At 32.3% G+C, this 72,089-nt stretch overlaps 2 protein-coding genes and 3 pseudogenes across 3 annotated transcripts in view; 3 read left to right on the forward strand and 2 right to left on the reverse strand.

The window, feature by feature from the left end:
* Nucleotides 1-19,770: 19,770 nt before the first annotated feature.
* Nucleotides 19,771-28,435, forward strand: LOC110649789 (translation initiation factor IF-2, chloroplastic-like; annotated as a pseudogene).
* Nucleotides 28,436-29,653: 1,218 nt separating this feature from the next.
* LOC110649788 (kinesin-like protein KIN-14Q) lies at nucleotides 29,654-36,062 on the forward strand (annotated as a pseudogene).
* Nucleotides 36,063-43,248: 7,186 nt separating this feature from the next.
* Nucleotides 43,249-44,652, forward strand: LOC110664292 (gibberellin 2-beta-dioxygenase 1-like). Its single transcript, XM_058142660.1, has 3 exons — nucleotides 43,249-43,718; nucleotides 43,808-44,168; nucleotides 44,259-44,652. Exons 1-3 carry the CDS (start codon nucleotides 43,318-43,320, stop codon nucleotides 44,508-44,510), a joined length of 1,014 nt encoding a protein of 337 aa, XP_057998643.1. The 5' UTR covers nucleotides 43,249-43,317; the 3' UTR covers nucleotides 44,511-44,652.
* Nucleotides 44,653-54,683: 10,031 nt separating this feature from the next.
* Nucleotides 54,684-59,117, reverse strand: LOC131177604 (interactor of constitutive active ROPs 1-like; annotated as a pseudogene).
* An 11,058-nt stretch (nucleotides 59,118-70,175) lies between these two features.
* Nucleotides 70,176-72,089, reverse strand: part of LOC131177600 (E3 ubiquitin-protein ligase DA2L-like) — a 7,531-nt gene continuing 5,617 nt past the window's right edge. For both annotated transcript variants that reach the window (XM_058142651.1, XM_058142652.1), the window contains one exon: nucleotides 70,176-71,130. In XM_058142651.1, coding sequence (XP_057998634.1) covers nucleotides 70,519-71,130 — 612 coding nt within the window. In that variant the 3' untranslated portion in view covers nucleotides 70,176-70,518. The remainder of the gene's footprint in view (nucleotides 71,131-72,089) is intronic.

Raw genomic sequence — 72,089 nt, forward strand, 5'->3', positions numbered from 1 at the left:
GGTGATTTATTGTTTAGAGTTTAGGTGATGATATGCATGCTAAGTTTTTCATGAATTTAATAAAAATTATTTGTTTATAAAAAAAAAAAAAACACTAGAATCTAGAACAAACCTAAAATTTATACCTTATGACTTATCCATAGCTCATATTGCATATATCATTTAGTATTGTGATTCATGCAATGCAAAACATTTCCATTTGACCCACAAATTTATCAAATGCATTCCACATCTTTCACATTAACATATTGGCCATAGCGGGCTTGACATCATAAGCATTCATTATCATGTAACATTATTGTCATGTGGAAGCAAAGTAAAACATGGTTCTTACATTTCAAGTTCATGGTACCAACAAAATGGGCTTAGCCTACAAAATATACATTAATGCAAAATTCTTGGTGGCAAAGCACAACAAAAAGATTATCAAAACAATGTCTAAAGAATGAGCTTCAATGAGTACATACTTATCATACCCAAAAGTGACACATCAAATCTTGGAGCTCAATGTGTAAAATCTGTTGATTGCTCTCTTGCTCTTTGTCATGAAAGGATAGACAGAAAAAGGGAGTCAGATGACTAGCCTCAATGAGTAGAAAGACTACAAAGACTACAAAGGGAAATAAATAAACATTAAAATAAAGGCTAATTGGATAAAAAACATTAAACTTTTATGTCATTTTGTAATTTTATCATAAGGTTTCAATTTTGAATTAGCTATCATAATGTTTCACATTGGGTGTGTTATATCCAAAATTTAAAATCAACTCCTAAAATTTGAATTTTCTTGAATGTAATATCATATGCAGAATATACATCCTTTCAAAACAATGATTAGATCTCTTGTTCTTTATGCAATTTCTTTGAATTTCAAGAGTTGATTTTAAAATTCGAATATTACAACCAATGTGGAATTTTAGGATACCTAATCAAAGATTAAAACCTTAGGATAAAATTGTAAAATAATGTGAAGGTTTGGTGTTTTTGGTCCAGTTGGCCTTAAATAAATTCAAACACATGAAACGTAGCATACACATGATTTACACAACAAAACCAAAGTCAATTATGGTAGGCATATCACTGGTGATTCCTCATAACATAACATTCATTGACCATGGTGCCAAGAGCATAGTTAAAGGCTGTGACTCGACTTTCTCTTAACATAACATAACATAATTCTAAGTGCCCAAGCATAAAATAAGCCTCTTGAGGACTTTTCCTTAACATAACATAACTTGTTGGGAGCTTAGTCAGAGGCTTCTGTTAACCTTCCATAATATATCATAACATACCATATGAGAATCAATGGGTTATCCATGATCTACCACACAACACAAGTAATAAATGCAAAACTTTTGTGATCATGCAAACACAATAGATTATGCATAATTTATGCACCTACATAGTTATTATAGTAGTTTCCATGATGCATGAGCATGTATGCATATAAAATGTCTATTTAAAAAAATTTTAAAAGTGTAGTTTCTATTCACCTCTAATATGCTATTTCACTTACTTCTAGACAGACTTTAATCCTTAGTTCAGGTTCTTGATAGTCTAATTCCAAGTCCACAAGAAAAGTTTGAAAAGGTCTATAAGTATAAGGTTTTGAACAAAAAGTATAGAAATTGGAATTGCAGTTAGGCCAACTTTCTATGGTTAAAAGTGACATGCACTGTTTACGTATTTCAACTACCAAAAGTCCAATTTCGTAGCTTAACCTAGGTTTTCCAAAATGTTTCTTCCGATTCATAACTTTGATTTTTACTCTCCAAATTCCACAACAGCCCTTAACAATCCATTCTCAACTTTTTTAGTCATTCTAGGTCTTAAATATCATATTTAAACTCTAAACAACCTAAAATTAATAATTATTACTTAACATTCAAAAGATTACAAACCCTAACATTCTCCAAATCAATCCAACCAAACTTAACAACTCTAAACTCTAAAATTTACTTTCAATCATCTAAAGAGAGTTTCCAATAGCCAAAAGAAACCAAGAAAGGAAAGAATCTTACAAAAAATCCAAAAGTTAGCAAATAGGAAGGATTCCTAAACTCTTTCTTCAACTTCTTTTAGGAAGAAGGGAGGGAAAAGAGTTTATGGCACTTGAAATGGGTTTTAAAATCTCTAATGTGTGGAAGAGGATTGGAGGGTGAGGAAAAGAGAAGGAAAATGAGGGAAAATGAGAGAAGAGTTGATAGAAAAGAGAGAGTAAAATTGGGTAGAAAAGATGGCAGAATAAGGCTCTAGAATTGTCGAGCCTTATATACCCCTATATAAGGACTTTCGGCAATCAAATTTAAGTTTTTGTAACACTCTCACTGTAGGTAGTCTGTATGTTCTACTGTTCCGACGACTAACGTCTGTTCGGACAGCTAGAATGTCTAGAACTACACTTAAACTAGGGAGAGGAGACATAAATTGATGAAATAAAGACTAAGAAAAATTAAAGGAAAATAAAAGAAATGAAAGAAATGAAATGCAACTAGGTTAAAGGAGCCAAAACCACGGTGATGGGTGACTGCACCGGGAAGTCACTGCATAGACAGTTGACATCCCCAGACCCGCGATGAACCCTAGGAAATAATTTTTGAGACTTAATTAAAGGTTTACTGAGCTATAAATGACATTGAAAATGTCAAATAAAATTTAGTTAATTGGTACAGGTAAAAATAAAAATGAAATAGACAGTATAAAAATTAAAGGAACCATCGAGTTAGGGATTTAGTCGATATTACTGAAAAAGTTTGACTATAACCCGAAGAGGGGCATTTTGGTCATTTGGCACCTAGAGTCAACTTTTGACCTAAATGTCCATTAAAATGAGTGATATTTAAAGTTTGAATATCCCATGAAAACATGAAATTATATGTAATGTAATTAAAGGAAACACAAGGGGGAATTATTAGAATTATTAAAATTTTAAGGATTGAAATTAACAAATTAAACCTTAGTGGAGTATAAATAACATAAGATGACACAATCTATCCACTAACTTCATCTTCTTCAATTTGCTTCTCTAATGGCTGAACCATTTCCCATTCTTTCCTCCATGGATTCCTTTTTTCAAGCTTACAATTCCTTCCATTTTCAACGTAAAACCATAAGTCCACTTCACTAAAATTAGTCACCACACCTTGGGAAGCTTATAGGCAGCCAAGAAAAGAAGAAATTTTGAAATTTTTACAAGGTTGAAAAGCTGCTATTAAAAGTTAGTGCAAGTTTTCTTTTCCTTTCCTTGTTAAATCTTGAATTGAGGTTGAAATGAGTGAGTATAACATGAAATTGGAAGAAAATGATTAGTAATTTAGAACCCTAGATTTCGAAAGCTTTGAAAATATGGGAGTTTAATGTTTTCATAAATGTAAATGGTGTTTGGTGATGTTAATGGATATGTAGATGAAGTTATATATGTGAGCAATTTGATTGCATGTATATGTTGTGAGTGAAAAATTGGAGTTAGGGTTTTGACCTAACTATTGGAGATTTTGTGTAATTGCTAGAATTTAATTGTATTGAGATGAATTGATAATGTTAGAAGTGCCATGAATGTCAATTTGTAGTTTGGGAGTTAGAGGAAATGAAATTTGGAAGTGTACTTTTCCATGCAGGTTGAGACTTTGAAAATTCAGTGAATGTTTTGAGCCATAACTGAAATTATGTTGCTCCAATTGGTATGAGGCCAATTGGAGATAAAACTAGACCTAAAATGCTTCATTTTTTATGAAGAGACCATGTCCAAATTCTATCCAGAACTTGACCAAATTGTTGTCATAATTCGGATGACCAAATAATGAACCTAGAAAAATGACCAAATGAACAGTACACATTCATTTGGCCATAACTCCCACTAGACAGGTCTAAATAACTTGAATTTTATACCATTGGAAAGCTTAGATATAGGACTACAACTTTCATGAAGACCACAGAGCTCAGAAATGCCTTAAACCAAACCAAATTGTTGGCCCAAATTAGGTCACAAAACTGTCTAGAACCATATTGCCCAAAAAATGCTAGAAATAGGCTTACGTGACCAGTTTTGGCCAAGAGGCCATAACTTGGTCGACAGATATCCAAATGTAATGAAATCAGTGGCAAAATTTCCATGAGATATCAATCTACAATATTAGTATTTTGACCAAAACCCAGAAATTAAGGAAACTAGGTCAATTGGCTAGGTCAAGTTAGTATGTAAATTCTGGAAATTGCCTAAGTGACCACTTGACCCCAGAATGGTCTTTTAGTCATATCACCCACTAGGAAACTCCAATTGGGATGAGCCATATTGTTTTGGAAACCTGAGAAATAGGGCTTCAACTTTGTTTTAGACACTTTCCTTAAATTATGAATGTAAAAATCCTAAAAGTTGAGTCAAATCCATTAACCTGAACTGGGATCCTATTAGCATAGGGTATTTGAGTCCAGGCCAGTGATTTAGCTACAAGTAATTCTAAAAAACTTGAAAAAATTGTAATCCAAAATTTTGAGTGACCATAAGACATAGGGCAACAAACTCTATGAAGAACACTAAGCCTAAAAGTGAATACAACATGTCCAATTAAATTGGTAAAATGTAACTCCAAAATTTGTCTAATTAAAGAGCCAGAATTAGGAAATGAACCAGTTATGGTCAATTGACCATAACTTGAGTTCTAGAAATCTAAATGGCATGATTCAAAAAGGGAAAACAAAGACAAGATATAGACGAACAATTTCCATAAAGGAAGTATGGCCAAATAGTGGCCACAAAGTGATCAAATTGATAGGTAAAATTAAGACATTAAAACTGAACCTAGAGAAAGGTTCACAAGACAAACTATTTTATGGTAGCGTTTTAACCCTAATATGTTGCTAAAGACTGAATTACATGAAATAGGTATGTGAGACCCACTTTCTCACTACAAAGTGACATGAAATTTTTAATAAGTAGTTGATAATGCTTAATTGCCCAAAGTAAACCTAGGCTTATGTATATAGTTTGGATTGATTGGTATACCAATTAGGGACTACTGATAGCAGTACTGCATGAATAATCATTGATCGACAAAATATGTCTGATATGATTATTCTACAGGTTATATGCCTGCCCATTGACCATTGTGCCTAATTTCATTACTAGCTTTGAAAGCCTGCCCACTGGCCTTGTACCTGACATGACAGTTGTATACAGGGTAGACATATGGTTGTCTAACCAGTATACTCCATTGTATCTAGCCTTTATAGTTTGTTATAGGTTACTTGGGCACTGATATGATTTTAAAGAGATTGAAAATAAAATAAATATACAGATAAGATCCTGATAAATAAATTGATCCCAAAGTCAAATAAATCTGTAAAGACTTAGAATTTATGAAATAGCCTAGAATTATTATTTTTAGATATTCAGTTATTTTTCTTTAAAGTTACGCACCACTAAGCAATTCACTTAGCGCGTTGGTTTTCCATCACGTAGGTACTGGAGATCAGACACAGCCGCAGTAACAGCCGCAATAGTAGTGCCCTGACAGAGATTTGATCAGATCTGATAGTGTCTGCTAGTCACCTCAGCAGAGTAGTTTTGGTAGGACCCATGTATATTTAGTTTTGCATTTTTGTTTATTGCATATAAGTAAATGATGTAAATCTTTTTGAGATATGTAATTAAATTTTGATATTGTAAATAAATTGTAAATTATTGTAGATTAATTTTGTAACGGTCGGGCTCTAACCACTAGAGGAATTGTCAGTTTTGGCCGTAAGCCTCACGATTTTGTCCCATAGGTGGAATTGAAAACTTCCCAGGAGGTCACCCATTCTAGGATTTCTCTCAAGTAAGCATGCTAAACCCTAGAGTTCTTCCAACTCTCCAGGCCATTCCACCAAAAGGCATCTCTGGTGATTAGTTCCCCCATTTTATATATCATTACTTTTTGAACCCAAGACATCTCCATGCTTTGCCGATGTGGGATTTGGCTAAGGGACCTTTCTCCTTAGAGCACGACCGTTACAATTGGTATCAGAGCAGCTCGCGTGTCCTCTTGGGCGATGGTGGGGCAAATCTCAGGGTGGACGCTGAGTCCCGAAAGGGGGGGAGAAAAATTTCATATGAATGGAATGAAGAATATTTACTTGAAATGGATATGAGCAAATTATATGAGTACATGATGACATGATATGATGTATGGAAATATGAAATAGTTATAAAATTATTTTTAACAGGTAAACATGGGAACCCACCTGATGCTAATAAAACAGAGGAGGTTTTGCCCGGGTGTCCACAGAAATAATTTGTGATAAAAAAAATATATTTTACTACATGTTTTCTATGGAATTTAAAATTAACAATGGACAGGACAAAATAAGATAGGGTGCTCCGGCACTGAATGTGGCACATTTTACTCGGCTACACTGTAGACGGGTAAGGGGTATCACAGTTTCAATGGCCAAAAGTCACTTGAAGGTTAGTTGGGAAGTTTTTCTCTTGTGACCGAACATTCCTTGGCTATTTAACTTGCCGTCGAAATTCTTTTCCTCTTATTTTCCAAATATTCCTTCTTCAATAACGTATCTCATAAAACCCTACTCTCTCTCCCACCATCCGATTCCTAACTTCTCCTATCACCTAGGACATTGAAGAATGTTCCATTCATGAAGTTGGATTCCTTTTAGCCTGGGTAAGGGGAATTACAATCTTCCCTCTTAAGAACATTCATCCTCAAATGATAAATGAGCTTGGAAGTTCATACTCGATATAAGTGGGGGTACTGTCGGAGCATGGAGACATGAGCATACTTTTTTTCTTTCCATAGTTATGTCCTCATTCTATGTTGGAACTACTTGAAGCGTGTGACCCTTACTACTCATATTCTATCGTAACTTTTTTCCTTTCCATAGTTATCTCCTCATTCTATGTTGGAACTACTTGAAGCATGTGTTACTACTCATATTCTATCGTAACAACATGATTGGCGTTGTGTAAACTTCACAAGCACATGGATCGCACAGTAGTATAGAAAATATTATTCCCTCGAGGGTCGGGATGAAAATTAAAATATTGATCACTAAGGTAATTTAGACTTTTAACAATTGAAATTCCCCTTAAAACCCTAGCCTATCTCTAGGTCTAAAGTTAAAATTCTGAAATCTTGAATTACCCACCATTAATTTTCACTTCTCAGTTCATTAATTAGTGATTAATGTCAATATTTAGTAGAGCTCTACACTAAACTTGCATTAAGCTCACAAGAAATCAAATCAAGGCAACAATACTCATAAATATAACATGAAGATTAACTCAAATCCATAGACTGATTCAAATATATACAAATCCAACTCTGAAATCTAAATTAAATACTCACTCATGTTGTTCAATACAACCAAAGGTAAGAAATAGATGGAAGAAATCAAATAATAAATACTAAGAATTGAAAAACTAAGAAGAAAATAGTAGAAAAATAGCCTAAACTTATGAAGAAGCTAGTTCTTTGCACATGAAAACTCCAAACCCATTCTTCTCTGCAATAGAACCACCAAATTATGCCCTCCTTTCTTTCTTTTCTCTCCCTTTTTCATCACCCTTTTGTCACTCTCTTAAAATGGTAAGAAAATGATGCTTAAATACCCCTTGGAGAGAAGCCTCAGTGAGTTAGGATGGTCTCATTCATGTGAGGAATAAATTGGAGTGGCCTACATCTTTTGATAAGATATAGCTCATATTCCACAAGTTATGGATCTAGTTGTGGTTTCTGATGTGAAACTTCAATATAAATATCTGGCGTCCCACAAGTTTTGAGATGAATTATGAAATGGGCTATTTCCTAAAGAATAATTTCACTTCTTTCCAATTTAATTACTTACACCTTCAACCCTTCAAATCATCATCTTTTTTTCCCAAAGGTAAAGAAATAAACAAATTTAGCCCAAAAATACAAAATATGAAATATAAACAAAACAAAAAGGTAAACGTGACTAAAATAAATCAAATGAAGTGCAAAATGAATGCAAATCAAATATAAATTCCCTATATGAAATGCTTGCATCAATTGGCTTTTCATCATATTAGCTATACATCATATTAACTATAAGTTCCATACCATCCTTTAACTTACTTTCATAAGGTAAACCTAGACAACTAATTGACTCTGCCATCATTTTTCTTTTAATTTTATTCTTTTCCTTTCATTGACTAACACTACACATCTAATTTTACTCTTCGTAGCTTAAGTCTTCATTCACCCGTCTTATCAATCTCTGTTTAATAAAGATGTGACCTATTCTCCCTGCTTTTCAGTGTCTTGTAAGATGTCTACCTAAAATAACCATTGGTATGGATATTGACCAAGAGTCACTGCTTCTCTTGAACCATTGAAACCCTAACAAGATTCTCACCATGCTCAGTACACATGTACTTTCTCAAATCCATGTGATTGGGAGCTATTATCTTACTTTGCGTTACTACCGAAGTCCTAAAACCACTACTTGACTGTCTTAGGTGACAAGATGTGTACAGTGTTAACTAGGTGCCAAATGCCTCATTTACCATTCCTCAAGATTATAGAGTGAACTAAGGTCTCGATTTGACATGACTGAATACTTTCATATTTTAAAGCAACCCAATCATGAAACTTTAAAACCAAACTTCCTATTACTCCTTTGGAATGGAAATTTCTTGACTTTTATCTGAAATGTCCTATGTCCAAACATACTTTCTGACACATTGCGTGTTAGTTGTGTGTGTGCCCTAGAGCATGCACTAATCTTGTAACTTGTAAATAACATTGTAAATAAATTAATGGCAATAAACATTTCATTTAAATGTTGTATATGTATAATATCATATTTATTTGAAATTGTCCATTAGTAATATGTTGTATATTCTATTCTTATGAGATAAGAACATGAGTGACAGAATATATGGGACATTTGCTATAAATCAGAGTTTGCAGCTGAAGGATATTTTGGTGGGCACATTATTATATCCAAAGAGCTGTCATCTCTGTTTATCTCCATTGATCAGTATGAGATACTGAGGTATATGGAATGGTGAATCTCATGCCATCTGATATGAGATATTAGAATAAACACAGTGGGCACTTATGAGATAAGTAGGTCAAACTTGTGACATACGGATGACATGAACATGGCGTTTACTCGAGTCAATAAAATGTTATCTGTGTCGTACTAGTGCATATAATTCTCAGACCTGAGATGACACAGTTGTCTCTTATATGGGCGGTTTGAGTTTGATACCACTTACATATATGTACTATGTATGGATATTTCGGTGTGTGTTGGCTCAGATTGGTCATATGTTGGGACAGGTGTTTAGTTAAGAGGGGATTCGTAGACTTGAGTAAACAGGGTTAAAAGTCCTATGCGGATTTGAGTTGTTCTTGACAAGATTAAGTTCCTGGCCATGATGGATGACTTTGTCAGGAAAGGTGTTTCCTAATGGTAAAGTCTTATATGTCAAGAATTAAATCTCAAATGAGTGCATAAGATTCCATGATAAGGGGTTTGACTCTACCATGACCCTTAATTGGATTGGGACATAATACGAAAGGATTTTAGTGCATGATGACGTATGATTAAGGGTTCATATTTAAGGTATTCTTTATTACTAATTGGATGGCCATGGCATGTTATACTACGTGTCAACCATTGTCTATGAGATGCCTAAAATGATTTGGAGAAATCATTTAAGGTGAGGAAGAGTTCCAATGATATTAAGAGTTAATATCATTTCTCATTGTCAATTAGTAATAAGCCTAGTAAGTCATATACTTACACAAGTTAACCACCAAGTTAATTATAATTTAATTAATTAATTAAAGAGTTTAATTAATTAATTAAATAGATTTGGTTTGCAATAAAATTGCAAAGTTCCTAACTTAACTTGAAACTAAATCTAGGATATTAAATGTATTAAATAAATTAGATTTATATTTAAAAAGTTTAAGTATGAATTTAATTGTGAAATTAATTAATGGAGATTAATTAATTAATTAATTTATGAGTGATATAAATTAATTTGAGGGAGAAATTATATTTTTGGGTTGAGAACTCAAAAATGCATACAAGGGAATTTTGGTAATTTTACAAGGTGACACGTGGCACTCAAATAGTGTGTCATTTGTCTTTCATGTGATGGAAGATGATATTTGATAATTTAATCTTGGCTTGACATTTGCCTTAATGAGATTAAGACAACATAAAAGCAAGATTAAATAGGATCATGACATGTGGCACTTATTTAATGCTTTTTGTCTCTTGCATATAAACACAAGATAAGAAGAAAATTGGTTCTTCTTCTTCCTTCCCACTTTGGATGGCACAAGGGAGCTCTCTCTCTCTCTTAATTTTTCTCCATTGATTCTTGAGAAAAAGCTCAATTGCTCTTGAATAAAAAATTCTAGAAATTGTTTCTAGCCTCCTACATCCATAAAAACATCACCTAAAGACACATACCCTAATTGTTAGTGGTTGGCAAGCATCAAAGAGAGGATTTGGGGTTGCCTAAGGTGATCTTAGTGGTACTTGTGGTGGACAAGCTAAAGGAGCTACGATTGGAGCTTTAGAGACTACCAAAGGGAGCAAAAAGTGTGATTCTACGCCTTTGAGATTAGTCTTTTTCAATCCCTCATTTAGTTAGGGTTTATTAGGTTTAAATGTTAAACCTCAATCCTTGATGGCAAATGAATCCAAAATGTATGCTAAAGGTGTGTTTTGGCATGTTTTAGGGCATTAGAGATTGGCTAGGTTCATAACTCATCTTGCTTGTTTATATAGAAACTTAGATAAATTTTTGAATTCCAATCTTCTAAAGCCCTAAACACGCTTTCCAATGCCAACATTAGGCACTTAGATTCAAGCTCCACCACTTCTTTTGTCACAATATTATTCCTATTTATACATAAACAAATGATTAACACCTTGCTCATAACGTTGAACTTATACCAACTATGACTTTCTAATCCCTTTTCATATCTTTTGACTTTTATTTATTCTTCCTTTTTTTGTCTTTATCATTGATACTCGTCTCAACCTAGTGCTTTTCACCTTTAACTTTGGCCTCTAGTTTGGGGCTTGCAGAATGCTAGTAAGCTTAAGTTGCCACCTTATTTACTCATACTCTAGCTTTTTTAGCCTTACGCTCCTAGCCTTGGAGACACTTGTTCTAAGTTCTTGCATTCAGATTAACCCTTTAAGTAGTTTAGGCACTAAGATCGAGGTTCACTATGGCTCTTATCCTATCATGTCACCCATCACTTATTATTTCCCAATTTATCAAGATATGGCACACAAACCCTAAAATCCTACACCAAGTTATATGGTTAAGTATGCCATAGCGTTATTCACTAATTGGAGAATTGTGTTATCACTGTAAGACATAATTGTGAATATACCATATGTATGGTCGAGTATCTCTTTGTACTTTATTTACGGTATTTCATCATTAATTTTAACAAAGGATAAAAAATATAATGATTAATGTAGTTAAACAAGATCCATATCATGATTCAAATTCTCAATTAAATAAATTTTAGCCATCAAAATAACAATTCATAATTATTTATACTTATATATATATATATATATATATATATATATATATATATATATATATATATATATATACCCTTAAAAACTTTAAAGTTCAAAATCTCAAGGCTCAATTTTCTTTCTCTTCCATTATCTATTACTATTCTCATTTTTTTTTTCTTTTCATTCTATTTCACAATTAACATTGGTGATTTCATTTATAGAATTTTAATTAAACTTTGATATTTAGTATAAATGAATGAAAAATTTGATGAAATTTTTTATTAATTTTTAATGACTTGTGTTTTATTTTGGTAATTATATTCATATATAAATTGTAAACATATAAATTTTTCTTGAAATTTCAAGTTATTACTTTTGTAATTTTGTGTATGTTTGGATTGGAAACTAATTAATAGTAAAATTTTAAGTTAGTAAAATTAGAAAGTTAATAACATAGTAAAAATAAATTTACTAATACGTATTTTATGAAATAAGGTTTTTAAAATTTAGAAGCTCCATTTTCAACTACAATTGAAAGTGACCACTCATTCTTTACAAGAGTAAAGAAAAAAAAAACATAAAGTTTTCTTCCCTCTTATGTCAATTTTTGGTTCCGCCACTGTTCCAAGGATTTAATAAATGAGTAGTCATGTATCCTAATAGATGCATAACATTATTACTTTCTCGTGCTTGCTGGTTGCATGACCTATATGCCAAAGTATGAATTTGAATGAAAAAGAACTTATCTTCGCTGTCCCATTATGTGTCAGTGAGAGATATTAGAAATCTGATTCAGTCTATACATTCCTATGATGGGCCAATTGAGTCTAATTAATGCATTCGAGTAGAGCATAAAAGGACCTTTTAGTAGCTATTTTTCATTTTTAGAAAATGAATGGTTCATAATTAATATTATTAATTGAAAGAGCTTAATTAGGTATTAATTGGGGTAATTAATGGAGGAATTGAGATTCCTTTAAATATGGCTATTAAGTCTTGAAAAAGGAGATTTCCTTAGGACAAAAAAGTTAGTTTAAAAAAAATATGGAGAGTGCTAGGAAAAGAGAAAGCCAAGAAATTTTTAGTGGAAAGATTTATCCTTATGGAAAATTGCAATTTCAATACCTATTCTTTTTTTTTTTCATTTAGAGGCTTTTAGGCTATGGAATTGTGAGCCTTTTCCAAACATAGTCGAGCACTTAATTCAGAGGAAGTGTTTGGTACAATATTAAAAAATTGAATATAAAGTGTTACTCTTGTGAAGTAATTGTTAAGGGGATAAAAAATAATTAATGGTGTAACAATTAATGATATTTGGTAACTGTTGCAGAGGTTTTGCGATCGCTAAGCAATTCTATCCAAGTGGAAAGTAAGAAGTTAGCACTTTAATTGAGGAAAAATTTTAAAAAAAATATTTTGGAAAATTTTTTATTTTTTTAAAAAATATTTACCACTTCTAATCCAAAAAACCAAGGTTCAGAGTTCATATACGTGTGGGGAAGGTGTTATACATCTCATAATCGTCTCTAAACAGGGTAGGTAGATTTAATAATGTGCTTACAATAAAAAAATGTCAACAATATTAAAATACATTTTAAATTATGATATTTATTTTTTATGTTTGTTTAGAAAATAGTTGTAATGCATCAATGTAGGAACACTTAAATGTCTAACTATTAGGGAAAGTCAAATATAGAAGTAAGTCGTCTCGACCCAACCTATGGGCCGGACCGGCACTAGGACCTGAGCCAGCCTAAAGCCCCCGAGGCTTGTAGTAAACCTAACTATTCCTTAACTCAATCCTAAGGCCCATATTGAGCCCAATTTCAAGAAATCAACTGGACAGAGTTCGACCATAACATGGACCACCCAACGGAGAGTTTTTGACCCATTCGACCTGTAAGCACAATATATATCAAATTGGGGAGCTCAGCTCACCCTCCACATACTCATCATGTCATAAAATCAAATGGAAACTCAGCTCACTCATCCAATCCAATCATATATGCATTTAATAGATTTACAGATCTAACATGGCATTATATTACAGACTCAAATCAAATAAAATACTTCTAACACAGAAGTTCTAGAATTTAGTAAAGTTATAAAAAATATAACAGATATTACTAAATGACCTGCGAAGAAGAGAGGCAGGTTAAAACTCAACAAGAAATCTCCTGTATCCTGAAAAAATAAGATGAACAGAAATGAGCACTCACTCAGAGAGTAAAATACTAATTTTAAGTATAATTTCTATAGCTATCTAAGGCTAGTGCACCCTAAGGGATGGAATGCAACACCTTCAAAGATTTCATACAAGTCACATCACAGACAACAAGAAGGTAATTTGGAGCACTCACACACCCATATAATATTCAAACAATATATATATATATATATATATATATATATATATATATATATATATATATATATATCTATATATGGGAGCTTATCCCCTAAACAGCTCTCTTAAATCCAACCTCTGCTAGTGAGTACATCTCAAGTAAGACTTTCTCTTAATAGTCCAAATGCGAGGGCTAGAAAGATCAACTCGAGCCGTGCCTACCCCGTCTTAACCAAAATAGAATCGAGTCCCAGCAAGTCAAGCTCCAGCCGCGTTTATCCGTCCTGCCCATATCTAATATCACAACACACAGCTCCAAATTATCATAAAATAGCATCCATATTCATTTCATCAATTAAAAATGTAATATAAAGCGTGCCTACTATGTAAATATATATTTATAAGTGATGCATGAACATACCTTGAATATATATAATATTGAAATTATAGTTAAAATTAATATTTTACTCACAAACGTAAACCGAGGTCACTGTGGCTGCTGGGCAGAGGAGGAAGGCTGTCCCGACTCACCTGACAATTACATTACAATTATTTAATATAATTGACTCAATACAAGCTTAAAAATAATAAAAAATACCATAAGTTGTGCCGAAAATCTGACAGAGTTTTCCCTATATCTAAGACCTACCCAACCTGCAAAGTAGTTCAAATCACACTTCTAAAGCCACACTTCATCTCAACAACAACACATGGCCCCTCCTGGGCCTTCCAACTTAGGCAAATCTCATATAATCTAACAATTCAATTATAAGGTTTAAAACCGATATTTTGCAAAAGTCATTCTAGCTAGCTTTAAAAATTCTAAAATTTTATCCCGCGGTCCTTAACAATATTATAGAGCTAACGCAAATGAATTATAATTTTCTAGCTACCCACTATTTTATGGAATTTTATTCTAAACCCAGCACTATAAAAGAACTAGGAGTTTGGGTTTACCAATGCCAATTCTGTAGCTTGCAACGCATCCGGGGCGTCTGAAAATGATGGAGTAGCCTATAACTTTGACCCGGTTCCTAAGTGATTTCGACAGCTTGTCTGCTCGGCTCGAAATTGCAGATCTGGGCGACGATCGAATTGCCACAAAACGAAAATACCCACGCAAAACCCACAATACCAAGAGTTAGACTAAAATATTTATATTTATATATAAAATAATTATTTAAAAATTAGGAGTGTTACACAAGTGAAGCGACCTAAAAGTGAATTTTGTCTCCACTTTATTATTTTTTTTAATTTTTACTTTATTAATAATATAAAAAAAGGTTGTTGATTCTTTTAATATTGATGTTAAAAAAAGTATAAGAAAATAATTAAAATAACAAGGTTAAGGAATAAAAAAGGGGCATTTAAATTTGACAATTAGTGAATTTTGATAAGAAAGAACCATAATTCTAAAATATAAAGGCCCAAAAAGTAATTTTGCAGGAAAAATAAAATTGGATCTAAAATCTTTTATCAAAAATTAAATTTGTTTAAATTTAAAATGGGTATCCAGAAAAAAAAAAGTATATCAAGTCCGTTGCATGAATTTGAATGTTGAGCCATACCTTCAAAAGTAAAAACACTTTTAAGAAAAATAAATATAAATTTTTTTATTTTTGATAAACATGATTCAATTATTATAAATAAAAATTGAACTAATTTGGATCAAGACTTTTATCTATTTTAATTAGTATCACGATTAAAAAGAATGTGTTAATTAATATCTAAAAATTTGACCCATAAGCAAGTGCTTTCACATAATAAATCAAAGTTCCATCATCGTGTTAACCAACCACAATCTTAATACAAATCAATCAACCAATGTGTAAATGCACACTTTTATTATTCTTTGATTTTGCTAAGCATAATTTAATAATTATAAACAAGAAACTGAATTAATATAGACCAAGTCTTTCATTCGTTCAGTGTCCTGATTAAAAGGAATGTGTCAATTAATGCCTAAAAAATTTGACCATTAACAAGTACTCTCATATAATAAATCTAAGTCTCATTATTGGATTTAATCAATTACAATCTTAATACATATTAATTAATTCAATTAATTAATAAATATGTAAATGCACAAATTTTCTTACTTATAAATTTGCTGAAAACTTGATAGAGTTTCTCTTAAAAATTGAACATTTTCCAACTTTCAAAAGATGCAATTTGCACAAAATTGATCTTCTGGCCTGTATATTTATTCACACATCTCGTTTCTCAATATGAACACCACATAAAAACAATAAATAAAATGAGCTCATCTTGATGTTGTTCTATGTTTTAAAGTAAGGTCTTAATCTAAGAGGAATGGACTTAAATGCTTTTAATGGCTATTACCACTAGCAAATTATTTTTATCTATTTTACTTTTCTAAAATTAAATTCTAAAAGATGAAAAAAAGTGGGGAATCTTTATTTGAAAGATAGTTTTGAAAAGAGATTTTAGCAATCAAAAGGACTTCATAGTTTTTAAAAGAGATTTTAGCAATCAAAGGGACTTCCCAATTAATTTGTATTAAATTAGATAGTCCAAGGGGCGTCCTCTATTCATGTAGTTAAGGGTGCTCTTACATCCAGTAAAAAAAAAAAAATTGAAATATATTTTTTACCAAAAAAAGATTTTTTTGTTAATTTAAATTTTAATTAATTAATTTAGATAATTCAAAAGGTGGCCTCTATTTAAGTAGTTAAAGGTAACCCTATAACAAAAAATTTATATATATATTTTTATGCAAAAAAAAAGATTTTTTGTTAATTTAATTTTTTAATTAATTTAGATAATTTAAGGAGTGTTCCGATAACCACCAAAAAAAATTTTAAATATAATTTTTTTAAACAAGGTTTTTTTTTATTTAATTTTTTTAATTAATTAAGATAATTCGAGGGATGCTCTCCTATTCAAATAGTTAAGGGTGTACCTATAACCACTAAAAAAAATAATAATTTTATAAAAATAATTTTAATTTAAATAGTTGAAGGAACTCCTAAAATTATATATAAAAAAGTTTTATTTAATTTAACTAATTAAAGGGTACCTCTTGGAACCTAAACTTTCAAACCCACGTCTTAATTATCAGTATTTTAATAAACAATAAACTATGTAAGCATAACCAAATGTCAACACAAATAGAATCTACACCAATTCATAATCATCAATATAATACTCTTAAAACCAAGGAAAAATCATGATATGAAAATGAAAGGCATCACAACCTCACACAAAGACTGAAGCATTAACTTTCACTACCAGGATGGGAATCAAAATGTCATCTTTAGAGGATTAAAGCAACCACACGAACCCTACAAAGTGCAAACAAAGTATTCATCAACAATAATGAATTAATGAATGGCATTTTAAGAAAGGAATGGATGGAGCTTAAATAAATATATAGAAAAAAAAAAAATCCCCACCTCACCTACACTAGTTTTTCCGATTACCAGCAACACACCTTCAATCTTAGTATCAGTTTTTTAATAGCATTCAGGACGTAATCACAGCATGCGAAAAATCATCATATTACAATTACACTATCAAGTTCCAATAACAAACAAAACCACATTCCGCTCAGAGAAGGTTCTTCAATCATTCACATTTAATAAAGCAGATTTCAGAGCATCCAAAAACACAATCGAGAGACATTATATTATCATTCTAAACATTGTAATATGAGTTTAAACAATGAATACCCAAATGAACTTCTTCGGCAACGGTGAGTTTCTGCAGCAGTTTGCTAGTGTTGCTAGGATACAGCAGAGGCCACCGATTGAGGACGGGTCTGAACTGGAGAGAGACTCTAGCGTGGCATTCTATGTAGGATGAGAATGGCGTTAAGGTGAACGAAGGGATCTTCTGGTTCTCTGAAGAAATGGGTCAGTGTGTCAAACATGTGTTGTGTGCATGGTGTGTGTCTTTGTGGGTCTGCATCCTTCAATAGCTAAGTGTGGTGCTGCATGACCGAGTAGAAGGGAACAGTTGGGAGTATAGTAGATAAAATGGGTGGAAATCGAAAAAGAAGAGAATGATGAAGGGGCTATGACTAGCAAGATAAGATGGAACCAAGTAGGCGTTGAAAGGAATCGTGAATGCTGGCATTGAAGCGTGAAAAGGCTATTGGTCGAAGAGGACAGAGGGCTCTATTTCAATTGATGTAATGCTCTGCTCATGGTCTGCAAGAGGGATTTGAAAATACTGTTAAACGGGCATGTGAGGGTTGAAATAGAAGTGAAATCGAAGGAGTTTCTGAGGGAAAATGGTGGTCTGTTTCAGGGGAGTAGCATGGGCATTTTGTGGAAATTATTGAAGGTGAGATTGAAAGCAGCTGGGCTAGGCTGTCTGCGTTTTGGGTTTAGGGGTAGTGTCATTTTTGGTGAAAGGAGAGGTATTTTTTAAGATTTTAGATTTTTTTTTTTCTAAAGAGCAAAGGAGAATAATTAATTTATTAAATTTAATGGTGAAAACTAGATAAAAGGAAATTTAACCTTACTAAAGAATAAGGGTAGAGATTATTGTACTAATTTTGATCTCTTTTTACTTTTATTATTCTTCATCTAATATGGTGAAAATTAAACCTCAAAATATTTAAGAGCTAAGATTAATTAGTGACTTTTTTATTTATTACCGATCTAGAGTCTAAATTTATTCTCACAAAATAAAGGGTCAAGATTAAAAATATCTAATTATATTTTTATTACTTTAACTAACTCTAAATACGATGGTCAATATTAAATTTTGAAATTTCGATAAAATTAAATTAAAGTTGAAAGGAAATTGGAATTAAAATTAAAATCCAATTAAAAATTATAATTACCTAAATTTAAAAATTAAATTTAAAGTTAAATTAGAATCAAAATGTGAAATGAAATTAGAATTAAAGTTATTACTTAAAAATAACTACTCGATTAATAAAATTACATTGTTGAATTTTTCAGTTTTTTTTTTAATTTTTTTAATAATTCAAATAAAATATAATGTCTATAATAGGATTTTAATTAAAAATTTGAAATAAAGTATAATATTACACTATTTATTAAACTTTATTAATCTGATCCAAAAAATTAGAGGGTTAAATATTAAGTAAGTCAAAAGTTAATCTATTATTTTATAGCATTCAAACAATATTAATAATTGGTAAACTGGGCATGTTTCCCACCAAAATTTTCCAATCGAAGCCTAAAGTTTCCCACGTAAAGTTATAGGTAAGGCGCGCGCGTGGAAAAAATGACAGTACAACATTGTTATTAAAACAATGATATGTGGACGTAAAAATTAACTGGACATTATTAAATTTATTATTAAATAATAATTTAACTAAAATTTTTAAATATTTGAATATTTATTTTTTGATTTATATTTTAATAAATATTTTTTTTTTAATAAAATAGTAAATAAAAATTTAGGTGAGAGAAAGCTTTCTGAATTTATGATGAAAGTATATCATTAATCTCATTAGGGGACTTTAGGTTACTTATCCAGAAACAATTGTCAAATTGTCTTAATGGATAAAATATTCATTTATATATAATAATTTCACTGTAATGGATATAATTTAGCGGTAAAAACGTGATTTTTGTATTAATTCTTATACTGGACTCTCAGCAAACACTTATTTTCATCCATTTTTATTTAATATAAATATTCTAAATTAGTTATATCTTTTACATGACATTATCTAAAATTTGAAAATTTTAATTGTCAAAAGGTAAACTTTTTAAATGACAAACTGTTGATTAAACTCATTTAAGTTTTTTTTTTTATTAAAAAGTGAAAAAAAAAATTAATGCAAGGCAAAAATTAGAATAATAAATGTATAAAAATCCATGAAAATCTTTGAAGCCTTATCAGTTGGAAAAATTTAATGGGCAGAAAGCTGCCACACAAATGCCCGTTTTTGGCTTTGTCCGTCACCACCAAATATATCTTCCCCTTCTTTCCAGTCGCAAAGTCTCTCTCTCTCTCTCTCTCTCAGAATTCCCCAAATTTGCATGAGAAGAGAGTTAAGTGCTATTAACATTACTATTTGTTTCGATTGATTTGTCGAATTCTCACAATTATTGGGCAGATGAAGTTGTGGAGGTAAAATTAAATTCTCTTTAGAGCTCTATTTTGATGGGTTCCATGGTGGTTCTTGTAGGAAGCATGCCGTCTCTGGCTTCCTTGATTAGCTTAGGAAGCGTTAATGTGGCGGCAGCCACCACTAGTTCATCGGAATCTTCTTCTTCTTCTTCTTCTTCTTCTTCTTCTTCACTTGTTAGGAGAGTTTCTTTTTCTGAACGGAGTGCCAAGAGATGGCATTGTGTCTGTAAATATTCAGTCACTACCACAGATTTCATTACTGAGCAAGGAAATGTGGTGTCTTTTGATTCTAATAATTCATTTAGAGCAAGCAGTAATGGTGATGCGGATAGCGAAATCTTAATTAAGCCTGCTTCAAAGCCTGTATTGAAATCTTCTCTAGACTTTAAAGGTGAATCCTTTAGGTATGAGCTCCGTTGAGTTGGACCCTTCGAGGATTCTGATGATGAACGAGAAAGATATGAGGTGATTGAGTCTATTGGGGAGGTGTTGGAAAAGGCTGAAAAGCTTGAAACTCCTAGCACTGCTAGGAAAGATAATGGAAATGTAAATAAAATCTCACCATCTAACGTGGGTGCTAACTCGAGAGTTGCTAAATCTGGGAATTCAGCGGCTTTTCGCAAAACTAAAACTTTGAAGAGTGTGTGGAGGAAAGGGGACACTGTGGCAAATGTGCAAAAAGTTGTCATGGAAGTTCCTAAGACTAATAATAAGGCTGTGAAAGAAGGACCTATAACAGGGGAAGGGACAAAGCTAGAATCTCAACGTAGCGTTCCTTCAAGGCCTGTGCAGCTACCCCTGAGACCTCAACCTAAGTTACAGGCTAAGCCTTCTGTAGCTCCTCCTTCTATTATGAAAAAACCTGTTATCTTGAAGGATATGGGGGCAGCTCGAAATCCACTAGTTGGTGATGAATCTGATTTGGGTGCCACAAAAAGTAATGGACGGCAGCCAATTTTAGTTGACAAATTTGCCCGCAAAAAATCAGTTGTTGATCCTCTAATTGCTCAGGCAGTTTTAGCCCCCACAAAACCAGCAAAGGGCCCTGCCCCTGGAAAGTTCAAAGACAGAAAGAAAAGTGTTTCACCTGGAGGGCCAAGGAGACGAATTGTTGATGATGATGTTGAGATTCCTGATGAGGAGACATCGGAGCTCAATGTCCCTATTCCAGGTGCAGCTACTGCAAGGAAAGGGAGGAAATGGAGTAAAGCTAGCCGAAAGGCTGCTAGACTCCAGGCTGCCAAAGAGGCAGCTCCAGTCAAAGTAGAAATTTTAGAAGTTGGGGAAAAAGGTATGTTGATTGAGGAATTAGCCTACAACTTGGCCATCAGTGAAGGTGAAATTCTTGGGTATCTGTACTCAATGGGGATTAGACCTGATGGGGTGCAAACTCTGGGCAAGGATATGGTAAAGATGGTATGCAAGGAGTATGATGTGGAGGTCATAGATGCTGATCCTGTTGGATATGAAGAAATGGCAAGAAAAAAGGAAATTCTTGATGAAGATGATCTGGACAAACTGGAAGAGAGGCCTCCTGTCCTTACTATAATGGGGCATGTGGATCATGGCAAGGTCTATAAGCATTCTCTATCTTCTTCTTCTTTTTCCTCCCTCTTCATCCTTGGTTTTAATTTGAATATGCAAGGAAAAAAATTTATATTTTTGAAGAATTTGCTTATACCTGTTGTGTGTTTATTTGCATGGCAGACGACTCTATTGGATTACATTCGTAAAAGCAGGGTATGTGGAAACTTCATAATCTTGATACTAATTTTTGAATTGTTTTCCCCTTGATGCCCAATTGCCCGTGAATAAATTTGAACTTCTAACTTTTCTAGGCTATTCTCCCTTTTGTGATAAAATTTTATGGCGTAATATAGAATGAAGTCCAGTAAAACATCCATCATTCTTGAGCTTGATATTGGGTTAATTGATTTTTGAAGCTATATGTGGTCAGTTCTAGCATGACATATAGATAATTCAACTGAATCCTGACAGCTAGGTATTTACAGGTTGCTTCTTCAGAAGCTGGTGGGATTACACAAGGAATTGGAGCATATACAGTTCTGATACCTGTTGATGGGAAGTTACAACCTTGTGTTTTTCTTGATACTCCTGGCCATGAGGTAAGCTGCAAATCTTATTTTCCTTGCAAAATGGGTAAAAAGACTTGATAACTTATATCTAGTGTGCATTATCATTGTTTAAGCAATTGATAACTTCTTATGTGTTTTATATAATCAACTCTGCTGTAATGAGTCTGTACTTCCTTGCCTTTAGATGATATCTTTATCATCTGCTCCTGTAGGCATTTGGAGCAATGAGAGCTCGTGGAGCAAAGGTGACTGATATTGCAATTATTGTGGTGGCTGCCGATGATGGGATTCGCCACAGACAAATGAGGCCATAGCTCATGCCAAAGCAGCTGGAGTTCCTATTGTAATCGCTATAAATAAGGTATGCCAACTACTTTTTTGCACTTGAAAATGCATATGGTTTAACTGGTACTGGCATGAGGACTTGCTAACTCTCCATGGAAATGATTTCTTCCCCACCAGATAGATAAAGATGGAGCTAATCCAGAAAGAGTCATGCAAGATCTTTCTTCAGTTGGTCTCATGCCAGAAGACTGGGGTGGTAACATCCCAATGGTCCAGGTGTTTTTTCTAACTTGTTTATCTTTATTGCATTTATCTTTTGTGCTTTATACTTTTTTGGATGAATCTTATATTCTGCTATCTCCTCTTAACAGATCAGTGCTCTCAGGGGAGATAACATAGATGATTTATTAGAAACTGTTATGCTAGTCGCTGAGGTCAGTTAAATTTAATTGGCTGCTGGCTAGTTGATGTTGGTGTTTTTCTTGCAATATGCAACAAATAATTCAAGTCTGCTAGCTGTTTTGTTGTGAAATATGGATTCTTGGACCTAATATATTTTTGATATTTGTGAGACTTATCTCTCTTGCGTCCATACTGGCCCGTAAGCAAGACATTATAGATAGGAATTTTTACTACTAGTTTCTGGCTGTAGTTGTAATGGAAAGAATAACCTTTTGTCTAAGTATGATATCTTATAATTGTCTCTTGAAATTTTCCATGTGGGCTTGTACTGTTTTTTGAATTAACTATCTGATTTAATGAATAGAGCAGCAAAAGGACATTCAGAAATATACGTGTGCACAGAGATATGTACTTGGAGCAACAAATTTCCTAGATAGGGGCATAAACGGACCGAACCAAGTCGAGCTTTAAAGAGTTCAGGCTTGGTTCGTCAAAATTTTTTCGAACTCGAGCTCAACTTGTGTCACACTCGAGCCAAATATCTATATGGTCAAGTTTGGCTTGTTTAGAAAATGAGCTGTAAACGAGCCAATTCAAACCGAGCTTTTTATTGAATTGAGCATCAAGTGGCTCGACTCATTTACAAAGTGAGTTTTAGGTTTATAGATATGAAGTTCAAATTACGTAATTTTGATTAGCTCTCAGATAAAATGTAAATTTAAATTACAAATAACTATATTTAATAAATACATTTTATATATTGATTATATCATAATTTTAAACAATATATTATTTTTAGAACATTGCTAAATAAAATAATAAATATTTATAATATAATGAAATACAATAATTAATATAAATATTTTTATAAATGAGTCTGTTTACAAGCTTATTTTACGAGTTCACTCATGAGCTTGTAAATGAGCCGGTTCGCAAGTCTTAACAAGCTGAATACTACTAAGCTCAAGCCCGATTTGTTTATTAAACGAGTCTAAAAATTGAGTTCGAGCTTGACTCATTTTCTAAACGAGCCGAACCAAGCTGAACTTTTATCAAGCCGAGCTTTGAGCAGTTTGCGAACAGTTTGGTTCGTTTACAACAATGCTTATAGATGCAGTAGGATTCTGAGTGAATGCTTCTTAGAGATTCCCAAGAATTAAAAGGATGTACAGTGTGTTTAAAAATAGGCACATAGATGAAGGGAGAGTAGTTCTTGTGCTGATGCTATGGCTAATATAGCAGTGAACTTGCCATTGGATTGTCATCGTTTTGAGGTCTCATCTTGGGGTCTTCTTATTTTGTTATTTCATGATCTTTGTGGAGTGGTATGTCCTAGAAATGCTTTAGTGTAGTTTAAGGGAATTTAGTCTGTCTTGCTTATTAGTTACTCACCATCTTTGTGTTCTGGCCTATGCCTGATTGTTTCAGTTACAGGAGTTGAAGGCTAATCCTCATAGAAATGCAAAGGGTACAGTTATAGAGGCAGGTCTTCATAAATCTAAAGGACCAGTAGCTACATTTATTGTGCAGAATGGCACACTTAAAAGTGGCGATGTAGTGGTTTGTGGAGAAGCCTTTGGCAAGGTTGGTTAGTTGGAATTTGAAACGCCTGACACTTTCTTTACAGCTTTACACAATCTAAATGCTTAATTTTGAAATGTTAACCATTCTTGGAGAATTTATGTTGTCAGGTGCGAGCTTTATTTGATGATACTGGAAATCCAGTTGATGAAGCCGGACCATCTATTCCTGTGCAGGTTTGTTTATTAATTTTTATCATCTTTACTCGCATTTGAAGGGTAGCATGTTTGTAGGAGAACCTCTTCAGTATGATTTGATGATCTGTGGTAAATCAGAACATTGCAATGCTGACAATATTAAATTGAAATAATCAGAAGTGTAGTTATGCACTTTTATTTTCAAAAAAGACCCCCTAGTTTGGAAAGTTTTAACAGATTTAAGATTCCAGAGGGTTCATGCTCCATTCCAATCATCTTTGTTGTTTTTGTTTTTCTTGTTATTCCTTTGTGCTTGATAGTCAACTGAATCACTAAATTTTATCACTTTAATGTTGCTGTGGTTTTTTCAAATTTCTTTTGTATTATTTTTATCTCTTGATAATATGATTTATTATACTCAGTTAATAAATCTACTAAAATGGTTCTCTGTTCAGTATCATACAAAATATTTTAAAATTAAAAATCGAGGAAATGGGTAAAATGATGCCTTCTATTGAAGTTGTTTCCTTGGTTTTCAAATTGGTTGACTTGTATGGCTCTTCCAAACTTACCTTAAAAAAAATCTTTTACTCTCAACTGTAGGTTATTGGATCGAGTAATGTACCAATTGCTGGTGATGAATTTGAGGTTGTTGCCTCCCTTGATATTGCACGTGAAAAGGCTGAAGCACGTGCAGAATTATTGCGAAATGACCGTATATCGGCTAAGGCTGGGGATGGAAAGGTTACACTTTCTTCCTTAGCATGGGCTGTTTCATCTGGAAAGCTTTCTGGACTAGACTTACATCAGTTAAATATCATAATGAAAGTTGATGTTCAGGTATGTATATTTGTTACAGCTTATAACACTGAAAAAAAGGAGTCCTTGTGTCATTTTCTTGTTCAGCTAAACATGGCTTGGCTTTTATGCAATATGCTAGCTTTTAGTTTGTCTCTGCATGGGATCGTTATCAAATCCTGATTGTAGAATCTTATGTTCATATGATGAAAAGATTTTTGGACAGATCTATACAAATGCCGCTCCACTCGGGTGAAATTTAAAATTATCTATTAACTGACAAGTTTGGAGATTCACCAAATATGAATGCATGCAAAATTAAACATTTGCATTCATAATACATTCACAAAACAACTAATAAGACAAAATTCTTTAAATATAGTTAACGAATTAAGTTTTATAAATTTATGTAAACTACTTCACTTAGCGGAGTTTTGAATTGTCTATAACAAACATATATTGATCTTTGGATTTTGGATTAAATTTCAGCAAATTTGATCCAAAATCTTTTGAAGGGGAATGAAATTTTCAGCACTGCATTTGTTGCTTCACAATAACACCAACTAAGCCTGAATCCCAAACTAGTTGGGACCTTTGTTGCTTCACAGTGATGATAACTACATTTGCACACATATGCATGCTAATGCCTGTGAACTTATGTTTTGTTGCACTGAGTTATTAGCAAAATATATTAAATCAGATCATAAGCAAGGTATACTATCTGCAAAGAAACTAAAATTTCCTGATTATAACTAGGATCTATTGAAGCTGTCAGACAAGCCTTACAGGTGCTCCCCCAAGATAATGTCACCTTGAAGTTCCTCTTGCAAGCAACAGGAGATGTAAGCACCAGTGATGTTGATCTTGCCATTGCTAGTGAGGCTATAATTTTAGGATTTAATGTCAAGGCACCAGGTTCTGTCAAGAGCTATGCAGAAAACAAAGGTGTTGAGATTCGCTATATAGAGTTATCTATGATCTCATTGAAGATGTACGAAATGCAATGGAAGGACTTCTGGAGCCTGTTGAGGTTAATTCAAAAGCATTATTTTCTACATCCTCATTTTTCTTTTTAATATTCTTGGGCAGCCTTTGGTAATGTTTATAGCAGATCTAATGAATATCTTGTTCTATTACATGGAACTGGGTGCATAGTTTGGATAATAACTTTTTAACTTTTGCTGCATCAAAAGTTTTCCAAAGTTGTGGTGTGTTCCGTTTGAGGTGTTTTGGATTGCGAGTTATGGGAGAAGGGAAGCTGTCAAATATGGTGTAGACTGACTTTTCTTGCATCGTAAATACCATTTTTGTCAATGTTTCTTAGCTCCTTTGAACATAATACAGGAACAATCTAAATAAGTGTTTCTATTACGTTCCATGTGTGAAGACTGAGGACTTATTTACTGACTTAGTAGTGACTCTGTTTATTGATATTTTCTTTTTCTTTTCCTTCCTTGTTTTGACACGCTTGTTTAGCATGCCGCCTTATTAGCATGCTAATTTTACTCTGTTACTGCTTTACAACATTTCTCACAAATGTCTTCCATTGAAAATGAAGTGTCCATGAAGCATATGCATCCAATTCTCATATGTTGATCTCTCTCTTTGATTTTTCCACCTCTTTTAGTTTTTGTATGGAAGTGAATGTGTTCCTTGGTGCAACGGTAAGATTACATCATTCTATCTTGGCAGATCACAGGTTCAAATCATAGAAAGTTAGAAACAGCCTCCTTTCAATTCAAGGAAGGTTGCATGCTTCTGATCTCTTCAAAACCCATGATGCAATAAGCCATTCATTGCTACCAACAAAGAGATATTGTTTGCCCCTATTTATTCGCATCGAACTCCTCCCATGAGTTATTCATAGTGATTATCATTGTAGTTAAATATGGATTTAAACCATGAACCTTATTGACTAGGGAGCATGTGCTGTTTCTTTGACCTCTGAATTTTTTATTATTAAAGATTTGCGCTTGAGAGTTGCATGTCTATTGATAGGAACAAAAAACAATTGGTTCAGCAGAAGTCCGGGCTGTATTTAGCAGTGGCAGTGGTCGTGTTGCTGGATGCATGGTAATGGATGGGAAATTAGTGAAAGGCTGTGGCATAAAGCTGATTCGAAATAAAAAGATGGTCCAGGTTGGTGTACTGGATTCCCTGAGACGAGTTAAGGAAATTGTGAAAGAGGTATGAATTTGAACCAGTATAGTTCTGTTTTCTGACAGTGGTTCAAATTTTTGGTGTTAATGTGTTTATCAATATTTGTAAGCTGTGCATTTAGTTAGTCATGGTTTCTATGTCATGCTTTTCTGGACCTGCATTTCGGATTTGATCTCAAATCACATCTTATGCGTTCAGGCGTGTGAAAGGAATTACTGGCCCAAAAATGTAATAACTGCTTAGGACTAAAGACTTCACAGAGGTTCATACCGTTGATCATCGGATATCTATAATTGTTTTTCTGTTTCTTTTTCCCCTTATGAAAGGTGATGATTACATTATTGGACACTTTTCAGTGGGATGCATGAACCTTTTATTTATTCTAAATACATTTCTGACTCTCTCGGCAATTCCATGAAATGGAGTGGAAGGTTGAACTCTATTTATCATGAATAACATTGCTATTGTATTTTAGTATGAATAACATTTCATTTTTAAGCAGGTAAATGCCGGGCTGGAATGCGGTATTGGGATGGAAGACTATGATGAATGGGAAGGAGGAGATATTCTCGAGGCCTTCAACACAGTTGAAAAGAAGCCGACCCTTGAAGAGGCGTCGGCTTCAATGGCAGCTGCACTGGAAGAAGCAGGAATTAACTTGTAGAAGAACATAACATACACGAGGCTTTAAAATTGGCAAATTTGCTTTCCCTGGTGGATACAAGAAAAGCATTAGAATTGAAACTACCAATCAAATCAATGCTCTAACATTGCTTAGCAAGAGGAATGTATAAATGGGTTAACCTTGGCATGCAATTTATTTCAAAGTGCCAAGTGCTTCAGAATCTGAGGTCTGAGCTTGCAGTGATTTTGTCCATTGTTGTATGCCTGTTTTATGTACACATCACATTTTAGCTTCTTTATGTAAAGAAGGAACAATCATGTAAGTTCCTTGACGATTATATGCCTCACAAATACTTTATAATTTCATTCAAAGAAGGTAAGAAAATTTTTTATAATAATTTAATCTTTGTACTTTTAATATTTGTAATAATTTAGTCATTGTTTCAATTATGGTTGATTACAGTGAATTTTAATCGGAATTATTTTGTTAACATGAAGTTAGAAATATACGTCAGAGACTAACTTATTTCTTATAAAAATAGAAAGACTAAACTGTAATTTTTATTATATCTTTTTAACTAAATTATAAAATACCAAAGACCAAATTTTTAAAAGTTGCTCAACTAAATGAGAGTATAAATCGAGAGTATAAATTTTCAAAATTAAAAATAAAATTAAAACTATACCACTTAAATATCATAAACTGAAATTATGCCTCTAAAATAAAATTTAATAGTAAATTAAATTGTCATTAATCTAAAGAATATTTTCAAGCTAAATGTAAAAAAAAAATTATAGAATGAAAATTTATTTAAAATTCAGGTCATTTATAAATAATAAGGTTCTTTTATTTGCAAATGGTAAATGAATTTAGTTGTCTTATTTCTTAAAGTGATTTCAAAATGTATAAATAGGGTATTATTATTATTATTATTATTATTATTATTATTATTTTTTGCTAATTTAATATGTATTTTGTGAATAAATATTTTTATAGAAAATAAATATAAAAATTATACACAAAAGTTTCATAATTTCAAAATAATTTTTTATAAAAATAAAATAACTATAAAATTTATCACCCTTTTATGGGATATTTTTTATAGTCTGTTCTTGAATTTTTGCCTCATATTTTACTTTTGTATATTAACTTTAAATTGTTACTAAAAAATCCCTAAATTTTACTTTTATTTTAAAAAAAATCTTTTTAATTTGTAATAGTAAGCTTTCATATTAAAAAATCTATCTAAGTTATAATATGACGTTTATAAATACAGTTTTAATATATTTCAGTGGAGGATAAATCATCTATCTTTTTAGAATATAAATAATTATGATTTGTATTAGATTCTAATGATGGTAAATGCGGTAATTTTTTTTTATATAAAAAAGATAAAATGATAATTTAATTTTTTTAACTTAAAAATTTATTATAAAAAATTAAAGGAATTTTATGAAATAAAAATAAATTTTAAAATCTTTTTAATAATAAATTAAAGTTAAAGAAAAGAAGTGGAATGTAAGAGCAAAGCATGGGAGAATTACCCCATATGAAGTGAGAGGGCAGTAGCATGAAAGCCGAGGGACAAGAAGTGTGGCCGGTTCACAAATTTCAAATTTCAAAACAGAGCAAACGGTCAGCTTTTCTCAATTGCACAACGCAGATTGAATGTTTCTTTCCATTTCCTCCTTTTCTCTTAAGATTATTACACATTCAAATCACCAATGGAAGATCATCATCATCAATGGCATGATCCACTTCTGCTCACATGCCACTGTAAATACCTTCTCCTTTCTCCTTTTCTTTCTGTCTTTTCTCTTACTTCTGCTTCTCTAATTTCTTCTTCACTTGGCCCTTAGTGGTAGACATCCAACCGAGATCTTCAACTTTCACAATGGAGGATCCTGATTCTTCTGCCAACCCAGATAATGGTACATTTATGATTCTTCATTTCTTCCTGAATTTAGTTTTTCTGCGTGCATTTTTACTTGATTCTTGTTTTAGGTGCTTCTCGGCAAGCCTTTCAAAGCTTGGAAACAGTTGATGCTCAAAAGCTTGTTCACCCAGTTGCCAATGATGCCATTGAAGGTATAATGTCTTCAAATTCCCACTTGTTTACACTTGAATCGGCCTTCAATTATCAGATATTTTGTAGTGCCTTTTCCGGAATTTGATTCAGCTCTATGCTACATATCTTCCCAGGTCGCTCCATGCTTGGTTTTTCTTTAACATCTCCTGATCTGGTTATTTGCGCTGGTTCCCCTGACATACCGACGACTAACTGTGGAGATTCCCCTGAATTCTCGGATGGGAACAAGTACAAGTGTTCTTTTGAGCTCTCTCTAAAGAATGGCATCGAGGCTACTGATACCAAAGATACCCATAAATCCCCATCTGTAAAGTTTTCTTCAATATGCCAAAAATTTGACAGAGAATTGTCTCCTGAATCTTCCTTGGAGCTCCTTCTGGAGCCAGCAAAGGAAGAGAAATTCCCAAAAAACCGTCTATCTGTGGTGAGCATCAATGCTGGATCCACTGATGGGACTGTGGTTTTGGATGGTGTGGAGTTTTTGGAGGACAATTGTTTCTCAGGTGGTGATACTGTAAGGACAAACGCTACAATTGGAGATGGACAGGAACATGGTCTTTCTCTGTACCAAACAGCTCGTGTTGGCAACTTCTCATACTGGTTTTCTGGATTGGAGCCGGGGAATTATGCTGTGAGTCTGCATCTTGCGGAAATTGTATTCACAGACGGTCCTCCTGGAATGAGAGTGTTTGATGTTTTTATACAACAGAAAAAGGTGAGAATTTATGAAACTGAGACAAAATGGAATGCCTTCTGAAGAATTAAGATAATAGCTTAATCTTTTTCTGTTTATTGATCACGCTTGTAGGCTGTTTCCTGCCTAGACGTATATGCTGAAGTAGATGCAAATAAGCCTCTGGTTATATCTGACCTAAAGACTTGTGTTTATGGTGAGGATGGCTTATCCATTAGGTTTGAAGGAGTAATTGGAAGCCCAATCATATGTGGCATTTCTATAACCAAAGATTCTTCTGCTTGTAAGTTCAATTTTACTAGTTCCTTTTGGTTTCTGCCCCGTTTCTTGCTTCATGTTTTCAGTTAGAAGTTAGCCAACCTTTTTCAAAATTCAAATATCAGACGCTGGAGAAGCTCAATTGTTGAAACGAATGGGAATATCTCAAGTGGCAGAATGCAACTCACCCAAAGTAATACCTTTTAATCATGTTTTAAACTTCGCTTTATGATCCAAAAGAAAACAAAACTTTGACCGACTTTAATTCTTTTCTTTTTCCCAAAAATTAAACAAAATGGTTAAATAGCAAGATAATGGTGGCCGAGAAGTGAAGGGAGATTCCCAGGAGCTACTTAGACATGTTGAGTTTCAGAAAAGGGAACTAACACAGATGAGGTGTGCGTTGGAGGAACTTAAGAGGGAAAATCAACTTAAGAATAGGGAATGTCAAGATGCTTGGAAATCTTTACAGGAGCTCCAAAATGAGCTTATGCGCAAGTCTATGCATGTTGGGTCCTTGGGTAAAGAAATTTCATTATTTTCTTTGGTAATCAGTTCAGACTTTTTCTTTTTAAAATTTTTTTAAAATGATAATTGTTTGTGTAGCGTTTGCCATCGAGGGACAAGTGAAAGAGAAGAGCAGCTGGTTTTCATCGTTGAGGGACATGACTAGGAAATTGAAGGTACTAAAATAATTATGACAGGAGATGTCCCTATGTTCAAATTGATATGGAATGATATTAGTTTTTAAAGTTCCATTTTACAGCTTATGAAAATGGATCACATAAAGCTATCAGAGGAGGCATTGGCATATAAGAAATGCCTTGCAGATATGGATGAAATGAGGTCCACTATACAGTCCACGAGTAGGTTAAAATTACATTATTAATTTACCTTAATTTTTAAGTACAAATATTAAAGATTATTTCTTTATTTTCTTAATTAATTGTTCATGTTCTGATAGTGAAGGAGCAAATAGATTTGCATGAAGATCTCAAGATTAAATTTATTGAAGGGGCCAAGGAACGAAAGGAACTCTACAATAAGGTTTTAGAGTTGAAAGGTAACTGTATGCTTGCTTTGGTATATAGGATTTGGAAGCTTAGAAAATGAAAGAGGTTTACTGAAAACTGATGCTTACTTGCAGGAAACATAAAGGTCTTTTGCCGATGTAGGCCTTTAAATGCTGAAGAACTTTCATTGGGTGCTTCAATGACTATTGATTTCGAATCTGCTAAAGATAGTGAGCTCACTGTAACTTCAAATGGGCTTCCCAGAAAAACCTTCAAGTTTGATGCTGTCTTTAGCCCACAAGCAGACCAAGGTAATAGCAACTCAGTATGAAGTTCCCAGTAAATTTTTTAGTAATGCTGCAATACATGCTGTTGAGCTGTTCTTTTTGATATTGCTTAATAACCTGTTTGTTTTTGCTTGTTTATTTAGCTGATGTTTTTGAAGGCACTGCTCCATTTGCAACCTCTGTTTTGGATGGGTATAATGCATGCATATTTGCTTATGGACAAACTGGAACTGGGAAAACGTTTACAATGGAGGGTACAGAAGAAGCTCGTGGAGTAAACTTTAGGATTCTTGAGGAGATATTTCGCATAATTAAGGAGAGCCATAAGCTCTTTCGGTATGAGGTATCTGTGAGTGTTTTAGAGGTATATAATGAGCAAATACGAGATTTGCTGGTTCAGTCTCACAGCCAGGATTGGCTGCAAAGAGGTAAGATTGAAATTCTTGGTCATTTATCTTTCTTAGGGTTCCTAGAACATTTTACCTTAAGGATTCCTTTTTTAGACAATTATTGACATATTCCATTTTGCTTATAAATGCATAGATAATGTCATTAATCAAGAAGAGGACAAATTACACAGCAAAGGCTTTATTTCTTTGCTGTTTTCTTGAAGTCTGTTGTCAACTCTGTGCAATAGTTCGCAGGGAATATTGACATCATCAATGCCTTTGGAAGAGTTCCATAACTTTAAGATTATGAATATAGCAATACCAGTGATTAGTTTAATATGAAAGTTCAATTCTACATTTTCACTTACTGTTCGCTAAAGGTGGGAATTGTTTGGGTTCTTCAAACTAATTGCTGACGGTGGGTTTACTTTGAGGGGGAAAAAAAAATCCTTTTTTCTTCTCCAATTTTCATCTATATTTTTTATTTACTTTTCCTGTAAAATGCAAAAAATATATATTTACTCGTTGAAAGTGGTAAACATTTTCCCTAGAGTTGAAGAAGTAAAATTGGCAAACAATTTTCTAGTTTTAACTCAAATTCAGAAAACCCCATTTTATGGTTCTCTATATTAAAAGGTAAACTTGGAAAGGAAAACTACTGCAGTTTCTTATAATATCTTTTGCATAGGAAAATTGAAAAACAAAGATTTCTAAGCAAGCAATTTTCTTTCTCTTGCATAAATTTTCTAACAGTTCTGTTGTTTTTGGGAAACTGGACAATTCTCAAACAGTCTTTTCACTGTAATGTAGGCTGGAAATAAGACAAGTTGGTGAAGGACTGCATCATGTCCCAGGCTTGGTCGAAGCACATGTAAACAGCATAAGTGAGGCTTGGGAAGTTTTACAAACTGGAAGTAATGCAAGAGCAGTTGGATCAACTAATGCCAACGAGCAAAGCAGCCGATCCCATTGGTATGTGAATCCCATATTACCATTTGAATTCCAAGTTCACTAAATTTGCTTACATAAATAATAAAATATGATCAGAAGAAGTGCTAAAGGCTACTATGTAATTCTCTCTTGATACAGCATTCACTGTGTGATGGTGAGAGGAGAGAATTTATTGAATGGGGAATGTACAAAGAGCAAGTTATGGTTGGTTGATTTAGCAGGAAGCGAGCGAGTAGCAAAGACCGAAGCCCAGGGAGAGAGGCTCAAGGAAACTCAAAATATCAACAGATCCTTATCTGCACTTGGTGATGTCATATCTGCTCTTGCAACTAAAAGCCCTCACATCCCATTCAGGTTGTTATTTACTTGCTATTATTTTATTGTTTTTGATTGTGCAAATCAACAACCCAATACATGCATCTTCAGTCTGAAATTTTCAAAATGTGTCCCCGCTGTGTAGGAATTCCAAGCTCACCCACCTGCTTCAAGATTCCTTAGGTAAATTTCTTTCTACATTTCCCAAAGAAAGTAAAAGAGCATGGACAAGTGCAATGATAATTCTAGTTTGTAATTGCTGCGAAATTCCAATTTGTTTGTTATTTTTTCTTTTGTTCTATTCTATTGCTATCCATGCAGAATGAAAATGAGAAGCCTGACAAATGGATTTATATTGGTTAGGAGGAGATTCAAAGACACTAATGTTTGTACAGATAAGTCCCAATGAGAATGACCTGGGTGAGACCCTATGCTCACTGAACTTTGCAACCAGAGTTAGAGGGATTGAGTTGGGTCCTGCAAAAGGCAATTGGACACTACTGAACTTCTGAGACACAAACAGATGGTACAACTGATTAGGATTGCTCTATTTTCACGAAAATTTTTATGTATTGTTGTCATTTTTCTATGAGTTTCTGCTTACGAAAAATCTTAATTCTACCACTTCTAAGGCTGAAAAATCAAAACAAGACTTGAAGAGCAAAGATATTCAGATCAAGAAAATGGAGGAAACAATCCACGGATTGGACTTGAAGATGAAAGAAAAAGACCTCAGAAATAAGAACCTTCAAGAAAAGGTAACATATTGGAAACTCATTTCCAATTTGGCTTTAAAATGTTCATAATTTTGTATTCATGCCTTTCATATAACCTTTTCCTTTTTTGAGCAGAAGTCATGCCAACTGTATGACCTTACATTGTCTTAGTTATATTAATTTTTGTGTTGTTTTTGCAGGTGAAGGAGCTGGAGTCACAACTGCTAATTGAAAGGAAGCTAGCACGTCAGCATGTGGACTTAAAGATAGCTGAGCAACAGCAACAACAAATGAAACTGCAGCAGGATGAGCAAAATAGTGCACCACCGAGGCCGCCACTTGCAAACCGACTATTAGGAAGTAACAAAAATTGCAATGAACCTAAAACTACTGTAATGGGCAGCGATCAACTAAATTCCAGTCAACCACTTATGGAGAACAACAGCAACAAACCTACATGTCCCCTTTTAACGGATAGTGGCATTGCCAAGTGTATCGATCCCACAGAAAAAGAAAACAACCCAGAGATGACTGAACAACTAGCATTACCAAAAAGAACTGGCAGAGCCTCAATTTGCACAACAGCACAACGGATCTCAATAGCTCCAGCTCCAAGGCGCACCTCACTTATTCCCCTACCAAGTATGCGAGGTTTAGCACAACTAGCACCGCCATTTCCTCCATTGTCATTATGCAATGATGATATGAAAGAAGATACAGGAGAGTCTGAAGCTAACTGCTTGCCAGAGCAAACACATTGCAACAGTCCTAAAGCAATAAAACAAGGCACTACAAAGCTAAGCAGCATATTGAGACGAAGCCTTCAAAAGAAAGTTCAGATGAAATCTCCAGCACAGCAACATCTAAGAAAAGGAGGAATAAATGTTGGGACGGAGAAGGTTAGGATCTCCATTGGAAGTAGGGGGAAGATGGGGCATAGGGTATTGCTAGGCAATGGTAGAAGAGCAGGAATGAAGGATACTCAGCAGAACAGGAATCAAAGGGAAAAGGAGAGAGGGTGGAATATCGGAACAGCTGGAAGAACTGCAATCTAATTATTGAAGATTGTCTTACCTATGACTTACATTTCTTCTTCCATGATAGAAGAAGGAGAGAAAAAGATTAAAAAAAAAAAAAGGCAGCTTTTATTGAATCTCTATAGTGCTAATCATCTGCTTGAATCCATCTAATGATTGGTTGATGTACAGTATGTGCTTCTTGCAAGAGTTGAATATTCTTGCGTATGTGTTTCTTACAACAATTGATATATTCTTGATTCAGTGGGCTATTTACTATTATAACAATTGAAATATTCATGATGAGCCATTTGAAATATTCCTGCGCATGTGTTTCTTGCAAGAATTGAAATATTCTTGATTCAGTGGGCTATTTACTATTATAACAACTGAAATATTCATGGTGAGGTGAGCCATTGGATTTGTTCACATCTTTAATTCCTTTGTGGTTTTGTTGAAAAGAGATGAGCAATCTTGTAGACATATGATGAGTATATCTTCCTGTACTAGTTAATAGAGATTGATGGTGGATCGGTATGGTTTGGTTAATTGAACCTTAGGATATATTTTTTAATCAAATAATTAACGGTGAAATATTCATTGCAAAGTCGATTTTAATTTATGGTAAAATGATTATATCATTTTCATTTAATTACATTCTATGAATTAATCAATCAAATTTAGTTGCTTATAGTAGATGATTGACAATATGCTTATAATTGTTGGAGTGGAGAAGGGAATTAATGACCAGTGGGGCATGCAATTGGCAATACAACATTGGATCCAATAATTCTATTTTTCATATATTAAAATTAAATTTTTTAGTAATTTTAAAGATATACTCTTTTATATTAATCTAATATATTTAAAATAAATAATTTTAAAATATTTTATAAAATTAAATGCAGAATAGTTTTGTTTGATTGGATCCAATGATCAATCAATGTCTGAGTCTGTATCTTCCCTCCAATCATTTATATCATATATCAAAATGGGTCCTCACTTGGAGATTGTACCTATACCCTATCAATAGCTTACATAGAATTTTCTTTTCTAGACCAACAGCTTTACAGTTAAGGCAAAGAAAATCATCAAATTTAAAACCTTTTTTAATTAAAAAATTATTTACTTAAATTCAAAATAATATGAATATTTACATATTTTTATAATTTTTTAGATATATATTAAAAATAAATTCAAACTTGTAATTTAATATTTTATAATTCTATATTTTATTTTGTAATTTTTAAGTTATAAACTATCATTAACTTTCAATTCATTATGAATTATTAAATATAAGTTAAAATTTTTTATTATTTTTAAAATATTATTTATAATTTATAGTTTTATCAGTTTTAACTCATTAAATATTTAATTTTATTTTTTAATTAAGGGGCCAGCCAATGAGAATATTTTTAATATAATTAACTTTAATTAAAATTGGAATTCAAAACTTTTATCTCTTTGAAAATGACTATAATCCTATTGGCTAAAGCTCATGGTGAAGCATGAAAAGATTCCAGTTCATACATTCATTGCAGATGGGACTTGCCTCTATATAAGACATTTCATATGTAATTTTCTAGAAGCCCATATGTGTAAAGGATGTGATTGTGAAAATAATGACATTTTCAATCTCTATCACCCCGGTTGATATTAATTATTCTACTAGTTTTTAATTATTATATTAATTATTAATATTTAATTATTTATATAATAATTTAAAATAAAAATATTTAATAAAAAATAATTATTTATTTAATTATTAAATATAAAATGAACATTTATATATTAAATAATATAAATAAAAAATAATATTTTAATTTTAATTAAAACATTAAACATTATTTTAAAAGTAATTATCAACCTGCATAGCATCCAATGAAGATATCACAGCATAATGAATAAGACATCTGTTGCTATTGATTCAAATTCTGCACAAGAAGCAAACTCTAAGCCTACTGCTGGTACTCAAAAACTATTTTGAGAGGGTATTGAAAATCCTTCAGAAGTTAAGAGGGTCCCTCAGAATCCAAGATGGTAAGCAGACCTCATATTGTGGTTGAAACTTTGAGGGGATATATAATTGAAAGTGGAGTGTAGGTGCATAGAATTAGCATCATTACTATAACTTGGGTCACCTCCGGCACCAGCTCATTCATTGACCATATTTAATTTGATGTGACTAATCACAATCTAACCTTTGACCTCTATGATTAGTGCAAGTTTTCAAGCCCTAGTCTTTTATTTAATTGATGGGTTAGATTTTCAGAAACAGTTCATCTACATTGAGTTTTTTGTTTTCATATTGCATAATTTTGTAGCTTCGTACTCAATGTCAACTATCAAATAGATTGAAAGATTGCAACTTACTACCTTAGTAATATTGATAGAGATTTAAGAATAATTTTATATTTTTAATATATTTTCATAATAATTTTATATCTCTAATATATATTCACACGATAAATATTTATTAAATTTAAAGAGTAAATAAATACATATTTACTCTATTTTGTATTGAGTCTTTAAGATTTGAATTTTTAACCCTTTAATTTGAGAGGTTATAATATTATATTAATAAATCATTTAACTTAAAAATTTAAACTAGTAATTTTATATCTCTAAGACTTCTTTATCATTTCAAAATAAATCGTTGGTGGATCATTCTCCTTCTTCCTCTCCTCCTTTCTCCTCTCTTTTTTTTTTTTTTCCTTTTCAAATCTCTTTTTTTGATAACCACCGGTGAATTTCTCAATGATGGCTACCCTTACATTGTTTTTCTTTTTCCTTTTATTGTTTTTTTTTTGTTAGTTTTTACTTTTAATAAACTCTCAAATCTGTGTTCATTTAGAACAAATCTGAATTTCTCTCTTTAGATTATATATTTTATAAACAGATATGAGGTTCTCTTTTTAATATTGAGTCAAGTTTTTTTTTTTAATATTTAAATGGGTTATTTGGCAATTCAAAATATAGCTTAGATCATTTTTTTTTTTGTTAGAGACTCAAGTATAGGTAATAATCTTCTATCAGTAAAATTCAATACTGCGGCCTGTTCCTTCATTAATATTTGGTGGTTTAATATCTTCTATGGATTATAGAAGTAACAAGTTCCCGAAAGACAGTATTGCAGAAGATTTTTTTAGTCGTCCAAAAAACAAAAGAACAGTTACTACCTGAAAGGTTATTCTATTTATCCATATCATTCCTAAATAAAATATTTTAATTATTTATATTTATATTTTTTCTTATGAGAATATTATATTACACTCATCTTATTATTCTTATTAATGAATTGTCAAATTTTATCTTTAAAAAAAAAATTGTTGGTGATATTTTAAATACATCAATCCATCCACATTGACAATGAACTATTGACAATGAATTATTATTAGCTTAATAATCAACTATCAATTTTACAAAAATAAAAATTCATAATAGAAGAGTTTAATTAGAGTCTATTTATTTTACAGAAATTATTTTCCTAAAAATTATTTTTGTTTGTTTTAATGTTTGAACTGCTTCAAAATAGTCAACGTAATTTTAATAATTTTATTAAAATATAAAAATATTTATATATGTATAATATAAATACATATCATAAATTTAATATTACTATTTTTATTAAAAATATTTTTTTAAAAAATAATTTTCATAAAAAATATTTTTATTAAATTACATAAAATCTTATAGTGAAACTCATCATTACATATTAGTAAATTCATCGGTATTTATGGAATAGAAAATGATTAAATTTTATTCAAACACATCAAATTTTAATAAATTTTCGTGTTAAATAATAAAAATCATTAAATTAATTATAAAATTTGTAAATTATTTAAATAATTTTAATTAAATATAAATTAAAAAAAAATTAAGCAGTTTAAATTTTAGGGAAAAGTGAAGAAGGTGGAAATTCGTTGAGAAAATGAAGCGGTCGCATCGCAGGCATATTCATTGGACGAAACACATGATAACAACGGGATGATGTAATTGACCGACAACCAAATGGGAGAACCTTGACGGCATCTCAGTATTACTGTCACTGAAGTCTCCTCCTTTCAACTCGTCTATTTTTTTTTAATTTCAAATAAAAACAAAAAATTAAAAAAAATGCTAATCCCCTTTAACATTTTAGAAATAATTAATTTAAATTTAAATAAATTTATCTCATACATTACGAATTCTTATTTTAGTCCACTGAATGTTCAATTCAAGTTTGTAAATATTTCTCATTAATTAAATAAAGGGGGAAAAACCATATTTTTTATTAAAAAAGAAAGTGTGTTAATTGAAAACCAAAGAAAGAAAGGATAAGTGCGAAAATCTAAAAGAGTCGATTGGATGTGACCATTAATGTCCTTATGAATGCGATAAGCTTGTCGGGTCTGTCTGTTCGGAGGAATAAAATCTGACTTTTTAATCCTAAAGTGGAATAGTGAATGCCACTTATTTTTGGGAGATTTTGACCATTTTCATATAAGAAGCTGCTTCATGGAACTATGAAATTCATTGTATGATTTGATGCTATCAAATGAGATCCTCTCTCTATATTTTTTCTTGTGTTTTCTTCCCTTTTTTCATTGGATTTCTTCTCTTTTTATTTCTGTTTCTACCAGAAACCTTTATTTTTGTACAATAATTATGAAATTGGATAGTTTGATGAGTCAATTCTGAAGAGTAATATTGATTTAAATTATGATAATTCACTTGTCTCTTCTCTTCGCTAGCTATTAACATGGACTTGATTGAGTGAAATTATAAAAAAGGTAAATTTTATATTGAAAGAAAAATTATTATTTTCTTTATAATTTAATTTATGTTTTCCGCTATTTATAATGCCTATTCAACACTGTGATTTTGAAGTCCAAAAAGTTTTTTTTTTTAAAGAAACATTATATTAATATCGTTAAAAAAAATATTTTATTCTTATTTTTATAATTAAAATTTATTAAATTTAATTTTAAATTAATTTTTAATATTTTTTAAATAATATATTTTAAAAAAAAGTACATTTCTCAATATTAATTATAAAAAATAATATTAAACAAACTCTTAATAGTTAGAGTGTCAATTCCCCATATTCTCACTGTTTGTTTACTTTCTTCTTTTTTGCGTACAAAATATATTTATACCGATATTTTGCTCACTTGATTATAAAAAAATTTTTATTACAAAAGAAATAATGAATTAATCCTATAATTTATTTTATACATAAATTTAAATGGTTACAAAAAAATGAAAAATAAAAAATATATATAAAATAAAATTTTAAATATATGAAAATATTTTAGAAATTTGAGTTAAAATATTTTTAGTGAAAGCTAAATATGAAACAGAATAAATTTAAACACTTAGAGAGTTAAATTTCAGAGATTTAAAGCAAAATTAAAAAGTAAAATAAAAATAAAATCATGAAAATTAAGCTTTCATGTAAAAAAAATTTAGCTTTCATGAAAATTAAGCTTTCATTTAAAGTAAAATTATTCTTGGATAAAAAAAAAATTTTGCTACGTGAGGACTAAATCTAACTTTATATATATATATATATATATTTTTTTTTTTTTTAAATTTCAATTTATTAGACATCATTTTTTGTTTTCTCTGTTGAGAAATAATTTCTCTTAATTACTTAGAAACTTAGGCAAACTTATTTAACTTTTTCTATGTAAATAACTTATATTATTTTTATTAATGATGAACACAAAGAAATAATGACAGGGAGAAGGATGTGGATATAAGGAAAAGAAATATGGAGGGAGAGAAATAAGGGAAGATAACAGAAAAATAAGAAAAATTATTAGGGTAATTTAGATATAAAAAATAATGGGTAAATTAATAAAACTAACTACTTAGTTCCTGCATTTTGAAAAATACCCTATTTAGTCTCTGTATTTTATTTCTGTTAAACTGTTTAGTCCATCCGTCAATTTTTCTGTTAGTCAAATTGGTCAACCTATTATTAGTTCCTCTATTTTAATAATACTAATTAGTTAGTCTTTATATTTTTGAAATACACGTTAATTAGTCCTTATAATTTAACTCCGTTAATTATTTAGTTTCATGATTATTTTATATACCAAAACAACCATAATCCTCTCCTCTTATTTCTCTCTTTTTCTCCCTTATTTCTCTCTCTATGTTTCTTTTTTTCTATGCCCACACCGTTCTCCCTCTCATTTTCTTTTTATTTTCATCTGTCAATTAAAATAGTATAAGTTGTCTACATAAAAAAGTCAATTAATCTCTTTAAATTTCTAAATAATCAGGAAAAATTATTTCCAAATAAAGAAAATATAAAAATGATGTCCAAATAATTGGAAATTAAAAAAAATTCATATTTAGTTCTCACATATCAAAATTTTTATTTTTATTCAATAATATATTTTTCAAAATACATAAACTAACTAACTAATTTCACAAAATAAAAGGACTAAATAATAGTATTTTTCAAAATGCAGGAATTAACTAAATAGAAAATTTAATGGAAGGACTAAATAGTTTAACATAAATAAAATATAATGACTAAATAGTATATTTTTTAAAATATAGGGATTAATTATTAGTTTTACTAAAATAAAAAGATTAAATAATAGTTTGTCTAATATTACTAACAGAAAATTTGACGAAAATGTCAAATAGTTTAATAAAAATAAATGACAAGAATTAAATAATATCTTTTTAAAATATAATTAAATAATTAATTTTATTAAAATATAAAAATAAATAATTATTTATTATTATTTTTATTATCAGTTGCTTGGAGCTGTACTATTCAATTTTATATTTTTAAATAAAATTGTGAAAAATTTTAATATGTTCAAATAGAAATATAAAAATCTCACAGACGGTCAAGTACAATTTAAGATCTATATATATATATATATATATATATATATATATATATATATATTGGAGAATCGATTTCTTTATTTTGATTCAAATAATGAATTGAAATCACCGGTTATAATTTCGAATAAGACCAATAACCTATTAGATAATGCTATTTGCGCATGCAAATGAAGTCCAGTCAATGAATAGTGATACACATGAACTTGGCGTAGCCAAAAATATCTTATTAAAACAAAATAAATTATTAAGTTTTTAAAATTTATTAAAATTACCTACTTATTTTTATTTTTTTTTAATTCAATTAAAATATGTCTTATTTTACAAATTCAAACTCTTAAATCTTTCTATCTAATATTGTCAAAACAAAAAAAACATATTAATCAGCTTATTTTAAGAACATAAAAATCTTTTAATTGGATATATATATATATATATATATATATATATATAAAATAAAAATGACATTAAATAATTAATTTTAATAAAATACAGGAAATTTATGGAAACTCAAAAAAAAAAATAATAATAATATTTTTTTTTTAATTTCAATTTCCTCTTACATACACACTCTATAAATAGTCCAGAATCAACCTCAGATTCAATACAAAGCTAGTTCTTCAACTCTCTCTCCCTACGAGAAAGCCTTCCCCTGCTCTTCAAAATTTGCCCAAATCCAATACTTGAACAGAAACAACAATGGAGGTCGTGTCCAAACCAGCTATTGAACAGTTGTCATGTATAAGAAACTGCAAACCCACCACATTATTTTCTGGAGTCCCCATAATAGACCTCTCTAAAACCGACTCCAAACACTTCCTTGTTAAGGCCTGTGAGGAACTTGGATTCTTCAAGGTTGTCAACCATGGAGTCCCTGTGGAATTCATTTCCAAGCTTGAATCTGAAGCTCTCAGCTTCTTCTCATTACCTCTTTCTGAGAAGGAGAAGGCAGGCCCTCCTAATCCCTTAGGCTATGGTAACAGAAGCATTGGACCAAACGGCGATGTGGGCTGGATCGAATACCTTCTCTTCACCATCAATCAAGATTCCTTTTCGCAGAGGTTCTTTGAAGTTTTTGGGAGCAATCCAGAAGAGTTTAGGTACACAAATTACAACAAAATCAATCAGATTCGGCGATTTTTATTTTCTTTATAGAAAATTTGATTCCTTTACTCTTAATTTCTTTCAGGTCTGCTTTGAATGATTACATATCAGCTGTGAAAAAGATGGCATGTGATATTCTTGAAATGATGGCTGATGGTTTAAGGATCCAACCAAGAACTGTGTTCAGTAAACTTTTGATGGACGAACAGAGTGACTCTGTTTTTAGGCTAAATCATTACCCTCCAATTCCATGTCCAGGACCTGGGATTCAAACTCTGAATTCTAACAATACGATTGGCTTTGGAGAGCATACAGACCCACAAATTATTTCTGTGCTGAGATCCAACAACACATCAGGCCTCCAAATCTCTCTTGAGAATGGCAACTGGATTTCAGTCCCACCTGATCAGAACTCCTTTTTCATCAATGTTGGTGACTCTTTGCAGGTAACATACAGCCTTGGTGATTCCATTTACCTAAAGTTCTGAGCTAAAGAGGTTAGTTAATTTTACCAATGGTTGTTTGTGTTGGTATAGGTGATGACAAATGGGAGGTTTAAAAGTGTGAGGCATAGGGTTTTGGCAAACAGCATGAGATCCAGAGTTTCGATGATATATTTTGGTGGACCACCTTTGAGTGAGAAAATAGCTCCATTGCCCCCACTGATAAAGGAAGAGGAGGAAAGCTTGTACAAAGAATTTACATGGTTTGAGTATAAAAGATCTGCATATAACTCAAGATTGGCTGATAATAGGCTGGTTCTGTTTGAGAAAATAGCAGCCTCATGATTTCCACAAAATCAAGAACAATTGCCTGGTGTTTACATATACTCTTTGAATAGGTCTTTTTTTTTTTTTTTTTTTTTTAATTTTACATTGATGATGTGTTTGTATACTTTTTGTTAATAAGACAATAAATTTATTCTCATTATCTATCAGCGCCTCAAAAAGTTCTTCAACTTGTTATTTTGCTACTTTAAATGTAATAGAAAAATAAGTAAAATTATCTTTTTTTTTAGGACAAAAATTTTTATTTCCTAATTGCAAATAAAGTTTACAATCAAGTTTCAAGAGTTGATTTAAATGATAAGAAAGATATATTTTTTTTATTTGATTTATAAATTAATTAAATTTACTTATAAATCAAAAATTATAAATAAGTGAACGTGTAATTTATCTTTTAAAAGTACTTATAAATTATATGCTTATTTTAAAATTATTTTTTATCAAGTAAAAGATTTTATTATCTAATAATTAAAATTATTAGCATTATCTTTTTAACAATTATATAAATTAATTATATTATTTTTAATCATTTTAATAAATTAAATTTTTTTAAACATTTTTTAATCATATATTTAAATTATTTAAAAATTAATTTTAAATAATTTATCAAATAATTAAATATTAATTTTAATATATTGACATATCGGCTTACAATTAATTTCATTTTTCTTATACTTTGACTCTAATATGAATAAAGCATATGATCTGTAATCTGCGTGTCTGTACACTCTTTTTTTAAAAAATAATAGTTTGACTGGTTTAGAAAGAGAATTATTAAGATAAGAAGGTTACCTCAAAATCAGGTGCACTAGAATCTCTAGATTAGTCAAGATAGATATCCAAGAGATTTTTGGGTTTTTATTACACATGATGGAAATAAAATTATTAATAATAATAATAATAAATAATAATTTTTTTATATATATATTTTGAATTGCAACCACTGCATTAATAATAAAATAAAAATGATTGAAAAGCGCGCATCTCCTCCACCAACATCCATATGCAAGAGATGATGATGACGATGATAGAATTGAATTCTATTGGCTTGGTTAGACTATGTGCCACCTCATCTCTTTCCCTGTGGGTATCGGCTTCCATAGATTTTTAAGTTTCATAAATAAATATATAAACAAAAAATAAAAATAATTGAAGCATCGACATTGGACCGATCACATAGAATCATACATATATATATATATATATATATATATATATTTGTCTGACATACGTATTTATTTATACATGAACCCCTACACAAGGAAAAATTGGTAGCACACGGTTAAGCATTAGTATATTGTGGGCTCCGAGGGACCACTGAAAAGGAAGAAAAGGAAACGGGGGAAAGGAGAAGAGAATATAAAAGAGAATATGTACAAATGAATATGCTCGTATAATCAGATTTATATAAAATTTATTATAATATGATGGTTATATATAAAATAATTATATTTTAAAAATTTTCAATAAATACCCATACAAGCACCAGTAGATAAGAGTCATTATATGATTCATAATTTAACCTGTACAAACGTTAGTAATAATAGACCATTTTTTAATTTAGATGTAGAAATATTGATAATTAGCACTTTAATTGAATTTTAAAGATTTACGATTGATTCTACTTTCTCAAAAGTTTTTGTGTAGTAAATCATATATATCTCTAATCTACTGAGTTAAGTATAATCTTGCTTGCGTTGAGAGACTTATTATGGGTGTTAACATGCTCCTAACGATAATTTTTGTCACGACCCAACCTATGGGCTGACCAGACTAGGACACTGAAGCCCCGAGGCCCGTAGTAGTAGCCTTAACTATTCATTAACCCAACTCTAAGGCCCATTTGGGCCCAATATCAAGAAAACAAACTGACAGTCCGACCATAAAATGGACTTTCCAACTGAGTTTTCACTCACCCACTGTAAACACAATAAACAATCCATTGGGGAGCTCACTCACCCTCCACATACTCATCAACATAATAATAAATGGGAGCTCAGCCCTCATCCAATCCATCAAATGTACTTAAAATATTAAGTTTACAGTCCAACATGAATATAATATTACACCAATTTCAAATAATTATCGCTAACACATGCGGAAATTCTAGGAGTAATTAAAATTACACAATATTGATAAACAACTGCGAGGTAAAAAGGCAAAGTTAAAACTGTAACAAAATATCCTCCTGTGGCCTGTAAAAATTTTTGAACAGGAGTGAGCGTTCGACTCAGAGAGTAAAATATCAATCTTAACTATAATCTCTATAACTATCTGAAACTAATGCAACCTGTAGAGTGAAATGCAACATACACAACATTTTCACATCATAACATCAAAAAGGTAATTTGGAGCACTCACACACCCTGTAGTATCAATCATAACATATGGGAGCTGATCCCCTATACAGCTCTCTTAAATCCAACCTGGTGCCAGCGAATTACTCAAGCTCGGACTTCCACTTAATAACCAAATCGAGGGTCCCCCTGAATAACGCAACCCGAGACAACCCCTCGAAGGATCGGGTCCCAGCGAATTACTCAAGCCGTGACTACCCCGTCCTATCCATAGTCCACACCACATCACACGCACGCCAACGCACGCACACTGCTCCAAATTACCACAACAACATCCATGGCACATCAACAGTTATGAATGCAACATAAATCGTGCCTAGAGTTTAACTACATAAATATATGCATATAAGTGATGCATGGGCATGCTTGAACATATAATAATATCGAAATTACAATTAAAATTAATATTCTACTCACAGACTTGACGACAATCACTGTGGCGGCTGGGCGGAGGAAGAAGGCTGTCCCGGCTCACCTGACAATTATATTACAATTATTTAATACAATCTGACTCAATACAAACAAAGAAAAAGACCAATACGTCCTAAGTCGTGCCGAAAATCCGGCAGAGTCTCCCCTATACCTAGGACCTACCCAACCTGCAAAAGGGTTCAAAACACACTTCTATACTCAAAATCCATATATCCACAACTCAATCACATCACACAGCCCCTCCTGGGCCCATCAAATCAATCATTCATCACAATATGTAAAATTTCAATTTAGTCCTTATAATTGATCATTTTTGCAAAAACTGCTCAAATAAGCTCTAAAAATTATAAAACTCTGCCCCGCGGTCCTTAGAAATATTACTAAGCTATTGCAAAAAGAATCGTAATTTTCTAAGCTACCACGAATATTTTATGAATTTTTAATCCTATTTAAGCACTAGAAAATTACGAAAAAGCAAGGCTCGGGTTTACCTTTGCCGATTCCGACTTGAACGCTCGGGATGCCCGACAATGGTGGGGTAGCCAAAACCTCGATCCAATTCGGAGACTTTTCCAGAGTCTGCATCGCCGGAAATTCACGATCCGGACAACCGCGAATTTCCGCGAATTGAGGATACCTACGAAGCCCAATAATAATATATAAAAATCAGGGTGTTACATTCTTCCTCTTACAGAAAATTCGTCCTCGAATTTTACACAAGCGTAATAAAGTACATGATTACACATTGAGCAGATAAAGGGTACTTGCTACGCATGTCCCGTTCGACTCCAGTGCACTCTTCCATCGATCGTGCTCCACAAAACATAAACCAAAGTGATCTGTTTTGATCTTAGCTATCTCACTTGGTAGTCCACTATGGCTACAGGTTGCTCCTCAAATGTCAAGTTCTCCTTTAGTTCTATTACATCCGACTGTAGTACATGAAAAGGATCGGGAATGTATTTCCTGAGCATAGAGATGTGAAACACGGGATGAACGTGAGAAAGGTTGGGTGGTAGCTCCAACCGGTAGGCAACTGCTCCAACTCTATCAGTAACCTCAAAAGGTTCAATATACCGAGGTGCCAACTTGCCCTTCTTTCCAAATCTCATGACTCCCTTCATTGGAGAAATCTTGAGAATACATAGTAAGCCCCATGCAAACTCCACATCCCTCCGTCTGGGGTCTGCATAACTCTTCTGTGATTTATCTTCGCTAATTTATTACTCTTAACACTATTATAATTAGATTATACTACTGTTTGAACAATATGAAGTCAGAAAGGAACTCAGGAAATTGCAGTCATACCTTTATCGTATGATTTCTATTCTTATCCTTTAGCTTACATAATACCCTTACTACCTCGAACCGATTCTGCGGTAATTTTATTTATTATTATTTTTATTATTATTATTATTATTTTCCATGTTTACTCAATTCCAAAACTTAAGATTTCGGGCACCCAAACCCGTCATCCAATTCAGAGGATTTACATCCATCGTGATCTGATTATATATGATTCCTATAATGGAACTTGTATCCTCTCCAGGATACCCGAGCCAACTACTCTCTACCACACTCTACATCCCATCCAGGGTACTATTTTGTGGGTCACCATTATTAGTAATAACTTTCGATCCCTTCTGAAAAGATAGGACTATACCCTAACTTGCTGCAACAAAGATACTACATTTACCACCTTGCCCAAAACCATGTCAAATTAATGACTCTCCTATCATATTATAGCTCTGTGAATCATCAATTCATAGTTCCGACTTTCCCTAGGTAGTAGGGTTGTACTTTATTTCATACTGATACACACAAGGTATACTATTCTCACTAAGTTCTAACCAAATGTTTGTCATACTGCAAAAACCATCCAAAATTCCATACTGAATACTAGATAATCTCACTCTATAGGTGTCACCTTTACTTTGCAACTAATCCGAAACCTGGTCTGATGGCAATTCTTATTGTAACTCTAGCTCATGCTAGGGTAACTGAGTCACTGACTCTAGTTATCACCCCACTGTGACCTCTCGATATTCTAACTCTAGACCCCTAACTAGGAGTTCCCAACTCCTCTGCAGATATAGAACTCTGTTATGGTATTACTGTACCAAAACAGAGACTGCCTGCAAACATCCTCATCATAAGCACTACAGGGAAGTACGCAGCTCTACACAATAATCTCATATCGGTACTATAATGCAGCCTTACAGGCGGACATCGAGAATATTGTATAGTTACTACGATCGTCCTAGCGACTAGGTCTCTTAATCTCTTATCTCTCTTGAATCTTCTATTATCATAAACTTATTCTGCATCGGGTCATCCACCGATGATCACAATGGTATCCTCATCCTTATCTAGGCAAATCAGACTTTCAAGACTCACTTTTATGTACTCGTGCCTTGTACTAAATGGGCACACCATTTAAACCCATCGACAAAATATAACATTTCTTGGAGTACGTATCCTCATGATAGACCTCACATGTCTACTAACTCTATTTCACATTTACATGTACTCCACGAAAATCAAGACACTAACTGAGGTAATCTTATATTTCCCGAGGTATAACGTAGAATCTAGAAACAAAGAATTACAGGAAAAGACGAAACAAAATCCTATACTCCGCATGTGACTCATAGTAGACTCTTCCCAACACTTAGATGATTTTTCCCTATGAATCTGGAGCCTAAGCTCTGATACCACATTTGTCACGACCCAACCTATGGGCCGGACTCACTAGGACCTGGGCCAGCCTAAAGCCCCGAGGCGTAGTAAGCCTTAACTATTCATTAACCCAACTCTAAGGCCCATTTGGGCCCAATATCAAGAAAACAAACGGACAGAGTCCGGCCATAAAATGGACTTTCCAACGGGGAGTTTTCGACTCACCCGAATTGTAAACACAATAAACAATCCATTGGGGAGCTCAGCTCACCCTCCACATACTCATCAACATAATAATAAATGGGAGCTCAGCTCCCTCATCCAATCCATCAAACAGACTTAAAATATTAAGTTTACGGTCCAACATGAATATAATATTACAGACCAATTTCAAATAATTCGCTAACACATGCGGAAATTCTAGGAGTAATTAAAATTACACAATATTGATAAACAACTCCTGCGAGGTAAAAAGGCAGTTAACCTGCAACAAAATATCCTCCCGTGGCTGTAAAAATTTTTGAACGAGTGAGCGTTCGACTCGAAGAGTAAAATATCAATCTTAACTATAATCTCTATAACTATCTGAAACTAATGCAACCTGTAGAGTGAAATGCAACATACACAACATTTTCACATCATAACATCAAAAAGGTAATTTGGAGCACTCACACACCCTGTAGTATCAATCATAACATATGGGAGCTGATCCCTATCTGACTCTCTTAAATCCAACTGGTGCGGCCGAATTACTCAAGCTCGGACTTCCACTTAATAACCAAATCGAGGGTCCCAGCGAATTACTCAAGCCGTGACTACCCCTCGAAGGATCGGGTCCCAGCGAATTACTCAAGCCGTGACTACCCCGTCCTATCCATAGTCCACACCACATCACACGCACGCCAACGCACGCACACTGCTCCAAATTACCACAACAACATCCATGGCACATCAACAGTTATGAATGCAACATAAATCGTGCCTAGAGTTTAACTACATAAATATATGCATATAAGTGATGCATGGGCATGCTTGAACATATAATAATATCGAAATTACAATTAAAATTAATATTCTACTCACAGACTTGACGACAATCACTGTGGCGGCTGAGCGGAGGAAGAAGGCTGTCCCGGCTCACCTGACAATTATATTACAATTATTTAATACAATCTGACTCAATACAAACAAAGAAAAAGACCAATACGTCCTAAGTCGTGCCGAAAATCCGGCAGAGTCTCCCCTATACCTAGGACCTACCCAACCTGCAAAAGGGTTCAAAACACACTTCTATACTCAAAATCCATATATCCACAACTCAATCACATCACACAGCCCCTCCTGGGCCCATCAAATCAATCATTCATCACAATATGTAAAATTTCAATTTAGTCCTTATAATTGATCATTTTTGCAAAAACTGCTCAAATAAGCTCTAAAAATTATAAAACTCTGCCCCGCGGTCCTTAGAAATATTACTAAGCTATTGCAAAAAGAATCGTAATTTTCTAAGCTACCACGAATATTTTATGAATTTTTAATCCTATTTAAGCACTAGAAAATTACGAAAAAGCAAGGCTCGGGTTTACCTTTGCCGATTCCGACTTCGGGAACGCGCTCGGGATGCCTGACAATGGTGGGGTAGCCAAAACCTCGATCCAATTCAGAGACTTTTCCGGTAGCTGGTCTGTCTGGCCGGAAATTCACAGATCCGGACAACTGTCGAATTTCCGCGAATTGAGGATACCTACACGAAGCCCAATAATAATATATAAAAAATCAGGGGTGTTACAATTTTCTTCATTCATAAATATTAAATATTTAATTTTACTTAAAAAATATAGATTTTTTTTCTGCTCACATCAATCCGTTGATTACTTTCTTAAAAGTTTTGATGCAACATAGAATCTATGAAAAAGTTACAAAATATTTTGTATGTTTTCCATTCTACATTCCCTAAAAACGATAAAAAATGCTACACCACGCAACAAATGCCACTAAACTCAAGCCTTAAATTAACAAAACTCAATATACAAAATATATTATGGAATCTATTTATTAAATATATAAATTTTATATACTTATATTTTAAAATTATGTTAGATCGAATTTAGATAAAAAATTTCTAAATTAAGATACCTATTAGCAAAAATTAAATCAACATGCTCTAATTGACACATTCTTCAATCAAAGCCCGAGCAATTTCAAACAGATTGTAAGATACATATGATAGTGGGATTATGTATTTTATATATTTTCAAATAATCTTATTAAAATCAACTTATCATTTAATGAGTTTTATTTCAAAGGTAATGAAGTTATCTTTAAAATTAAAAAGTTTCAAATTTAAATTTTAGTTAAAATTAAATATATTAAAAAAAAATAAAGTGTCAAATTGTATTTAATTAATGAATAGATATAATTTACATATAATAAATGTAAACTAGAATTTTCATATCCAACAATTCTAGGTTATATATATATATATATATATATATATATAGAGAGAGAGAGAGAGAGAGAGAGAGAGAGAGAGAGAGAGAGAGAGAGAGAGAGAGAGAGAGAGAGAGAGAGCTCAAAACAAATTATAAAGAACAATTCCTAGTATAAGAATAGCCATTACTATTATGCACAAACATATAAATAGTGATGATCGAGGATGATTCACTAAATGACGATGGAAAACCAGTAGAGAATGAAGCTATAGTTTATGAATATTTATCCAATTTGAACTTCTTCTTCCTCTAATTCTTAAAAGTATTGTTTGATGAGCCACAAAACTACACATCTTACATCTTCACAAAAAGAAAAATTTAATTTTTTAACATATTTAAATAAAATTTATTTAATATCGTCCGCAAAATAAATTAAATTTTACTTTTTAAATAATTAATTTAAAAATCCAAATTTATAAGAGACAAATTAATCCATTTCTCGTGTTGTTTTCTTTCTCAATGTTCATTTTTCCTTTTGGGTTTCACAAGAACAAAATCTCCTTTGATATTGCCTAAATTTGATTTGATTTAATTGAGTTACCACTGTTATGGGATTTCTTTTTTTCTATTTTGATTTTGAGAGTTTGATTTTAATGTGATTTTGGGTGGAAAAGAGAGAAACTGATAATTTATCGGCTTATAGAAAAATAATTACCTTAATTATTTTATTTATACGTAAGTGTAGTTATATTAAGGAAACATTATTATTAAATTTTTATATTTTAATGAAATTAATTATTTAATTTTTATATTTTAAAAATTATATTAATTAATTTATATATTTTATTTTCATTAAATTATTTAATTTCATTGTCAAATTTTTTGTTATTTGTACTATTTAAACTATTATTTAATTCTTCTATTTTAAGGAAACTAATTAGTTGATTTTTTTGTAAAACACACAACTATTTAGTTTTTTTTTATTTTAGTGAAACTAATTAATTGTTCTATATATTTTAATAAATATATTCTTGAATAAAAATAGAAATTTTACTATATGGAAAGTAAATCTGAATTCACATTTTTTTTAAAATTCTATTTCTTTGGACAACATTTTTATATTTTTTTTACTAAGAAATAATTTTCTTTTATTATTTAGAATTTAAAGAAATTGATTACGTTTTTGTAAAAATAATTTGTACAATTTCTATCCACATATGAAAATAAAGAGAAAATGAGGGGAAAAAAGTGTGTATGTAGAGACAAAAAAATGATGAAGAGAAAAATAAGAAAGGATAAGAAAGAAATAAAAAAAAATATGATTAGGATAGTTTAGGTATAAAAAATAATTATAGAACTAAATAGTTAACTGAATCAGATTACAGAGACTAACTAATATGTTTTTTAAAAATATACAAAATAACTAATTAGATTCACTAAAATATAAGAACTAAATAGTAATTTATTAATACTAACAAACAAAAAAACAGACGAAAAGATTAAACAGTTTAATGGAAGCAAAAGACATGGATTAAACAGTATATTTTTCAAAATTTTACATTTTTATCCACAAAGTTTATTTAATAAGAATAGGTTTCTTTTTATTTAAAGTTTTTCTATTTAAGTTGCACTCCATTGCTTAAATTTTAAATTTAAATTACGTTTTTAATTGGCTAAAATTTCTAGTAAATATTAAACATTCAATAATTTTATGTATCTTTGCTCAAAAAAGCCACTATCAAAGCTAATAAATCTACTGTAAAGACAAAAGCTTTGAACTCTCCAATAGAAGAACAAATCTTCTCATACGCCTGCACTCCATTTGTTTGAAAAACTTGGAAAAGAAAAATGCTTTGTAGCCTATTACTCAACTAACATATATACATCCGAATCAATATAATTCACCGGATTGCCACCCTAAGTAGTGTTTCAATTAAGCTTACCCTACGCATTTTGTACTTAAGAAAGATTTTTTTTTTTCATAATTATTTTTCTTAATTGACTGAAAGATTAAAACGTTTGAATCAAACATTAAGGATCCTTTAATTTGATTTTAAGAACAAAGGACTAAAGTACAAAAGTGTGTGCTGTTTATACACTTATGGAGTTTACACTAATTTACCCTATATTGGACTTATTCAATCAGAATGCAAGAAGCTTGATCTGAAATCAATCCAACTTATCATTCAACCCCTTTTTCTTCCCTTACTGATTTCCCAATTTAAAATCAGATTTTAATTTTGTTTCCCACCTAATTTCCAATTCCTCACCCATAAATCAAAGTAGAATATATATTAAGATCATCCCTGAAAAGGTTTCATGATGAATTTAACATGAGCTTACATACATTACATAAACAGTGCAAAATACTTGAATATGCCTACATAACATAGATACCAACAAGAGGTTGTATCATATCTTCATTTCTGGCTCTTCTTCTTCCACAAGTCTCCAAACATTTTAATGCCAGAGGCCTTCTTTTTTCCACTTCCAAAACCATCATCATAGTCATCAGACATTCCTGGTGATCCCACAAAACTAGTGTACCCACCACCACCTGGTGTTACGAATACACCACCAAAGTGCTTATCCATGGAGCCACACCTCTCGGTAATCCTACCGTTCATCTCCACTGCCCCAGCGAGTACTGCTGCTGCTGCATCTGCTGCTTTTCTCCATTGCTCTGTCTGCACCCTCATTTTCCTTATTTCAGCTTCCAAGGCTTCCTTGGCTCCTTCTGCAGATTCAGCTTATCCTTTAAATGAGCTGCACTTGCTTGGCTTTTTTCCAGCTCTTCTCCCAGTTGGCTTAACCTTGTGGACATCTTGTCTTCCTTAGCTTTAGCAGATGAAATGTTTGAGGTTGCTTCATTCAGTAGATTCTTCAAATTCTCATTCTCTTTTCCGAACGCCTCCAATTCATTTTCTTTCTTTTCTAACTTGGCTTTTAGCATGTTTATCTCATCATCCTTTAAAGTCAAGTCATGGAATGATGGCTTTTCTGGCTCTGAAATTGCTAGTGGTTCAGTTGTCATTTTAGTTGTCCAGTTTCCTTTTTCTACCTGATCAATCAGGTGGCCAGGTTCAGCCTTGGCCTCCACAGCCTCTTTTTCTACTGGAACTTCAAAAACATCAGTTTCCTGCTGGTTTTCATCAGATACTTTGTCCACAATGTTGTTCTCTGCCTTTTCAAGATCCTGAATTTCAGTTGGAGGATGCTTTTCTTGAATTTCCTCAGGCTCCAGAATAGCTGGTTTCTTTGTATTCTTCTCCAATTCTTGTTGAGCTTCTTGCTTTGCAGCTTCAGCAGAAGCCAACTGTCCTTTCAAAATCTTCAGCTCTTCCTGTGCTTGGCCAAGTTGAGATTCTAAATCTGCAATATGGGTGCCTAGTTTCTTTTGGTTCAGTGAGTCAGGATGCGAACCTCGAGGGGAGCGACGGTCTCCCAGCTTGGGACTTCGCTCAGTAATTAGTCGATTATGCTGTGGATCTGACTCAGAGCTGGATGTCCTAAGTGGATGTGGACCTCGAGGCGACTGCCTTTGAGGCATTTCTGAACCCCTGTTCATCACAAAATCACAAGATGGTAGACATTAAATTGTGCAAACAAAAGAAATGCATGACTTACTTCCAGTCACATAATCACACAACATTTCTCATAATTTGACACATACAGATCTTCTGTAAATTAATGGATTCCAGATTAAATAATAAATAGAGAGCAGAATGAGCCTGTAAGTGATGAATGATGAAACAAATATCTTAATCTTTGTGAAACCCCCATTAAAGCATGCACGTGCATGCCATAAAATCAGGCAGCCGCATCTAACTTTGTTGCATAGACAAGTATCTCATGTCTGATTTCATTTCATGCTCAACACAAGTGCAAGAGAATAACAAAACAGCATGCACAAATAAAACAAGGCATAATCCAACTCTTGCGCACAGTAAATGCTGCAGAATTAGGCATAACCTTCACCAATCAGGAAGTCCATATACGCATCTTTAATACCAGTAGTCAACATGCTTATATATTTGCTAAACTTTGCACTAGGAGAAATACAAATGAAAAAAAATCAAAAGACAACACAATTCACAAGTATACGAGAACTACATATTGGTGACAAATTGGGTTTACTTACCTTGATCTTGGCATTTGATCAGCTTAAGGAATATTAGTTGAAGAACTGCAAGGAATGTATAGAGAATTGTTCTCTGAAGAATCTAATAGATAAACGAAAGGGAAAATAATGCAAAAAGATAAAGGGAAGAAAAAAAAAAGAGTTAGGGTGAAGCTCATAAATAAAATATCAATATAATGAAATTGTAAAAAAAAAAAAATGAAAGATAAAATCCATAATTAATTCTTTGATATCCCAGCCTAGTGTTCTTGTCTGCAATACCAATGCCAAGCACTTGGTAGAGAACATCAAGTAACTTTGGCTTCTAGTTACATGTAAAAGCTAAAGCATATGTTTCAACTTATGAAATCAAATAGAACATTACTTGCTCTTCATTGAAGTTAGATAGTGAGAGACAGAGAAGGTAAAGCAAAAGAAGCCAACTTTTGTAAGATTTGCAATCCATGTTTGCAGTTTGATGAAAAATAAAATGAAGAAAACAGGAATTCCATGCATATCCTACAATATTCATTTGGCATGGATCTGTCATGTGTTCAATTCATACAAAAACAGAACCATCACATTCAAAATCTGACATAACAAGTTGAGAAATATAAAGCTAGGAAACAATTAATAAAGGGAAATTTACAATTTGGTCTCAGAGTTTTGAACTATATTACACTTTAATCCCTAGATTTTGAAAAATTAATTATTTAGTCCCTAGATTTCGCACTATATCATGCTTTAGTCTATATAATTTTAATATATTGAAAAATTTAGTTCTTCTGTCAATAGATGAAATTGTTGTAAATATTAAAATTACTGAAATTAAATTGTTTTATATATTAAAATTAAATGGACTAAATAATTCAGTTATCAAAATTCTGAGACTAAAGTGTAATGTAGTGCAAAATCCAGGGACTAAATAATTAATTTCCTAGATTTCAGGACTAAAGTGTAATATAAGGCAAAACCCAAAGACCAAATTATAAATTTCCCATTAATAAATTGTGTACCATGTTTTGTGAAAACATGCATATCGCCAAGATTATGGCTTTTACAGAAGGATTATGAAAACCTACACACACACACACTCTAAAAGGCAAACTTTTGCAAAACCTTGTCATTTTAAAATTGCTCATTTTCATGGATTTAGATAGCATTCCAAGCGATTGAAGATTACCCAAACAATATATATTTAAAACAGCAATCAAACTAGATTTGCATTACATTTCCCAAATGCCTCCAGAGCTTTCTAATCTATAAATATGAAAACTTTGTCAAATGTGAAGTAGTAAAAACAAAATTGCCATGATTTCAACCCCCCACCTCCAAAGATTTGCACATCTTTTTTCCTGGTGCATGCAATGTTGATGCATGTCACTAATGAGCTACATGCAAATGCAACCCTTCAGAGATGTGGAATTGACAGTCCCATCTGTCATCCATATGGGTTCATTCTGGCCAACTACATGACCACTTCAGACAACTATTAACTCACCTTCCAACTTTCAGACCCTACCATTGGAGCAGATGTTTACTGTCAACTCTACTCAATAATTGTACATAAAACACCAACTCATATCATTGATTTTTAACTCATATCAGTCCCTCTAAACTCAGTTAAAAATTAAAAAAAAAAAAAATTCAAAACATGCATCATTGTGCCCCTTTAAGTTTCAGAGGCTAAAGACACTTGATCTTAAATTTCAAAGAGATGTTGCAAGGGCACTTGTGTCATTTCAATCAAGCTTTTACTGACAAGTGAAGAGCTGTCGTAGAAGAGCAGACGTGAAAAAGTGACAGTGGAATGTTTTTAAACACCAGTAAAATGAGCATACCACGCACGAGCCACCACGCGCTTGCTCGTGTGGGAAAAGAGAACTCTGTTTTCAAAATGTAAAATAATAGAAGACGAAAGAAAATAGATAGATCTGAAATGTTAAATGTTCAGACCAAATTTCCGTCTAACAAATGCAAAACAAAGAAAGACTAAAAGAATGCGTTTGGCTGCGGAGAAAGAATCAAAAGAGGGGGGAAACTTGGACTAAAGCTGGAAATTTTACAACAGTTGCTAGATTCAGAATGAAGAGAGTCATGAGATTCCAAGTGTTCACTTCTTTCTTTCTTTCACGTCTCTTTTCTAAACAGTCAAACACATGGCAATGCTAAAGAAGAAGATGATGACGATGAAAAGCAAGAAACTTTTATTTCTTCATTAAGAAGAAGATTAAAAGAAGAAAAAAAAGGAGAAACTCACCTGGGTATCTAGCTAATTGCACAACTAATAGATAGTTGATGAAGAGTTAGGCTGTAGCGCAGATTGTGAGAGAGAAAATCTCCGTTAGAGAAGATTATTCCATGAGATACCCATTTGTAAGTGTGTTTGACACAAAATAAAAGCTTGTTGAAAGACAATAAAAGCACAAAGCTTGAGAGAAAGTGTCAGAAGATTTGAATTAAAGCAGGCAAGAGAGTGTGCAGAAGAAAATAAAAAAGTGTACAAGGAGGAAGAAGATGACAAAAGGGTAATTTTAGCTAGAGGACCAACAACCCTATTTATGCATAAGATACTGTTTCAATCTGGGAAATCAAACCATTATATTTATTTTTCGTTTTTTAACTTTTTTTTTTATCTGCTTTAAAAAATTCAAACGTTTGTTTTCCAACTATTAAAATTGGGTGCCTGATTTTCGATATTCGGTTGTTGGATTTGGAATATTATATACACACTCCATCTCTCAAAAAAATGTAAAAAGTGAATCTTTTGTAATTATGAGCAACAACATGTGTGTGTATATATATATATATATATATATATATATATATATATATAATAATCTCTTATGTACAATAAATCATATTTAATATTAAATGAAATAATTATAACAGACACGCAAATCATTTAAGGTACACATAAATTACATAATTATATAATATAAAATAAAGAATAATAATATTACAGAATTTAACGTGGATCAACTGTAAGGTTTACGTTTAAGAGTAAGACATGAGAAAAAGTTTCATTATGATAAAAATAGCAAGATACAATCACTCAGAACTTTTAAACCCTAACTCTAGAGTGTTTCTCGAATATCTCATAGCTCTATTGTATATGATAAAATATTATAATATTTATACTAGTTCATACCGCGGGGGCGTTGCCCTCGCACCTCTTATCTACCCGTGCCCTCTGCTACCACCACAGATCTCACTTTTTATCCCAATCGGGTCGCAACGAAAAGTTTTTGGATCGGGTCATAATTTGGATCCATGAAAACATATCCAAATTTTAAGCCATAAAAAATAATAATTCTTCCCCTTACCTTAAATTCTCTCCATCATTAACAAAATAACCACAAATACTCTGTCTTGCTATATGCCCTTGTAAGGGCACTAGTAAGCACTATAAACACTTAAGTCTAAGCAGTGCCTAAACTTGCTGACTAGGACTCCTTTGATCATCATATCTACTGGATTATCGTGTGCAAAAATTTTATGCACAACTACAATCCCCTGAGATACAATGTCCCAAATGAAGTGATATCTAACATCAATGTACTTAGTTCACTCATAGTACATCTGATTCTTTGTGAGATGTATTGCACTCTGACTATCACAAAACATTATTAGCTTATTTTGTATCAACCCAAGATCACCCACCAAACTTTATAACCATAAAGCTTCCTTTACTACCTCTGCTAAAGCCATATATTCAACCTTTATGATAGACAAAGCAATTATAGCTTACAATATTGCCTTTTAGCTACCAGCACTTCTAGAGAGAGTAAACAAATAACCTGTCAAAGATCTGCTCTTATCAAAATCCCCTGCAAAATTTGAATCTACATATCCAACAACTAAATGACTCATCTTGGCCTTATCAAATGTTAGACCAACATCTATAGTACCCTTCAAATACCTTAAAATCCATTTCACTACCTGCCAATGCTCTTTTCCAAGACACGCCATGTATCTACTCACAACACTAACTGCATGTGAAATGTCAGGTTAGGTGCAAACCATAGCATACATGATGCTACCAACAGCACTGGAATAAGGAACATTGGACATATGCTCCATCTCCTCATCTGTTTTTGGTGACATGTCTGCAGAGAACTTGAAATGGGCAGCAAGTGGAATAGTCACAGGCTTAGTATTATTCATGTTGAAACACCTAAGCACTTTCTCAATATAGGCCTTCTGAGATAAGAAAAGCTTCCCAACACTTCTATCCCTGGTAATTTCCATTCCCAATATCTTCTTTGTAGTACCCAAATCCTTCATCTCAAACTCATCACTCAACTGCTTTTTCAGAATTTTAATTTATGACATGCTTTTAGCATCAATAAGTATGTCATCCACATACAATAGTAAATAAATAAAGGAATCATTTGAAAGCTTCTTATGATACACACAACTATCATATGAACTACGAATAAAGTCATTACGAACCATGAATGTATCAAATCTTTTGTACCACTATCTAGGAGACTGTTTCAGACCATATAAAGACTTCTTGAGCAAGCAAACATGGTTTTTCATAACTAGAATGACAAATCCCACAGGTTGACTCATATAAATTTTCTCTTTCAGTCCACCATGCAAAAATATTGTCTTCACATCTAGTTGCTCAAGCTTTAGATCATGAAGAGCAACCATAGCAAAGAAGACACTGATAGAATTGTGCTTCATAACTGGAGAAAACACTTCATTAAAGTCAATTCTCTTCCTCTGAGTAAAGCCTTTTGCTATCAACTGTGCCTTGTATCGAGGTGTTTCAACCCCTAGAGTGAATTCCTTTTTCTAGAACACCCATTTGCAGTCTATCAATGTTGCAAGCTCCCAAGTCTGATTCTTGTGAAGAGATTCAATTTCTTCACCTATAGCACTGACCCACTGATCTGCATCTAAACAAGAAATAACTTCTCTACAATTGCTGGGTTTATACACATCAACTGTCTTAACAACTAATAAGGCAAACGTAACTAGATTTGCATATGCATATCTCTATAGGGGTCTAATCTGTCTTCTCTTTCTACCAGTTGCAATACTATATGGTTCCTATTACTTTTGCTCAGGTGCATTCTCTTGTTGATCAGGAACTTGCACCTCATCCTCTGAATCACTGGACTAAACTGCTGAAGTATCAATGTCAAGCTCCACTTGTTCTCTTATACCATGATCTGATTCTGCTATTGACTTCTCCCTCTGACTATCCAATGAAGCAAACTCATTAAATGTCACATCCCTGCTGATAATTAATCCTAGAGACTTTGAATCATTGCACCACAACCTGTAGCCTTTTACTCCAGATGCATACCCTAGAAATATGCATTTTCTTGCCCTCGGATCATGCTTACCATCCCTCACATAAGCACAAGCAAGGCAACCAAACACTCTCAGCTGAGAGTAATCAGTAGGTGAACCGGACCAGATCTCAAAAGGAGTTTTACACTCAATAGCTGTAGATGGAGAGTTATTAACTAAGAAACAAGCTGTATTAATTGCTTGACCTAAAAATCTTTTTCCAATCCTAAATGTGAGATCATGCTTCATTCTTTGTCACAAAGCATTCTATTCATACGTTCTGCAATACCATTCTGTTGTAGTATCCTTGCACAAGTGTAGTGTCTCACTATACCTTCATTATCGCAGAATGCATCGAACTCATGATTGCAAAATTCCAACCTATTATTAGTTCCAAGACGCTTGACCTTCTTTTCTGTTTGCTTCTCAATCATCGTCTTTCACTTTACAAAGATTGAAATGCCTCATCTTTTATTTTCAGAAAATACACCCACAATATCCGAGAGTAATCGTCAATCAAAATCATGAAGTACCTGGCACCACTTTTGGAAGGGATTTTGTTAGGACCCCATAGATCTAATTAGATATAATCCACTGTTCCTTTGGTCTTGTGCACTGTTTTTTTTATCAAACTTCTCTTTGCCAAACACACATTTTTCACAAAAGTCCATAGATTTTGTTTTCTTCCCATCCAATAAATCCCACTTGCTCAATAGAGATAACTCTCTTTCAGTCATATGACCAAGACGGATGCCACAATTGAGTCTAATTTCGATTATTGCTTTCGGATGCTCTTGCAACTTCCCCAAACTATACTACCTTGAAGAAAATATAATCCTAAAATCAAACTGCTCTTTATTAGTACCATAGAGCCCTTGCATACTTTAAGAACTTCATTCTTTGTATGGTACCTGAATCCGTGAAAGTTAAGTTTCCTAAGAGAAATCAGGTTCCTCTTCAGTCCTGAAACATGCCAACACTCTATAGTTCTGACAGCACCATCAAACAGCCTCAATCTGATATTACCAATTTCTTTCACAGATAATGCACAATCATTGCTCAGAAACACCTTACCACTCATCTGTTTATAAATGGCAAACTAGTTTCTATGTGAACACATGTTATAAGTAGCAGCAGTATAAAAAATCCAGGAATTCTATCCATAATTTGAACTCACGGATAAAATTTCTCCAACACTGTCATCAGCATCAATATCGATAAACTATCAACCACATTCATAGAACTTTCTGATTACTTTCCCTTTTTATTTTTTAACTTGGGACAGTCTCTCTTATAGTGACCTTGCTCTCTGCACTCAAAACAGTTAGCCTTTTTCATTCTTCACTTAGATCTGGCCTTAGATTTTTTCATGCTAGAAGAATCCTCCCTTAAATGTGTTCTTCCCCTACTCACTAAACCTTTCCCTTCAAATCTTTCTCTATTATCTAAAAATTCTTTTTAAACTCCTTCAAATTTAGAGAATTACTAACATCGTCTAGTGAAATACTGTCTTTTCTATACAACAGAGTATCAACAAAAGTCTTATTGGGGGGTGGCAAAGAACATAACACAATAAAATAAGGGCCTAACCCTCACTATCAATATCAATATCAATGTTCTTTGGGTCCATAATGATTGAATTAAATTCATCCATATGTTATTTAATAGGCGTACCTTCGCTCATTCTTAGATTGTAAAGCCTTTTCTTCAGATACAGGTGGATGGTCAGCGATTTTATAGAGTACAACTCCTCCAATTTCTTCCATGCCGCAGACGTTAAGCTTTCACCAGCAATCTTGCATAGGATTAGTTATGCTCATGAAAATCACACTTAAGGCTCTCTCCTTCAGATCAACCTTCTCCACCTCTTTCATACCTTCTGGAAAGTTATCCTCAATTGCCTTCCATAGACCTTGTAGGATCAAGGAAGATTTGATTTTAATCTTCCACAGACTAAAACAAGATCTACCATCAAACTTCTCTGTCTCATACTTCATTGAAGATGACGCCATCTGTAAACTCTAGGTTTTGCACACAAAGCTTTGATACCAAATTGTTATAATAGGCACACAAATCTAAGACACATACACATATCGAACAATCACACAGTATAGAAAACAGAAGAAGAATAACACAAGATTTAATGTGGTTCAACTATAAGGTCTACATCCATGGCAAGACAAGAGAAAAATTTTCACTATGATGAAAAGAGCAAGATACAATCACTCAGAACTCTCAAATCCTAACCTCAGTGTGTTTCCTGAATATCTCATAATTTTACTATAAATGGCAGAAGATTACAATATTTATACTGGTCCATACGGTGGAGGCATTACCCCCGCACCCTTTATCGGCCCATGCCCTCCGCTACCACTACAAATCTCACTTTTTATCCTAATTGGGTCGCAGCGAGAAACTTTCGGGTCGGATTATAATTCGAATTCACGAAAACATATCCACATTTCAAGTCACAAAAAATAATAGAAATATATTTCAAAACTTAAATAATTTTAATATCATTATATTACAATTTACTAAACATATTTTTTAGATAGACACACTAAAGAAACCTTTAATAAATGTGATGGACGATTTTAGGTTGAAATAATAATGTATAAGGCATTCGCGAAAAACACCTTATTTGAATATGAATTCTATTAATATTTTCAATATTTAAATACATCCTAAATTGATTAAAATTTCTACTCAACTATCCAGATTCGTATAAAATCTAATTATTATTATTTGAAAAATATTTGACCTATTTAATTTTAAATATTTTAATTAATAATTAAAAAAATATTATTAATAATTTATATTTTAAAATTTAATAAAATGTTTAAATTGATTTATTTCAAATATAATATATAAAAATTTATAAATATTATTATAAAAAATATATTTTATATTTAATTAATTAATTATATAAACAGGTTTAGATAACGAATACTCTAGAAATCGAACTCGACATTGGTGTTATTCTTTAAACCTAAATTCGTCTCAAATCCAATTATATACTACTAAATCCATTATATTAGGATTCGAATAAGTTGAGTACCTATAAATATCTGACCTGTTATCATTCCTAATACTAGGCCACACAACACCATGCAAATTAGCAACCAAGAGCTCAAAAATTGCACTAGGAAGATCATGTAAAATATGAATGCCCATCTCAAAATCCATAGCCAGATTAGCCAATCTATCACTTGATTTGCCTCAAGGGTAGAGTGAGTTAAAGAGACATGCTAAGCTCAGTTTGTAAGCTTTTAATATTGAAAAAACAAGTTGGCAAACGGAAAATTAGTCATGTTTAATAGAAATAAATTTCACAAAATTTTATTAAATTAATTTGTAACTCTAAAATTTGGATGTTTGTTTTAAATAAAAATTCATTTGCAAATCTGAACCAATTCCATGGAATTTGTTATAACTAAACCAAATTCCATAAGAATTACAAATGAATTCCACCAAATTTTGTGAAATTCATCTATACTAAATACTACCTAACACTCCGTTTGACATGCTGGAATTCAAAATGCAAAATTCACTTGAAAATGAATTCCAAGTAAAATTCATTTGTAAATGAATTTGTCATGGTTAGTATGTTGAAACTTAAAGCATGTGCTTGAATTGAATTTCATAAAATTATGTTTGGAATAAATGCAGAATCAAAGATTCCTTTAGTTTTATTTCCTAAAATGTTCCTGTATATTTCAAAAATATCGTCTCTTATTTAGATCTCATTCTACTCTTTTTTTTGTGCCATTTACCTCATTTTGTCCACATGACAAATACAGGCAGACACACAAATAGACATAGACATAAACAGTCGCAGATACAACATAGACAAACACAAACACAAAATCATAAAGAAACAAAAACAAACACAGATGTAAACACAAAGACAGACTTACACAAACACAGGCATACACGTGTACATAGACAAATAAATACATACATTGACAGACATTAAAAAAGATATAAAAAAAACAAACATATGCACAAACACGAATACGGATAGAGCAACAAATAAATGTGGATAGACGAAGAGACAGACGCAGACAAACATACACAAACACATAGATATAGACAAACATACATAAATACAAATATGGACAAATACAAAAAAAAAAGACAAAAACACAAATATAGATAGACAAACAGATGCAGATACAAATAGATACAAACACAAATACAAGCATAAACATAGACACATAAATATACATGAATATAAATACACGAATACGAATAGAGCAACAAATAAATGTGGATAGACGAAGAGACAGACGTAGACAAACATACACAAACACATAGATATAGATAAACAGACATAAATACAAACATAGACAAATACAAAAAAAAGACAAAAACACAAATATAGATAGACAGACAGATGCAGATACAAATAGATACAAAAACAAATACAAGCATAAACATAGACACATAAATAGACATGAATATAAATACATAGACAGATATGAACATGAACATAAATATATTGATACGAACATAGATACAAGACAGATATGAAATTGAACCAAACAGGGCCTTAGAGTTGTCATTGCCATAAACCATGATTATCAGACCCAGCCCAGCTCGACCGGTTCAATCGTAAAAACCAATAACTAGGCCCTCTTTCCAGTTTGGTTCACCCTTAAAACCCTTTTGAAGTAAAATCAGTATATACCCGTTTACCTTACCGGCTACCCGGTGAATCCATCACAGGTTTAATGGTTCAAGCGGGTTTTTCATAACTCCTTTCATTCTTGTCATTTCAACAAAAAATGACTTGGTTTTGTTTATTCTTAAATCCCAGAGCTCTATCCTTTCCTCTCATTCTCAAAAATGACCCATACCCTAGCTTCTCTTTCTAAAATTGCAACTCCCTCTCCTTTCTCAAGACTTTCATCATTTTTTGTTGGATTGACTTTCAAAAGACGATCTTTCAACAAGTCTTTCTTTGGGCTTTGTCTACTTTGCTCGTTGCCTTCGCCTCCACTTTTAGGCAATTTTTTATTCTCGAATCTCAATTGCGAATAGTTGTTCTTGATAGCAAAATGAAGAGTTATAAGATTGTGTCTTAATGTTGATGGAATTTGAACTTGTTATTGTCCAAGAAATAAAGTTCAAAGAGGAAAGATAACGTATGTGTAATGTGTTCTAATTTCTGACTTGGTACACCCATTTGATAGGTGAAATTTAACTTCTAATTTCCTTTTTCTTTTACTCATCGAGAATCTGATTTGGTATGTCCATGTTCAACAGCCATGTCCTAGTTTAAGGAATGAAAAGGAGCAATATTGTCTTCATCCATTTGGGATTTGAAGTAGCGTTGAAACATCCAAGACTTTAACCATGTTCAACCATAGAAAATGCTTTATTTCTTCTTTAATTTTTAAATTGTTATGTTATGGTGACTTATTTTGAACATAATTATTTGGATAATTATGTTATATTTATTTATTTTTAATTAATTATGATGTAGAATATGACTTGTGGACATTTATATTGAATATGATGAGATATTTGTATTAAAACTAAAATATTATTATATGAGACTTGATGTTGTGGTCCGATTTTACTCTGATTAAATCTTAAATCATTAACACTCTGCTTTCACTGGTCGGAAAACGATGCCAGAAACCAAGCATAAAGAAGCCTGCGAATTCACTTCCACCTGGACTTCCCTATAATCCAAGTTCCAAACTGACTCCAATCCATGAACTAAAAAGTTTGAAGTTCAGCTTGCCTAGCACTACACACACCCAATCTAACTCCAAAGCCAACCTGCCAAATACCCAAATGATCTCTGATAAGACCTTCACCGTCACTCAACCCAGGATTCCCCTTAGAAAGTCCATTGGTATTTAGTTTAACCTATCCAACATTCGGTCATTTCCACGGAGTAGAGGTAATAATTTTCGACAACTGTTGATATTTTCAGTGTTTGATTGAAGTTAAGGGTTTTTTCATATTTTTTAAATACATTTTAATTTAATTATTTATTAATTTAATAAAATTTTATTTATTTTAGGGATTTTATTAAATTATTTTATTTATTTATTAACAACATAAATTAATATAATTTAAGGACTTATATGTCTTATTTAATTTATTAGAATTTAAATGACCATATTTTGCTTTTTTTTTTTTCTTCCTCAATCACTCTCGTTGTCAACTCTTTCTTTTTCTCTTTCCACTTCTTTCGTTCTTTCTTTCAATTTTTAATACTCATCTTTATTCTATTGTAAAGCATGTTTCTTGATTGATTGCTTGAGTTGTTTTTGCAAATTCCTTTATCACCACGACTACGACGTCCCATGGATGGATAGCAACGAAGGAGAATTGGGTTGTCTTGTTTGTGGGAAGGAGATAAAACACTGCAGCATACCTTTCTGAATTGCATTTTATAAATGAATTACCAAAAAAAAAAAAAAAATTATAACTCATCCATTAATAATTGACATTGCCAACTGAAATTACTTAACGAATTTTATCAATTTAATAATGAAAGAATCTCGTGAACGGTAATTTGACGTTATGAGTATCTTCTTTACAACTTGATTTTCTTCATTGAAAAAACAAAATTTGATTAACAAAATTAAATCACAGCGATCAAATAATTTTCTTTCTAAAAATAGAGAAATAAACTTAAAAATAATGACATTAGAGAGAGTAAATAACAATTTCTTTATTATTATTATTATTTTTATTATTATTATTATCAATAACAATGCTAGAAATCACATAAAATTTTTTTTCTTGAAAATTATAAAATATTAATTTCCTTGATCAGAAAACCCTAAAAATAGTTGAACCTAGAAGAATTTCTTATATTTTTAATTTCTAACACCTCAACAATTAATCACTAGCAGCAATTTACAAGACTTGATCTACATTTAGAATTATGATTGTCAGAAAATAAAATTAGAAAAAAAAATAATTTACCTTTTTAAAATTTCTATAATAAAAAATATTAAATTAAAATGAAAATTTAAAATTTCTTAATAAACATCTTTAAAACTATAATTATCAATAATAACTCAAACAATAATCCTAAAAAAACCCACGTATGAATGAGACTGAACATCAAACAATAATCCTTAAAAATGCAAGTAATTTCTTTTTTCCACTGACAAGTTCTTGATTCACCGAATTCTCTATGCGCCCAAAGCACCAAACGGCACTTTATTGATAGGGTTGATGATCAGTCTTGTGCTTATATTGAGACAATAAACACATGTACAGAGTGTAACAATCCGTAAGTGATACAACTTAACTGAAACTCTTATTCATTATTTGAGAGCAGGAAGGTAAGGTAAATGATGATTTACTAGCTATGGGAAGGCAATAATTGATAATAACTAATATTTAATTTATAAAAAACTTCTCAAAACTCAGGATTTTGGAGGTTTTTATATAAAAATATTCTCAAAACTGACCCCCAAAAATCTTACCTTCCTCATAAAACCTCCCTCCTAAACAAGTCCTCATGTCTTAATTATATTAAAAAAAACCTTAACCTACCTTCAAAAACTTACTCCCAATAAGTTCAAGGAAAAAAAAAAAGCCAAACAAACTCATGAACAGATTAAAACATTACGTACAATACTATATACTCTTAATCTTTGGCATTTCTACCATTTTAAATACATCTTCCGTAAGTATGAATGCTGTTTAGCCAAACTGTCAAAGCACATATAGGAATTGAATTATGGAAATATAAATCCCAGGGCCTTCCACAAACCAAGACACAGAGAAACCAAAGATTTTCACATAAGGGTTGAAAGCATATGCCATGTGGCATATTTTATAATTTAAGAACAAGAACTGTAACTAACAGGGTGCCACTGCAAAGGCCTATTCGATTCATATGACAAAAAATAAATGAAAAGAAAGGTGGTGCCATACCTACCAAAGGCAAAAAAAAAATTATACAATAATAATGAATCTCTTTGCCAAGACAGCTATCCAATGAATATTAATGCCAAAACATGATTGAATTTGAGCAAACATAATCAAAACAAAGTTGCACAATGCAAGTCGAGCCCAAGAGTCTGTTAAGATGAACAAGTCATAAATACATTGAAGTTCAGCTTGTTTACAGCCCCCCAAAGCACAACACTCCACCAGGAGGCAATACCATGCAATTGGTAAGGGGTGAAAAAGTTTGTTTTACAACCTTAATAAGCTGGATAGGCTATTCATTGGTTATTAAAGATTCAACGAAACCATTATAAGAAAAATAGATAAGACCTTCAATACTCTACAAGTTAATGTAATGATTCAGCTCATACCAATTCATCCTCCTACAATGGATTAAGGCCAGATATTACTATAGAAAGCATCATAAAATGATTTTGCTAACTTAAGAGTTCTGAACATTCTAAAAAAATTATATAGAACTATGAAAAGAAAGAATCTGTCTCAATATGAATGTCATAAGCAAACAACCTTTCATCCACTGAGACAATCCATTTTCCTTCAACAAGTATATAGAGAGATAGAGAGTGCAAAGGAAAGAGTAATCACTACCTCGATCTCTTAGCCACTTGCATGTAGCACATTGTGCGCTCATCCTAGCTCAATACTCAGCTAGCTGAAAAGCCGTAAGTGGCATCATTTGTTTGGAATTGGTAACCTGCTCTTGAAAACAGTTGCCACGCACTTCGAAACTATTGCCACGCACTTCCTGGTCCACCTGTCATAGCTTGAGCCTCAGCAAGAGAAACAGCCATGGCCAGCATCATCTGCTCCTCAAAACTCTCAGGAACAATGGGTCCAGAGTTACTCTGAAATTGCTCCCCAATTTCGTCCGCTGGCGGTGGCGGCGGTGGCGGCGGAGGTAATAAAACAGAAATTCCACCAGCATCTTCTGCTGTATCAGAGCTTCCGCAACTAGTCCCACCTTCAGCAGTATCTGATCCTTCATCTGCAGCCCATTCTCCATCATTTCTTCCAGTGGCCATTCGGCAATCTGCTGACATATTGCAGGAGCTCTGTGCAGGGGGGTAATTCTCTGCATCCTGATCTGGCCTGTTGTAAAAGCTACTACTGCCTGGAAGCATGTTGCATGCTGAAATGTTTCCATTATTATGAGCAAAAGATTCCCCACCCATCTGCTGACGCTCGGCAAGGGCAGCTATTGCACTAGCAAGACCCCCGGAAGGGGAGGATGATGAGCCAGTCACAGTTGCCATTGCTTGCGATGCATAATGACCTTCTACAGCATAGTTTTCAGATGAAGTAGCATCGATATAAACTGGATTTTTCTGTCTGCCATTCTCCTGAATTACCATTTTTGTCCAATTCAAAAATAACTTAATCAGCTGTCTACAACCAAGACGATAAGAACAGAAGTCAAATCTTGAAAGACATCTATTTTACATAAAAAATTATTTGGGATTGTGGAATAGCTACTACACTAAATAATTATTCCTTATTTAAAATCTGAATCAAACCTACAATATTTAATCCACATGGAACAGTTACCCCATTTCCATCTTGTTCCATGCCAATTCGTGGACCAAACAAAGCCTGGAAGATAAATAGTATTCTATTGATTTAGTTTCAAGTTTAGTTCTTCCTAAAAAGGCAAGCACATAGAATCAGTCCAAAGGTGCATGGAGAATAAAAAGATAGGTTAATGAACTTCTTTCCAGTGAGTACGGCGATAAGTCCTTGTGTTGTCCTAGCATTATTGATACAAAAAATGATGGTTTTTGGTGCATGTGTTTTAATAGTAAAGCAATAAAAAAGATCACCATAAATTACAGGTCTCTCATTCCTCAACTTGACGACCTTCTTGATCAACTTCATGGTGCAATAGTAATCTCTAAAATTGACATTTGTTGTGGATATCACTAGATATGAGTGAGACTTGGAGATGAGTGGAAGAGTATCTTCAGAACCAGAAATGAGCTTTATGAGCAACTAGTTATGCTATTCAAACTCTCCAATGCTCTTATTCTTTTAAGCAATACATGTCACATGTCTTTAAACGATTATGGATAATATTGTTGTTTACTTTGATGATATTTTGATTTACAGCAGAATGGTTGACTAGAATATGGAGCATTTGAGAATAGTGTTCCAAACATAAAGGAGAAGAAGCTTCATGTCATGCTAACCTAAAATTCTGGTATGTTATTTCTAATATAAAAATCAGAGTGGATCCAATTCAATATAATTGAGAATTCTAGCAGCCCATTGCCCCTATCATTGATTGTTCAATAGAAGGATTGTT

Source organism: Hevea brasiliensis, unplaced genomic scaffold (genome assembly GCF_030052815.1).
Source record: "Hevea brasiliensis isolate MT/VB/25A 57/8 unplaced genomic scaffold, ASM3005281v1 Scaf62, whole genome shotgun sequence".
Taxonomy (NCBI): Eukaryota; Viridiplantae; Streptophyta; class Magnoliopsida; order Malpighiales; family Euphorbiaceae; genus Hevea; species Hevea brasiliensis.

What these genes read in the sequence shown, in the direction of transcription:
- LOC110664292 (XM_058142660.1), top strand. Translation starts at nt 43,318, where the DNA reads ATGGAGGTCGTGTCCAAACCAGCTATTGAACAGTTGTCATGTATAAGA. An exon ending in AGCAATCCAGAAGAGTTTAG is followed by an intron (nt 43,719 to 43,807) that starts GTACACAAATTA and finishes AATTTCTTTCAG; the next exon opens with GTCTGCTTTGAATGATTACA. An exon ending in ATGTTGGTGACTCTTTGCAG is followed by an intron (nt 44,169 to 44,258) that starts GTAACATACAGC and finishes GTGTTGGTATAG; the next exon opens with GTGATGACAAATGGGAGGTT.